The following is a 72,089-nucleotide window of genomic DNA, read 5'->3' as shown; positions in this document are numbered from 1 at the left end:
CTGTGGCCCAGTGTGTTTCTGAAAGCCCTGTCCCCAGAGACTGATGACATGCCTGTTGATTCCTGCAATAGTCACAGCCACCACTACCACCACCCCTGCGACTCCTGGAACTAGGAGGTAGTTAGGAAACTGGGCACCTTCACATATCCTCCAAAGCAAAATCCACTGCCACTCATTTGAGAGGGAAGTGCAAGTGGACCACACATTCTATAGCTGCCAGCCTCCGTTGTACCAACTGAGGGGATCCGCCTCCCTCAGTGAAAGGCAAGCAACACAGCTGCTCTTCTCCCACTCAACCATTTCAGCTGCCACGCAGAACCCTTCTGAGAGCCTACCCCCTGCAGGCCTGTGACTAACATTAGGGCTCCCACTGCCTTTGTGTTCTGTCACCCCCTGAGCTCTGCCACTGCCTGAGCATTCTGCATACCCTTCTGAGAGACCAGCCTCCACATGCTGGTGATTGGCTGGGGTTCCCACTGTCAGAGCATTCTGCCTGACATACCTGAGAGTTTGGCAGTGATCTAGAAACCAGCCCATGTCTCCCTATCATGGTCAGCACCTGAATTCTGGGAACACAAGAACAAGTTCACTGGACCAGTCCCAGTGCAGTTCACTCAAGTCTTGTACACACTCTCATGGGGCATCTCGGGGACTGGGGATTGGAGGTTTGCCCAGCCCAGTCCACTATCACTGTCACTTGCCCACTCCTCCCACGGTCTCAGCTCCAGCCAACACAACCAGCTGACATCACTACAGCTGATATCCACTTGCATGTACCAAAAGGAGGAGGCCCTACCCTCCTATACACAAAGCAGCATTATTGTCACATCGGAGGGCAGGAGAGCCACAAAACTGTCTCTATTGGGCTGAGTGAGGAGGTTCCAACCAAAATTACTCCTGCAGGGAACTGTGGGACAGGTGTCTTTTGTGGCTCTCAGCTACACTGTGGCCTAGAGATAGATGACAGTGTACATTTGAACTGAGAGCCATGAGCCCTGCAGAAGGAGTATGACAGGAAAACAGATCACTTTCCTGACTATCTAAGACATGGAGCTAGTGCAGCCTCCTCACCTCCCACAGAGACCTTGGTGCATTACACCAGCAGTTCCCCCAGACACCTCTGTTAAGGTGGTGCCCATGATCATCACTGTGGTATTCGTAGGTAAGCCAGGAGGGCTAGCTTTGCCCAGCTATTTTCTACCCCCTATCCTGCTGAACAGGAATTTCCAGGCACCAGGCATTCCACTATCCAGCCCATCACCTGAAACAACAGAGAGCACTTCACAGTAAAACAAGATCAAGCACATACCTATATGCTTTTGCCACAGCTGGCTTTTATGCACAAGTGCTATCTACTGGCTTGCAGGTTGAATTGCATGACCCAATATAAAATCTGACAACAAAACTGCACATGGCTATAAAAGCAAAGCCAAAATTCCTACCCAAGATACTCTACAGTCACACCCTCAAGAGGGAAAAAATAATCAAATCCAAATGAAAGTAAATTCAATAAAAAGAAGTGACAGCTTGTACAGATGAGAAGGAGCCAGCAAAACATCTCCAGCACCAAGAAGAAACAGAACGTTGTGACACCCACAAAGGGCCACATTAGTTCTCTAGCAATGGATACTAACCAAAATGAAAACTTTGAAATGACAGATAAATGATTCAAAATATGGATTGTTAGGAAACTCAGTGAGATCCAATAGAAAGCTTAAAACAAACACAAACCAGAAAAACAACTCAAGAGATGAAAGAAAAGATAGAAATATTAAACAAAAAACAATAACAACAACAAACAAAACAGAACTTCTAGAAAGAATTTCAAAATACAGTTAAAAGTTGTGACCAGACCAAGCAGAAGAAAGGATTTCAAAGCTTGAAGAATGGTCTTTTGGATTAATTCAATCAGATAAAAATTTTCAAATGAATTTTAAAAATTAACAAAGCCTTTGAAAAATATGGGAATATGTAAAGTGACCAAACTTATGACTTACAGACATTCCCAAGGGAGAAAAAGGAAATGTAAGACATTTGGATAGCAAATTTGAGGAAATTGAGAAAATTTTCCCAATCTTGTCAGATACATAGATATCCAGATAAAAGAAATCCAGAGAACACCTGGAAGATAGTATACCACATGAACATCACCAAGGCATGTAGTCACCAGACTATCCAAGGTCCATGTGAAAGAACAAATCTTAAAAGGAGCTAGAGAGAAGTGCCAATTTACCTAGAAAGGAAATCTGCTCAATCTAATAGTAAACTTCTTGGCAGAAAGAGATTGGAAGTCTATTTTTATCTTTCTTAATGAAAAAAATAAGTCAACCAATAATTTCATATTCTGCCAGACTAAACTTCATAAATGAAGGAGAAATAAAGTTATTCTCATACAAGAAAATGCTATGGGAATTTGTCACCACTAGACCAATCCTACAAGAAATGCTTAAAGGATTTCTAAACATGGAATGGAAAAATGACAACTACCATCACGAAAGCACACATAGGTAGAAAGCTCACAGATGCTATAGAGCAATAACACAATTGAGACTCCAGTGCAATTAGATAACAACACTATGAGAGTATCAAAATCTCACACATTAATATTAATCGTGAACATAAATGACCAAAATGCCACTTAGAATATATAGATTTGCAAGTTGGGAAAAAAAAAAAACCAAGATTGAACCATCTGCTGCCTACAATAGACTCACTTACTTTCTAAAGGCACCTATAGACTCAAAGTAAAAGGGTGAAAACATAGTTATTACACAAATGAAAAATAAAAGCAAGCAGAAGTATCTTATAGCAGATAAAACAGAATTTAAACCAAGAAAAGTTAAACAAAGTACGTAGAAGGGTATTAAATAACGGTAAAGGGTTCAATACAACAAGAACATTTAACTACTCTAAATATGCCTGCATCCAACATGGGAGCACCTGCACTCACAAAACAAACACTACTAGACATAAGCAAAGAGATTGACAGCAATACAATAATAGTGGGGGGCAAAAATACTTCACGGACACTGGACATGTTATTGAGGCAGAAAGTTAAGAAAGAAACTTTAAACTTAAACAGGACTCTAGACCAAATGGACCTAATAGAAAATTACAGAACATTATCCCCAGCACCGACATAATATACATTTTTTTCTCATTTACACCTGGAATATTCTCCATAATTGGCCATATGCTTGGCTATAAAGCAAATCTCAATGAATTTTAAAAAATAAAATTATATCAAGTATCTTATTAGACCACAGTGGAATAAAACTAGATATCAGTACCAAGAGGAGCTTTCAAAGCTACACAAGCACCTAGTAACTAAACAACTTGCTTCTGAATGACTTTAGGGTAACCAATGAAATTAAGACAGAATTCAAAACAAATTTTTGAAACGAATATAGAGACACAACATACCAAAACCTCTGAGATACAATAGAAGCAGTACTAATAGGAAAACTTAGTGTTAAATGCCTACATCAAAATGATCTCAAATTCACAACTTAACATCATACCTCAGAAAACTAGAAAAATAAAGACAAATCAAACCCAAATCTAGCAGAAGATAAGATATAATGAAGATCAAAGCAGAACTAAATGACTAAATGATATTGAGACCAAACAAAACAAGACAAAAAACAAAATACAAATATCAACGAAATGAAGAGCTAGTTATTTGAAAGGATAAATAAAATCGATGAGCCACTATCTAGTTTGACTAAGAAAAAAAGAAAGAAGGTTCAAATAGGCACAATCAGAATGATAAAAATGACATTATAATGGATACCAAAGAAATGCAAAAGGTCTTCAATGATTACTGTAAACATCTTTATGACACAAACTAGAAATCCTAGAATAAATGGATAAATTCCTGGAAACATACAAACTCCCAAGATTAAACAAGGAATAAAGAATAATCCTGAACAAATGAATAAAACAAATGAAATTGAATCAGTTATAACAAATTTTCCAACACCAACAAAAAGGCCCCAGAACAGATGTATTCACTTTGTATATCTGGCTGAATTTTGCCAGATATATATATGAAATTATTGGTTGACTTATTTTTTTCATTAAGGAGGATAAAAATAGACTCCTAATCTCTTTTGCCAAGAAGTTTACTATTAGATTGAGGAGATTTCTTTTCTAGGTAAATTAACACTTCTCTCTAGCTCCTTTTAAGATTTGTTCTTTCACATGGACTTTTGATAGTCTGGTGACTACATGCCTTGGTGATGTTCATCTTGTGTAGTATCTTCCAGGTGTTCTCTGGTAATCTGGCTGAATTTTGCCAGATATACAAAGAAGAGCTGATACTAATCTTAATCAAATTATTTCAAAATATTGAGGAGGAGCAATTCCTCTCTAGCTCATCTTACAAAACCAATAACACCATATTATCAAAATCTGGTGAAGATCCAACAACAATAAAAAAACTACAAGCCAATATACTGATGAAAATAGGATGCAAAAATTCTCAACAAAATACTATGAAATAGAATCCAGCAGCACATCAAAAAGACAATTTATCACAATCAAATGGGTCTTCTTCCATGTATGTGAAGGTAGTACAATATTTACAACTCCATAAATGTGATTCACCACATAAAGAGAATTAAAAAACAAAAGCCTTGTGATTATCTCAATAGATGCAGAAAAAGCATTCGATAAAATTCAACATCTCTTTATCATAAGAATCCTCAAAAAACTAGGCATCAAAGGAACACACCTCAACATAATAAGGACCATATAGAACAAACCCACAGCCAACATCATACTGAAAGGGGAAAAGTTGAAAGCTCTTCTCCTAAGAACTGAAGCAAGATAAGAATGCCCCATCTTAGCACTTCTAATCAACTTAATATTGGAAGTCCTAGGCAGAGCAGTCAGGCAAAAGGAAGAAGCAAAATCACCCAAATTGGAAAAGAGGAAGTCAAATTATCTCTGTTTGCTAATGACATGACCTTACATCTAGAAAATCCAAAATACTCTTCCAGAAAACTAGTATCCAGAATCTATAAGGAATTTAAAGAAAAAAAAAAATAACCACATTAAAAAGTGGGCAAAGTACATGAACAGATGCTTCTCAGCAGAAGAGTTACAAGCAGCAATAAACATGCAAAATGCTTATCACTAATCATCAGATAAAAGCAAATTAAAACCACAATGAGATATCATCTTACGCCAGTCAGGATGGCCATTATTAAAAAGTCAAAAGACAACAGATGTTGGCACGGATGCAGAGAATAGGGTGTACTCATACACTGTCAGTGAGAATGTAAATTAGTACAACTTGTATGGAAAACAGTATGTACATTTCTTAAAGAACCAAAAATGGAACTAGCATTTAACCCAACAATCCCACTACTGGACACTTACTCACAGAAAAAGAAATTTCTATAAAAAAAATCTGCATTCATATGCTTATCGTAGCATTATTTCCAATAACAATGTCATGGAATCAACCTAAGTGTCCATCAGTGGTTCGCTGGATAATAAAAAATGTTGTATATATACACCACAGAATACTATGCATCCGTAAAAAGAATGAAATCATGTTCTTTGCAGCAACATGGATGGAGCTGGAGGCCACCATAAGTGAAAATAACTCAGAAACAGAAAATCATATACAGCGTGTTCTTTAAAGTGAGAGTAAACGGTAAGTACACACGGACGTACAGAGAAAAATAATAGGCACTGTGGACTTCAAAAGGTGAGAGGTTTGGAGTGAGGTGAAGGTTGAAAAATTAACTATTGGGTCCAGTGGTTAATATTTGGATGACTAGTATATACAGGCCCAAACCCCACCACTATGCAAAATATCCAAGCAACAAACCTGCATACGTACCCCTTGATTCTAAAATAAAATAAAAATTTTTAAAAAAGACTATTTAGCAGACATCTTACAATGACAGGCAAAATAACAAAAATAATAATGGTTCACAAAATCAGACAGTTTTTTTCCTAAAGTGTCAGAAATCAAGTTTGTATGTTTGCTAGGGTATTAAGTAAATTATTTTTATTTTTTCCTTGGTTTACTAGAAAACCTCTTCTACTCTCTCGTCCTCGCTCTCTCCTCATACTCCACCACTAGCAACTCAATTTTCTTTTTGAGAAGAGTCATTCTTAAAATTCTAGTCCTTGAGTCTTAAAAGTTAACTGCTATGTTGTTAAATATTATGTGACTGCTATTATGCTATATTTTATTTAATTTAAAGCTGAAATCTCTCAGGTATTGGGTGTTACATTTTAAAGGCAAATAGTCCAAAAATAAATAAATTTCTAAGTACATTAATGAAAATTATCTTACAGAAAATTTAGAATGATAATTATATAAAACAGCAATGGTACATATTGGTTTCCTAAAAAAAAGGTGTGTGTGTGTGTGTGTGTGTGTGAAAGAGAGAGAATTACTTCTAAAAATGGCAATAGGTTGTCAGTTTTTATAATTGTTGATCTAATAAAATTATTTTTCAATTCATATCATGAATATAAATTTAGCTTAGCTTTTTTTTAAAATAAAGCAAGCCAGAAACACTTTGCTGGAAAGCAACTAGCTTTAATGGATTAAAATATGTTATAAAAGTTTTCAAAAGAAATCACAAAGATATTCTAATGCTCCCTTGGAAATAGTAAGAGAGTAAATGAGAATAGAATGCACTGTGTTCATAAAAAAATTGACTGCTTGGGCAACAAAATATACTAGGTGATTGATGGTGAGCTTTGTTTTTTTCTTTTCCTTTCTAATTTCATACATCAACTACTTTTATATTTCCTCCCGTGCTTCTGTCTTCTCTAATAAAAGCCAAAAGTGCCATTTCATAGCTCTGATTAATCCATCAATACATCTAATGTTGAATTAAACTCAGCTAATAAAAATAATAGACCCAGATAACTTACTTAAAATAATTTTAACTGAAAAACTATTGCTAACAATCCTATCACATCAATAGCAAATGTGTCTATTTTAAGAAGGTAACACATTTTGTTTACATTTTTGTATCTTTTTTATGGTGCAAAATATATTTATGTTTCTAGGCCAAAATTTTTAATAATTTAACTCAACCATGTCTCAAAACCAAACCATAAGGATATTGTCTTGACTCCCAAAATACTCCATTTCTTCAGGATTAAAAAAGAAAAAACAAAAACTCAGTCTTCAATTTTGTTTATAGCCCATTAATCAGATTAGTTACATGGAAGTCGGAGTGAGGATGAGAAAATCTCTGAGCATATTATTATTGTCTCCCACACTTGATATATATAAAATTTATGTTGGTGAGGATTTAAAGAGATAGGTATTACTTTTACACTTTCACCTCCCATTGCTGACAAGTTGTTATTGATCTTCTCAATATCCTTTTTTGTTATCAAAATTGTCATAATATGATACAAATTAATGACATTTAAATTTTAATGATTTCTCTGTGAATAAAAAAGAATACAATTATTTTGTCTTACATTTGTAAAGTATGTAAAACGTAACCATACTTTACAAATGTAAGACAAATTAATTGTATTATTTTTAATTCAGACAGAAATCATTAAAATTTAAATGTTACTATTTAATTTATAGTCAAGAATAGTCAAGAATCCTTTTTGGCTGTTTCACTTTTCTAAGTTCACTATTAATATTTTAGTGTCTCTCTTTTTAGTATTAAATGTATAGATACATGGGAACATGGGATAAAGAGATATAGAGATAGAAATAGTGATTGAGACAGAGATAAAGAGACAGTAAGAGAGAAAGAGCATGCAAATGAGAGAGAAATTTAAAAACCCACCTAGCAATGCATAAACAAATTCTTGGAGCTACAGAAACATAATGGCTAAATGGATGCTATTGAATTAAAAATAAACGGCTGTAATTAAATGCAATTGGTCATGTAACTTTGAATGTAGGGTCATATTATGAACAAGTATTCAATTATTCTTTTACTTTATCCTAAAATATATAGCTTTCCTCATAAGGTCAATAGTCACGTGGGATCTTATCTCTCAGGTTATTACTTCATTAAAGTATTATCTATCCCTTTGACTATATCATCAGTGTAAATTTCAAATATTCTACATGTCACACAGAAAATGCTTTCTTTTCACCATATTTTTCACTCTCTAGGCACAAAAGTAGGTAATATTTTCTAGTATTCGTGTAAGTAATCTAGTAAATGGGATGTAATCAAAACTGAACAGCAGATATGATTCCTACAGGATTCTCTCCTCTACAACAGTGACCCAAAGACTATGTGTACAGATGTCAGATAAGTCATCTAACTGCGTGGATCTCTGAGTAACCATGTGGAGTAGAATGTCACCTCCCCTCATCCCACCATTAACCAGAATGAGATACATGGGATGAAGGATAAATACACTTTTTTTGTGAAAGAACTTAAAATATAAAATTTAATTAGTATTCAGAGCATAAATCAGCCCACCTAATTTATACAGCATGCAGCCCAAACATCCTCGAAATTGAATGGAAATACAACTGACATCATTTATTTTATACTATAAAAAAAGTGTCAGAGCAAACATTCCTATCATGTATGTATTTATTTATTTTTGTTTGTTATATATGCAATATATTTATATAACAGAGTTATTGAAGGGCATACATTTTAAATTAAAAGTGTTTTCCAATTGATTTTATACCTAGCATATTATTATAAAATGTTCAATGTTATTAAATATTCTCATGAAATACTAATTTTTGCTGCATAGATTTTTATTATATATATAAAAACTCCTACTGATATTTAACTTCGTTAAAATTTCTTGCTTTTATAAACAATGCCAAGATAAACTGGCATTGTTTCTGTAAATGTACATATCTATATTTATAGTAAGAGTAATTACCATAACAGTTAATAAACAGTTAAATACTTAGGTACATTGTTATCTTAGGCAAGTATGCTCATTATATATCTTGTTCTATAATCAAGTATATTATACACATGCTCAGTAATATGCACCTAGTCTTATTTTTTAAGAAATATATGCATTCACAATTTTTAATATTAATTCCATATTAGCATTAATAGTGTCTGAATTAATTAATGTGACCTTTAAATAATGTCTGGTTGCCATTCACAACACCTGAAAATATATCGCTAAGTACCTTATCTTACTATGGCTAAATAAATTAAGAATACTATTGTTTTGCAATATTGTTTTCATAACAGATGCATCTCAGAAAAACATTTTTAATAAATAAAATATCTTAAAAAACCACTCAATAGAAATAGCCAGGAACAGCGGATATATTTAAGCCCCCTCCCTCATTTAAAAATTCCCAAAGAAATAAAGAGATAAAATAATCCCTATCTTTGGAGATAACACAATCACCAACAAACATTAAATCATAATTTCCAAATATTGTAATATCTAAAAGAAAATAAAAGCAATTGATGAAAATTGGCAGTTGCTTCTTCAGAATCCCAAAACATAGGTTTTTTTTTTTAAAAAAAATATATATATGTTTTTATGATACTAAAAAGTCTTTCCAAAAGATCTTTTGATAGGAGCAATGATATGAAGGAGAAAGAATAATGCCATGGATAAAAGCGAGAATGTTCTTGTAGAGACAACACTCAACAAGTTGGAGAACAGGGGGATTAAGGGCTGTTTTTTGTCTCCCACCTTACTGCCTATGGTAAACTGCTACTGGAGCAGTGGAGTGTAGCAGGAAGAAGTGTCATCATAAAGCCTTTATCACCGAATGGGCTTGTTAGCCATAATATCATTTTGAATGCTGTGGAAAATGAAGGGAAGACAGACTCCTCCAGGACATATAAAACATGCAGGTTCCTACAAAGTACATTAACTCATCCTTTTTTATGGCTGCATAATATTCCATGGTGTATATGTGCCACATAAACCATCATTCTCAGCAAACTATCTCAAGGACAAAATACCAAACACCGCGTGTTCTCACTCATAGGTGGGAATTGAACAATGAGAACACATGGACACAGGAAGGGGAACATCACACACTGGGGCCTGTTGTGGAGTGGGGGGAGGGGGGAGGGATAGCATTAGGAGATATACCTAATGTAAATGACGAGTTAATGGGTGCAGTACACCAACATTGCACATGTATACATATGTAACAAACCTGCACGTTGTGCATATGTACCCTAAAACTTAAAATATAATAAAAAAAGAAAACAAAACAAAAGAAAACATGCAAGTTCTTTTACAGCATGCTCAAGATTAAAATCAAAAGCTAAATGAAAACATAAACAAAAACAATCGAGGTTTCTAAATCCTTTTTACTTCTTCCTTAAATTTTATTTACACAATTCACAATATTTTCTGTCAAATAGTTGAAGGCAGTAGAAAAGATGTAAACATCGCAAAAGAATTGCGTTTTACCTGCCACGGACTCAACTGTGCTCCCTAAAAGCATATGCTGAAGTCATAACCTCCAGGTCTTTGGGATGTGGCCTTATTTGGAAACAGGATCATTGAAGATGTAATTAGTTAACATGAGGCCATACTGGGGTAGGGTGGGCTTCATCTACTATGACTGGTGTCCTTATAAGAAGAGGAAAATGCCATGTGATGATACAGATGCCAAAGGAGAATGCTAAGTGATGACAGAGGCAGAATGAAGTGCTGTAGCTGCAAACCAAGGAACATAGAGAACTGGCAACTACCATCATGAGCTAGGAGGAGGCAAAAAAGGACTCCTCCCGTTCAGTTTTCAGGGGGAGCATGGCTGGCCCTGCCAAAACCCTGACTGCAGACTTTTAGCTTTCAGAACTGTGAGAAAATAAATTTCTGTTGTTTATTTAGCAATTCATTTTGCTGTACTTTATTACAGCAGCAGTAGGAAACTAATATAGTGCCTATGCATAAAAGTTTCATGAGATGAGGAAATAATTATTATATTAAAATATATTACAAGGAAATTAGCAATAGCTAATTAACATTAATTATATTTTTATTTTCTTAAACCAAAAAAAGGGATCATATTTCTATGGATAGGAATTAGAAATTATAAAACCTCAGGAATGGATGAACATTTAAAGTCAAGTAAATTATACTTTCTGTCTTGGGGAGAATGAGCAAAGAGGAAAAAGACTGATTATACTTGCTAAAGTCTATTTGTTCTTGAATGGACTGGAAGTTCCTCAGAGACACGCAAAGATACATGAAAGGGCTTTCATCTAAGATTTTGTAAAATACTTCTGGAATGACATAACATCTTGAAAGCTTTTTATTGCAGAATTCATCACTTAAGTTTTCAACTACAGCTGATTAACCATAACCACTTTTGTAACATCATGGAAAAGAAGCAAACAAATGAATGAAGAAAACGATGACATTTCCTTCTTGAGACTTTGTAGGACTTTCCAAAAATGGTCCTCTAGTCAAAGAAACAGGAGATCAGGTTGTACTAAAACTGTCAGACACAGGACCATCAGAAGTCTGATTCTAAAAAACGAACAAACAAACACGGTCGGGAACGGTGTAATCCCGGCACTTTGGGAGGCCAAGGCAGACAGATTACCTGAGGTCATGAGTTCAAGACCAGACTGGTCAAAATGGTGAAACCCTGTCTCTACTGAAAAATACAAAAATTAGCCAGGCGTGGTAGCGGGTGCCTATAATCCCAGGTACTCGGGAGGCTGAGGCAGGGAAAATCGCTTGAACCTGGGAGGCAGAGGTTGCAATGAGCTGAAATCATGCCACTGCACTCCATCCTAGGCGACAGAGACTCTGTTCACTCTGCCAAAAAAACAACAACAACAACAAAGTCAAACATAGTAGTATAATCACAGCTATGTTTTTCTTTAAAATGATTACAATACCCAAGAAAAAAATCATAAAAACCTATTTCTCATTATGATTCCAGGTAATAATTATATTTATTTGTCCATTTAAAAAATAACTGTGTTGTTTTCCTCAAAGGTGTTATTTCCTTAAACCAATCATCCAAAATCGGTGCAATGACCTGTGAGTCTGAAAATACGTATTAAAATAGCAATTAACTCTGCATAATTTTAGAAGCCTTTATACTGATCATTAAGGCTTTGTTGAGTAGCTCTGGCAGTTCAGTGGTAGGTCAAGCTTACAGTATTTACTAAGCCTAATCAGGCCATTTCATGATCCATCATATTTATACTTTGGGGACTATTTACTTTATTTGTATGTTGAATTAGATGCCCTAATGTCATTAGCTACGTCAGCTACTTTTTCAACTTGCTAATTGTCTGTAATACCTTAATTAACATGTCTAAAAAATGTGCTGCTCCATTGTTTCTTCCTAAATAGAAAGTTTCCAATTAAAAAAATTCAAAAGTGTTCTCCAAAAATTGAACATAGTTATTTATAGATTTGATTTTAATTATTCTTTAGTCATTTTTTATAATCTTAATTTATATTACTTTTTGAGAGTAATGTAATGTAAATTAAGTAATGTAAATTATTTCCCAAAAGTAATATAAATTACTTTTCCTTTTGTTCCTTTTATTGCTTCTGTATTTTCTTATTTTAACATTCAAAAGATTACACTGCTCATTAATTAATTCATTAGTTACTTTACACCTTTCACAATTGTTTATTCTATATCTGTAATATTCCCAGTATATTTTTAAATACAGAAAATTAGAAGGACATATGATCTGGTTTCTTCTCTCAAAAACCTCAAAATTAGCTAAGTGATAAATATAAATATGAGTTATTTTATGATTTCAAAAGAGTATTAAGCACTTGTGATTGAGGAAATTTGCCTTGAGGAGGTAATGCTTGAGCTAAATTTGGAGAAATTATTTTGAATTCATTGGGCATAGAAAGAGAAGAATGCAGTATTTTCTGATTATTTTATATAGTTTAGAATTGCTGAGTATGAGATTCAAATGGGACAATTTAGGAAGATGGTAGAAAAAAGACACATAGGGCACCATAAAAGCATAAAAAGAAATCCGGAATCATTTTGCAGGTTATAGAAGCCATGCAAAACACTTGGTAAGTAAATTTTGAATAGATTCACAATTTAGCAATATATGTCTGGTCAATGTATGTTAGCTAAATTGAAGAGGCTGTAACTAAAGGGGATAATAACAACTAGGGGACTACTTTGCAGTTGCAGGTCCAAAACCTACATGCTGAAAGTAGAGTAAAAAGTAGGTGGTTAATGCAATAAATATTAAATAATTTGTCACACTCTTGGAGAAAATAGAGGAGTTGACAAAGATGACCCCCAGTACAATTGGCATAATTATAGAAATTATAAGTAAATAGATATATTTAGAATGAGTGTATTATCAATAATGATATTTAACACTAATAATAATAATATTAGCTAACATTGATTTCTGACTATATGCCAGGCAATGTGATGACCACTTTATATTCTTGTATAATATTTTGAAAATGTATATTATTAAAATTTACTAACTACATACTCACCATTTCTCTATAAATCTTTTTGTATTGCTCTATAAGTCTTGAACATATGTTTATTCGGCAACTCTCTTGCAATAAAGAGATTACTAAACTTAAAATATTAATTCGTTCTATTGATCAACTAATTTATGTTAGAGAAAATTTCATTATAAAATTCATAATTTTTTTAATCCAGGAGTCTTTCTCTATTTCTCTATTCCAATTACAGGCTCACTCTCTTTGATAATAATTATATACTTTCTACTCTTTTTCAATTATCTTAAGTTTTTTCCATCTCTACCATCAGGTGAATAGCCATGCTTCATATTTAACTGATGAAAACATCTCTTTTGATCCAATAAAAAAAGATTTCCACAATGTCCTACCACCATAGCTCCCCCACTCACACCTGGGTTCATGTATTTAGTCTATCCTATTACTATGAAATAATTTTTTGTGTTCCCTGTTAGGTCATATATTCCCTCAGTACAAGAGCTTCCCCCCTCACTTACCAGTGCATAGATATTATTTCAGCTTTTATTCTCTTCTGTTCCTGCACTCTCTGTTATTATATATCTCATAATATTTTCCCATTATCACAAACATATTTATATTTTCCTCTAAAAGCTAAAATCGAAAATACCATCTCATAAAATGTTTTTATCTGTCATAGAGTCTTCTCTTTTCTTTTACGTAGAAAAAATATCTTAAAAAGAAATATGTATAGTTGATGTCTCCAATTGCTTTCCTCTATTTCTTTGGTTGCCGTTGAATCTTCTCCAAACATTCTTTGGATTCCTTTCAAATGTCTTTGTATATGTCAAAAACTCCAATTGTCATTTATTAGCATAAATCAAACTTTACCTTTTATAGCAAATAACACAGTTGATCATGTCTTTTTGGCTTTTATTCTAAAATACAACATTCTTATTGCTTTATTTGGATCCGACTTACTGGTCATTCTGTCTCCTTTGCAAAATGCACTATCTCCCAGACCTTGAAATTTTAGTGTGTTTCAAGGGTGTATTCCTGAATTTTTCTCTTCTTACTCTACATTCTTATTGATCTCAACTTTTTTTTTTTCTTAGAAGGAGTCTCACTCTGTCACCAGGTTGGAGTGCAGTGGTGCTATCTTGGCTCATTGCAACCTCCACCTCCTGGGTTCAAGCAATCCTCCTGCCTCAGCCTCCCAAGTAGCTGGGACTACAGGTGCACACCACTATGTCCAGCTAATTTTTTTGTAGTTTTAGTAGAGACGGGGCTTCACCATGTTGGCCAGGATGGTCTCGATCTCTTGATCTCGTGATCCACCCACCTCAGCCTTCCAAAGTGCTAGGATTACAGGCATGAGCCACCACACCCAGCCTGATTTCAACTTTTATCCTGACTTCAAATAGCATCTATATACAAATTTCTCTCTTGGTCTCCATACTCATTCATCTAATTGTCTAAATTTCATCTCTACTTAGATATCTAGCAGGCATTCTATATTTTTTTTTTTTTTTTTTTTTTTTTGAGACGGAGTCTCGCTCTTTCACCCAGGCTGGAGTGTGGTGGCGCGATCTCCGCTCACTGCAAGCTCCGCCTCCCAGGTTCACGCCATTCTCCTGCCTCAGCCTCTCCGAGTAGCTGGGACTACAGGCGTCCGCCACCACGCCCGGCTAATTTTTTGTATTTTTAGTAGAGACGGGGTTTCACCTTGGTCTCGATCTCCTGACCTCGTGATCCGCCCGCCTCGGCCTCCCAAAGTGCTGGGATTACAAGCGTGAGCCACCGCGCCTGGCCGGCATTCTATATTTAACATATTCAAAATCAAACTCAGTTCACCTCCACTTCTTACTGTGAATGAATAAAACCACTTCTCTCACAGCCCTCCCTACCTTCATTAAGACCAACTCTTTCCTTCATATTCCTTTGGCCGAAAATTTGGGATCATCGTTGATCATTTTACTTTTCTTGCATCTATTATCAAATCCCTCTGCAAATCCTATAGGAATTTTCTCCAAAATATACCTAAAATCTACCACTTCTCTCTTCTAAGCTAACATGTTGTCCAAGCAACCTTCATCTCTTATCTCCTAACTTGATAATTTAATATCCCCTAACTATTCCCCTTGCTTTTGCCTTTGCCCTTCCCGTTAGTTTTGCAAAGTGGCCAGGGTGATCGTGTTCTCAGTGAGGCCCTTTTGACAATCCATTATGAAATGGAAACCTTCCTCCCTTCCCTCCAGCACTATTTATCTGTCTTCTTTTCTTTATTTTTCTTTCTCACATTTATCACTCTCTTACTCCATGTTTTAGTTATTTTTTATTCTTACTATTTATTTCATCCCTCAGAGGGCAAAGATAATTGTCTCTCATATTTGGTGCTCTACAGGTGGTGTCCAGACTAGTCTTCACATAGAGAAAACAATATATATTTGTTAAATAAATGGATGACTACATGCATTGGAGAATATTTTAAGCTGAAAAAACAATCATACAGCTTATTCATGTCACATTACTAACTTTATAGACTCTGTCTTATTAATAATTATAAAGAAAAGAAACAGCAAAAAAGAAGGAAGAAAGGAAAGAAGGAAAGATGAAAAAGTAAAGACAGAAACTGGAAAGAAAAGAGAACAGACCTTCATCCTTGGGTTAACTTCAGCAAGTGTGATCTTTTCCAGTGTTAACCAATAACATTATTTACCTTATTAAAATGTTCACTCACTTCCCAGGGTACTTAGAATAAGATTCAAATTCTGTATCGTGGCCTGGAAATGTAAATAGAATGTGCCTTTTCCTGATATTATACCCCTTCACCATTTGTCACTAAGTTTACACTACCAGCCTTTGAGTTCTAAAGACACCTCTGCTTAATTGAATCCTTATTGTCCTTCTGGATGAAGGTTAAATACTAACATCTAAGAAAGGTCTTTCTTCACAATCAAATATAAACAGCTCACCTAATATTTCTGTGTTATATCACCCTGATTTATTCTTATCATGATTTACTAATTTATCGTATTTGCATGTATTTATTGTCTATCTCAATTAAGTAGAATTTGAGCTCCATAAGGGTTAATTGTGCTATTAATGTTCTATTTCCACTGAAGCTGAGAATTCAAAATAATTCACTAAGGTAATCTATTCTCTGAATCTACTTGAAGGAAGCAGCCTTTTCATGAGCTCATGTCCCAGTGTTGCCCAAACACCTTGATGATTAGAAGCAAGAGTACTCTGCTTAGTAGAAACCTGCAGGGGGAGCAGTCAGAGAGCACCCGGTTCTACTGAGATAGTATGAATCTCTCTTCATAAATCCTGATGTGCTAGAAATTTCACTTTCCCTTCTTCCCCCAAATCAGCTATGATGCTTAACTGCTATTTTTGTAAAAAAAGCACTCTTATTTCCTCCCACCTGACTTTAAAATGGCTGTTTGGAACATGACCTGTTTGTCAGTTAGAAGATTCCAATATTTAGTTTTGTACTTACAAATAAAAGAAAACATCAAAAGAGTTTTTCATTATTGTACCTTTAATTTTGATATAAAGTATATAAATCATCTGGGCCTAGGAAAATCCAGACATAAGAGAATAAAAAGCATTAAGGTATATTGATTACGTCGTTATGCTGCAGTTCTAGAATTGACTATTTGCAGCATAAATGGAAAATGAACACAATTCATGTGTATTCATGATAATTGCCCAAAAGAAGCTGGATCTGAGTTTATAAAGTTGATTCTGTTCACAGCAAAAATAATGATGAAGCATTTTAGGTACTCAATTTGTGCCTATTCCTTATAATACCAGTTATTTTAAAACTCAAGTGTTTTGGTATGTCTGCTATCTGCCTAAAAGCATAAGAAAAACTTCAGAACTATCAAATAATGGCATACATACTTTTTGAATAAAAGAATTCTTTCATATAAAGCATTACCATTCAGTGTAGGAATACAAAAGAATTTTGATATTTCAAATGGAAGTCTATTTGAATGTAAAAAAATTACACGCATATATTTTTTCCTCAACAATTGGTATATATTATGAATACATTTTGCTCTATTTATGAATTCACTTAAATTATAATTTATATTTCTTTTTTAAGTAGTTTTTTTCATATATACATCTGTGTTTTCTATGTTTAAAATGTTTAATTGATTATATCTGTTTTTAAATGCATGCTTAATAACAGAACACTTAATCATCAAAAGGAAATAGTGGTAATTATGATTCTTATGAAGGATCTTATATATTCTTATTAAGGAATACTTTGAGAAAGAAATAATATAACACATAAATATAAACGATTTGTGAATTTAATTAGAAAATCAGTGGATATATGCTGCATCTACCTTTATTGTTACATAAAGATCCAGCCATGGGCTTACATACAGTTTTGGACTCAGCTAGTTCCTAACCCAATTCTGAAATGTGCTGCTCAGATTCTTTTTTCTGTCCACTACAGTTTGTGGGTTACATCATCTTTCTTCCTGTTGTGTTCTGGCTTATTATCGTGTTTTGTATAGGACTTTTTGCCTCAAATATTCATGAGTCTCCTTCATGCCAATGGTCATCCATCACTAACAACCAGTCTATTTAAATTTGTCCCTGATACTCCTGCATTAAGTTTGGTACTTCCTACTGACCTAACCTATGACGACATGTAAGCTACAGATGAATGAATGAATATGCTAGATTTTATGCAACTTCAGTATTCTACTGTTATGTAGAGTTCAAGTTTCTGGATTAGAACTGAGTTCACTGCAACCTGGCACTTTCCCCTCACACAGAAATGCAGTGAACTTCTCTTTCAAAGGATGACATCTATTGAATTGTCAGCTATTTCTCAGACATTGCCTTTACCCAGAGGAAAACGTCATCCACTTGTAGTGTCCAGTTCGTCTTTTACTTCTTGTTCCCCAAGGAATAAAAATTACTTAAACCCAGGTCTCTCTGAATTGCAACAGAATTCCAAATGCCCTTGTGAAAACTCAAAGATTAGGCTTGAAACAGATATATTTTTATATATTCTCCTTTCTTGTGATTTGGCAAATGTTGCAATAACTAGAACAAATGACAGAAAAATATGTCAGATAGACATTTTTACTTTTTTGCTGAGTGGTGTCAAAAGGTGCCATATAGACTCCAGTTCATACCTTGTAAGATAAAGAGATAATAGATAAATATTCCAAGAAAATAATAAAAGAAAAATCTTTAGAACTAAAGAAAGATGGGCATATGCAGTCTATATATGGTCCTAGAGAATATCTCCCAAGGTTAATTGAAAGAAATTACCTAATTAACTAAACCAGCATTCACATTAACTTTAGAAAAACATTCTTTTACATGTTTGATTGACAAACTAATTTAAACATTAATATAGGAGTCCGACATATGTGAATAAAAATATTAGCTTTATCACTAAGAGTTGGCTTACCTGCTTGTCAAAAATGAGCATCTTAGTACCTAATCACAGAAAGAATCATGTCTCACCCAAACACAGGCTGCAATGGAAAAGCATAGGTTTCCTTTAGGTGGCCAAGTGTGGTAAAATTAATAGCATAGAGAAGTAAAGAGGAGTGGATACTCTCTGAAGGTGATCTGATTTCAAAAGTGAGAAAAGAATTAGAAGTCGAATGCTTCACCCAAAGTTACCAAAGTAGTAAGAAAAGGATTGTACAAATTGGTGATTTTCCCTTCCTGGAGAATATTATTTCCAAGAGTTAGGGTTCTCCAGAGAAAGAGATCCAGTAAGACAGACAGATGATAGATAGGTAGATAGATAGATAGATAGATAGATAAATGGATGGATAAATGATAGATAGATAGATAGATAGATAGATAGATAGATAGATAGATGATAGATAGATAAAAGGAAATTTATAAGGGGAATTGAATCACATGATTACGGAGTGAAGAAATCCCATGACATGCCTTCTGTAAGCTAGAGAACCAGGAAAGCCAGTGCAAGTGTGTTTCCAGAGAAATAGGCATGAAAGATATGTAGGAGAAAAACAACATTTTATAGGTTGGATATGGAGACAAGAGAAGCAAAATCTTGCCAACACTGACTTACTTATAATCTTTATAATATTTAATATTACAATCTTCATGAAAATACTTTATTTTGCTATGTGAAAATAATATTAAACATTTCATGTGGAAATGTGAATGTCCATGGCCTCCCTAGATCTCTGATTATATGCACATAGATAATGGCAGTATTCATACTGTAGAATTAAGTAATATAAAGCAAAGGTTATTCTGGGGCAGGGTGTTGAATTTTATGTTACTCTGAAATCCTTGCTAACTATAGAAACCACTTTGTTACATAAACTAGTTTATTTTGTTTCATACTGTTATGGGAACTTCCATTGCTTACTTACATGCAAAATTAAAATATTGAAAATTAGCATTTCTTAAACTTCAAGCTGTTTCCTTAGAGTGAAAGCCTATCTTCAAAAGTCAGAAAGTCAGTTAAGTAAAATTGTAAGTCGTATCCTCTGGAGCCAAATTGTGTGTGTTTGAATTGTGATTGCCAATTATTCACAAATAATTTACCTTTGTCAGCCCCATTTCTCTAACTTAATAAATTAATACATACAAGAGTCTTAAACATGGTTCCTGGACAATTGTTAAAAATAGTGAACTCTTAACAATTATTATTTATTTTTCCTAGTTGTGTCTAGCTTAACAAATATGGTGTTATACATTACCCCTGCTGTGAGTACTTCACAGTAGTGGACATGCAACCTCCATTCTTTCTATTTCAATCTACCCTGTTAGTCAAAAATACATTTGCTTTTACACATCAAAGTTTCCATTGTTCTTGAAGTGGAATGCCTCAAAGATGCACTAAAAATCTATTATTTTCTCAAATTATTGAAACATGCGTATATAATACTGCTTCCTGGTACTCAACTTAAATCTCATTCTGATACTTTTATCTTAAATATTCTTCTGGCTTCTTATCCAATAGATGATAGGCTTTAAAACTCCTTCGTTTTTATTTTTAATTGTTCATTATAAAATGAAGTCGCATAACTTCTATAGGGAAATTAAAATTATAGCTTTCACAGATCATTGCTTAGAAGATGCATCAAGAAGACAAAAAATACATTGTTGGTGGGAATGTAAATTACTACAGCATTTATGAAAAACAATGTGGAAGTTTCTCAAAAATCTAAAACTGAAACTAGCATCTGAGCTGACAGTCCCTTGACTGGCTTTCATCCAAAGAAAATAAAATCAGTATATCAAAAGAATACCTGCACCCTCATTGTTATTGCAGCACTATGTACACAGCTAAGATATGAAATCAACCTAAATGTTCCTCAACAGATGAATAGATAATGAAAATGTGTCCTATATATACAATGGAATACTATTCAGCCATAAAAAATCCTTTCATTCACAACAACAAGGATGAGCCAGAAGGACATTATGTAAAGCAAACTAAGTCAGGCATAGAAAACTAAATACCGCATGTTTTCGCTCATATGAGAGCTAAAAAATAATTAAGCTTATGGAGGTAGAGAGTAGAGGTGTGGGTATTAGAGGCTGGGAGGGGTACTAAGAGGAGGTTGGTTAATGGAAATGAAGTTATAGTTACATGGGAGGAGTAAGTTCTGGAGTTCTGTGGAAGCACAGGGTGATTATGGTTAACTATAACTTAATTATATATTTTCAAAAAACTAGAAGAATTTTGAATGCTCACAACACAAAGAAATAATAAAAGTTTTAGGTGATGGATATGCTAATTATCCTGATTTGATCATTACACATTCTGTTTTCATATCAGTATATCACTCTGTATCTGATAAATATATACAATTATTATGTATCAACTAAAAATAAAAAAATTAAATGACTGGTTAAAGGTCAGTTTAACAAGCAGTTAATCCTCACATTTTCACCCATTTCTACCTGTCCCATCTTCCCATAACATAGGTGACTTCCCCTTTCCAACTGCAGCAAGAAGACCAGAGATTTATCAATGAAGGATACAAAATAAAGCCTCTAAACTACCAGACATCAGCCCCTGGTTAGGGCAGGTGCACCATTTTGAAAATAGGAACACTCATTGAATACTGAGATCCCCAGGTCACTGTCTCACTAGTTTCTAAGACATATGCAGCTAAGACTACACACTTCAGACAGGAAAATATAAAAGTTTCCAGGGCCTCTGATAAATACAAGAGAAAATGACTAAAGCTACTGATGCCAATAGGTTGTCTGAAGACCTATCTCAACCACAACCCGAACCTCATTGTCAAATCAGAGCTTCCAATCAGGTTGCTAACACTCCAATGGCTGGTAAATATGAGCAGACACACAAGGATCACCAACTACACAGCTTCAATTATAAGATATAGACCCCAAACAAAGGAAAAACAAATAAACAAGGGAAGAAGAGCAACTTGGAGGAAATGGTGACTAGGCAGAAAGACATTTTTATTTCAAGAACTGTAACCAATATCCTCAGAGAGAAAAGAGAATATATTGTGTCCATAAAACAAAAACAGGCTGCCAAAAAGAGTGAAAGAAAAGAAAAAAAAAGAAAAGAAAAAGAAAAGAAAAGAAAAAAGAAACAACATTCAGAAAGTGAATTTGAAATAAAAGAACATGCAATACTTTAGATGGGGTAATTACTTTCAAGCATGCCAAATACAGTTACAGGAACACTCTGTGTATCACCTGATCTTGTTGATATCAGATATTGTGACATGCATTCCCTGTTAAGGATCTATTATATTTGAAACTGGCTAACACTACAGAAATATGATGCAGGTTTCCTTTAATCTTACCTTAGCATTTTAGAGAAAACCATTTACTTGGTAATAAAAGGGAATGAAATGTTTTAAATTTCCAGACAAAAATTCAGATTCATAGGAACAAAATTATCAAGTGGTCTATGAAACCTTTATAATTTTAAAAAGTGTTTTTGTGTGTTTCTCCCTATTTCCCATGTTTCCTTTGGTATTGTTTATTTTCTTCTATCTTTATATTCTTCAGCATTACTGAAGCCCTAATAAACCACTTTGGGTTTGTGCTATGTACATATTTTAATCTATGTCTATTATATTTATTACCCTTTATTTTTTATTTTTATTTATGTATTTTTTTTTGAGGCGGAGTCTCGCTCTGTCACCCAGGCTAGAGTGCAGTGGCGCGATCTCGGCTCACTGTAACCTCCGCCTCCCGGGTTCAAGTGATTCTCCTGCCTCAGCCTCCTGATATGCTGGGTCTATGGGCATGTGCCACCACACCTGACTATTTTTTTTGTATATTTTTAGAAGAGACAGGGTTTCACCATGTTAGCCAGGATGGTCTCGATCTCCTAACCTCGTGAAGCTCCCGCCTTGGCCTCCCAAAGTGCTGGGTTTACAGGCATGAGCCACCGCACCTGGCACACTTTATTCTTTTTACTTTAGATTTGCCTTTAATTTTTTTCTCCAACATTTTGAATTGAATGCTTAATTTGTCTTGAACTTCTTATAATATAATCGAATGTATAAATTTCTTTCAGTTCGACATATGCTAGAGTCATACATTTATTATTGCAATACCTAAGCATGTCTTAATTTTTGTTTCCATTGCAACATAAATGAGATTTATTACATAACTCATTTCCCAATAGCATCGTTTTAGCTATGTTTTTGTTAATAATTGTTGTAATTGACTATATCAGAGAATATATTGTGTGATATTAATTCTTTGAAGTTTTAGGGTAATAAGGCCTAATTTATTTGAAGTGCTTGAACTTATTAATTATAAAGCTTATATTAAAAATTATTTGCTTATTTTTGTCTGCTTGATTTATCAATTTCTAAACATATATTAATGTCTCCAGCTAAACGTGTTTATTTCTCCATAAAGTTCTGCCAGTTTTTGCTTAACATTTAATCTGCACTGATGAATTTATATATTTAAAATGTTTGTATAATTTTGTTCTACCATTCCACTAATCAATGTGTGACGTCATTTAATGTCACCGAGTATTTTTCTCTATATTTTATTTTGGCAGATGTTAAGAATATTACTCCTTCATTCTTATGGTTTATTTTTATGTGATGAATAGTTTTCAACTCATTTATTTAGAAATTGTTTTTATATCTTGTTGATATATGTACCTTGAAGAGGCCACATACAGCTAGACTTGAGAGATCTAATAGTCAATGAGTTTAAAATTTTCATATTTCCAGATGGTTCTTGACATAGGATGGTTTGACTTAATGACTCTATGATTTTAGTATGGTGCTATATGCACTCAGTAGAGACGGGTACTGTACTCTCTCAATGGTAGGCAGTGACAGTGAATGGCAGCTCCCAGTTAGCTATGATACTCTACAGTGTACTGTGTTGCCAGATGATTTTGCCCAAGTGTAGGCTAATGTAAAGTTTCTGAGCGTGAATAAGGTAGGCTAGGCAAAGCTATGTCATTTGGTATGTGTATTAAATGCGTTTCAGTGTTCAATATTTTTAACATAACAATGAGTCTATCAGAATGAAATAGTAAATTTTATTGAATTTTTCTTTTGTTCTTGCTTGCTTTACAACTGAGTAGATTATTATTTTCTTTATGTGGTTTGTTAAATTTTACTTTTCTAATTTTGTTTTGTTTCTTTTTCACAAACAATAATGCTTAGTTGCATTCTTTGGTCTCTTAAAATGCTCAGAACTTATAATTTCCCCATCACAAGACAAATACTTCAGTATACGTGCTTATATTCTCTTCTTCCAAAACTCTTCACCCTGTTTAGATTGTGTAGATTTTTTATTTTAGGTCCAAATGGAAATATATTTTTTGTCTTAGTTAAATTTTTTATTTTTTTATGTGATGGTAATCATAACTAACCTTGAATGAGTCCTGTATTTCCAGTTCATTCAATTGTTCATCTCAATAACTCACCCACAAATTTTCTTTCCTCTAACCTTCAAAATTTTACACTCTATTTTGATTCTCAGCTGATTACTTTGTTTTCTATTTCACTGCTTCACTGATAAAAGTGAAACAATATGATTTTTATATGAATTGTAATGAAACAATACATCAATATAAGAATTGACAATTTAAAATGTTTATATAGATTAATGTATTTGAACAACGTTTTGTAGTTTTCAGCAATCTTTCATGTCTTTTGCTAGATTTATCCTTAAGTATTTTTTAAATTTTAATTATTTTGTAAGTACAATTCTTCATTCAATTTGTTTCCAATTATTTGATAATTAGTTTTAATATTTTGACTTCGCATGTTGCAGCCTTACCTAAGTCATTTATTGATTCTTGTAGCTTATTTTTGTAGATTCCCTAAGGTTTTCTATATACATAACACACTGTCTGCAAATAAAGATATTTATTTTTCCCTTTCAAATCGATATGTTCTTTATTTCTTGTTACTGTCTTCTTGCACTGGCTAAGACATACATATGTTGAATAGAACTCGTAAGAGCAGAAGTCACTGCCTTATTCTAAATCCTAGTAGGGAAACAATTGTTTTGTCACTGTTAAGTGAAAAATAATATTGAATATCAGTTTTTTAAATGAATTTTTATCATTTTAGAAAGATTCCTTCCTGTTTGCGAAGAGTTTTCTGGTTTGTCTTATTTATCACAAATAGATGACGCTATTATCTTTTTCTTTTTTTTTTTTTTGAGACAGAGTCTCGATCTGTCGCCCAGGCTGGAGTGCAGTGGCACAATCTCGGCTCACTGCAAGCTCCGCCTCCTGGGTTCACGCCATTCTCCTGCCTCAGCCTCCCGAGTAGCTGGGACTACAGACGCCCGCCACCATGCCCAGTTAATTTTTTTGTATTTTTAGTAGAAACGGGGTTTCATCGTGTTGGCCAGGATGGTCTCTATCTCCTGACCTGGTGATCTGCCGGCCTCGGACTCCCAAAGTGCTGGGATTACAGACGTGAGCCAACGCGCCCGGCTGATGCTATTTTCTTTACATTAACTTTATTTTAGTTATTTATTTCAACCTAGAAAATTTATATTGAACTATATTCAAGGTTACTGATTTTTTTTTTTTTTTGCTGTGCCCAGTGTGTTTGTTAACCCACTGAACAAATTATTCATCTCTGATATCATGTGCTTTTATTTCAAGCATTCACTTTAGCTTTTTATATATTTTCCATAACTGGACTGCACTTTCCCATTCATTCATACATTGTTGTTCACATTTTTAATGTCTTTATAATGTGTTCTCTTTGTTTTGCTTATTGTTTATCTTCTAATTGAAAGCCAGATATTTAAAATTTAATGAAAGAGAGGGATAGAGATGGAAAATTACAAAGTCAGATTGTAGAAAAGTGTCTTCACACACACACACACACACACACACATGCACACATACACACACACACACACACATACACGCCCTAAAGCCTAGGTAGAGGTGACCAGGAAGGCCTCTGCTGATGAATACCTGGGCTGGGAATGCAAATATGCATAGATCGTGGCAAAGGAGCCTGAGTTCTTGACTGCAACTCCCTTCAGAGACCGCAGTGCACTGGCTGTTCCGCATGTGTTGTGTCGGAAGAACAGCTTTCCTCCTGAAGCCTTTGTAATTGCCTGTGGTTGGGCCTCAAAGATCACACAAAGGTTGTCTTTTAGGAGCTGAATTCTCCATATGTATCATGCTTATTTTTAATTATTCGTCTGTCTCATCCACCTTAGTTAATATGTGTTGTCTAATTTGCTGGAGAGGTTTCTATAATTCTTACAGCTTGAAAATTTTATGCTCAGTGAATATAGTCCTTTGCTTAGTTTTGTGTCCAGGTAAATTTATTGAGAAAGCAACAGATAATTTTGAAGCTGAGTATGTCCATAATCTCCAGTTTTGCTGTCCCTGGACCCCAAAACAACCTTGATGAGGGTTTTGCCTTTAAATCCTTCTTAAGAAACATCAGCATTGGAAGGAGGTGGTCATCTTAGTTTTCAAAGTTCATTAGTTTTGGAGGGAGAACAGGTGGAGATATGAATGGTAAAGGAAGACTAATCATTCCTTATCTCTTTTCATCAATTCCACACCTTCTAAGAATTTTGTGCTAAGTATTACCATGCCAAAAATAGCAGGCTTAGGGTTTTTTCTGTGTAACACCATAGTAAGTGAAAGGCACTGAAGTTGGGGAAGGTGAAAAGAGAAATTAAAATATTTCCTCTAACCCAGCCTTCACCTCCTGCCTCCAGTCCTGATTTCTTCACTCCAGCCTTAAGTCTCTTTATGTATTCAATAGTTTAGAAGCCTTCACAGTTCCCAGCGGTTTTTCCTGTGTTTCTTAATTTATATAACCCACCTCACCCTCACTTAAATGGTTCTCCAGAATTATTTGCGAATAGATAAAGAACAGCTTGTACTTTTTCCCTGTAAATTTATACTATTTATTTGTATTGGGGTGCTTATATACCTATTATGCCAAAAGCTCTTTTGATATCAACCTATCTGCAAGTTCTTTCTGCGTATTTTCAGGGTGTCTCTTTCTGTAATTCCTAAAATTCATCTTTGAAAGAAATATTACCCAGAGTACTGCTAGTGAAACTTTCCCACTTAAATAAACATTATTAAATATAAAATTCACAAGAAAATGTTAAATGAAAGAGAAGGAGGGGAAGAAGGGCAATGAAGAGCATAAAGGGGAGAAGAAGAAAGAAAATAAACATGAAGAGGAGGAATAGGAGAAAGGAGAAGAGCAAGGAGAAGGAAGAAAAGGAGGAGGAAGAGGAGGAAGGAAGATTACTAGTGTAGACTTGGTGAGTGGTATGTGGCAAGGTGTTACCTGTGTTTAGTTACTACCATTCTGGTCCAAAGTCAAATATCTAATGGTGGTCCTGAGACTGGTGCTGATGTTAGCAGCAGCAAATCTGTACGGGTCTGCAGTGTCCTCAATTCTTGCCTCCACAGAAGAAAGAATTCGAGGGGCATAAAGCCGAGTGGGAGACAAAGGCAAGTTTCAGAACAGGAGTGAATGTTTATTAAAAAGCTTAGTAAAGTACACTTGGAAGAGGTCCAAGTAGGTGACTTGTAAGGTCAAATGCATGGTTTAACTTTTGGCTTAGGGTTTGATGCATTGGCATACTTCCAGGGGGTTGTGTCCCTTCTGTCCTGTGTCTTCCCTTTGGGTGGGCTGTCTGCCTGTGCAGTGGCTGCCAAAACTTGGGAGACATGTGCAGTGTGTTTACTGGAGTTGTAGGCATGTCCTTCCCTTACCAGTCAAGTGTTCCTAGAAGGTCATATACCAGTTAAACTCCACCATTTTGTCTTAGTGCGCATGCTTGTGCTCACTCACCCAACTCCAGAGATCTTACTGGGAAGCGGCGGATCACCAATTTCAGGTGTTTCTGTCTACTGGGAGACTGCAAGTCCCTGTCATCAGCTGTGATCAATTATTATCCTCTTATTGGGAAGCTGCTGATCACCACTTTCAGGTGTTTCTGTTGGGAGACTGCATTTCCCTGTTGCCAGCTGTGACAAATTGTTATTTTTAACAACCTCCTGATCATCACTTGATGGTTGCCTGACCCCTGGTGTGGGTAGGGCAGGGGTGCTCTCCAGCCTGGCTCATGTTTGACTACCTTCTGTACCATTTCTCCACTGAAGAGTCTGAGACCCCATTTATTTGGGAAAAATGGGCAAAGGTCAGTCTTTTGTAACTGCTTTCTTCTGACAGAGGAGTGGAGGTGGTGGTTCTGTGGGTCTTGGCCTCTTATTAGCTGTCAGGGCAGTGTTGTCTCCCTGAGTTGGTGAAAGCAATACCCAGACAGGTCCAAGGGAGACAGGGGCAGGATTTCACCTTTGTCATGTTCCACTGATTGGCAGTCTAGGGGTACTTTCTGTAGAAGGGTGACTCTTGAATTTTGAGAGGATGTTACCTCTCATACTGAAGATCATCTGGAGCTTAAAGGCCTGAAGGTGAGAAGAGACAAATTGGGTTTTTAAATTTAGAAAGACATCAAAATTAAATTAAGGGGTGAGAACAGCTCTAAAAAATTCTAAGGCTGCTGATGTGCCCAGGTAGCTGGTGACTATAATCATTGCCTGCTAAGACTTAGGTGCATGGGATTGCTGATTAATTCCAATATGTACCCAGAATTAGAATATTGATCCAGATTTTTACATTGCCTACCCTCCTGTTTCTTCTGAGCTGCAGGCAGCAATCACTGGTTGGTTCACAGGAATAAGCAGAGTTAGCCCAAATTGCAGATAAAAACTCAAAAACAACTGAGAGACTAGAGTCTAATAACAGGAGTAATAAAATTTTTGAAACGTAATTTTTCTCCCTAGTTTAAAAAAAATAAGACTGATTTGTTTGCAAAATAACTTTAGGATTACTATACATGGCTTGATTATTTGCATAAAGCACAGAAAGAATAATTATTTGCCACATGTGCTTTTTTAAAAAAATCGGCTTTTATGGAATCTTGTTCCATAAGGAATCTCAGATACGACTTCTTTAAGGCCTTGGGCCCAGCCATGAGTTGGTGCCATCAAATACTTCTATGAGTTGTGTAAATCCTCTCTTCTTGAGGTCACAAGATATCTTGGGGCTCCTGGGCCTGTCAGAAAGTGACATTCTTTATCTACCACAGGACAGGAACCCTGTACGTTGTGTAGACAAAGTTTGAGTCCAGTTTTCCCAAGGGTTTTTTCATTGGCTCTTTAAATCAAATTTGATTCCTTAAGAAAAACAGCCATTTTAGTCAAAGCCTAAGTAAATAATCAGTTTCTCCAACTGTAATCTGTTGCAAAAGAAAACAGATTCTTATTGCACTTGTGCAAATAAGTACATTGACATAAGTTAAAAATACTCACAGATAGTTTCAAAATTCTGGAGAAATCAGGTAGAGAGAAACAAATATGCTCCAAATTTTGTTTATAGGAGTATACTCAGTTGTTAAAAGCTGGAACTAGAAGGACTGTTTCAATCTTTTATTAGTCCAGTTCATGCAGATAACTCCTGTTCTGCTTGATATTCGTGAACATTTTAGCTCTCCATGAGAGTTCTGAAAGTTTTTCCTCTGTTTTAATGTCACAATCTCTGAAGTCATTGGAAATCTGCATTTAAGAGCACCTGTTAGAGTTCTATAGCTGAATTATAAAACCACCTTCTAAAGAGGATGAAAAAATGATGACAATTGTCTGTGGGTGACAAAACTTCTCAGGGCAGCCACAGTCAAAGGCATATTTGCCATGCGAATTTGTTACCTCTGTGGCACACAATGATTTAACATAACAAATATGATTATTATTGATAATGTATGCTAAGTTATATCAGAATTATAGGAATTTCACATAATGTTGGAAGATGTACCAATAACACATTTATAAAGAGCAGATTAATGCTTTAATAAAACTCCGTTGTGCTTTTATTCCAATGTTCAATTTATGGAAAAACTGAATAATTAAAACCACTTTAGCTAATATGATCACACACAGAATTTTTTTTACAAGATTAATTTTTCACAAACCTTCCACAACCAGCTTCAACCTTTAGCTTTATCCTAACTAATGTAAAACAATATTTTGACCCTATAAATTAGGAAAAATAATCTACATTTTCATGCTTTCTTATAATCTTTCACCAAAAGCACATTCTACTTTACACACCTTGTATGTAAACATCCCTCTTTTTAAACAACCAGTCATTTTACTTCAGGACAAGAATTTACCATATAAGATCCTTTGTCATATAAAATCTTTTTTCTTTATGACCTTCATTACCAAAAATACCTCTTTACCTCTATAATCTTTGAATTAGACAAGTCATTTTCTTTCTGTTAGGAAGTTAAGGTTTGTACTGCATGTTGCTGTGTGAGTCATGTAAGGGGGGAGCAGATATGGAGGTTATCTATATACTGTAGAAGTTATCTTCCCCTTAAGGTATTGCTCAGTTAAAGTTTTGCTAGGGCTTATTTGAATAAGTGTGGGCTATTTCTAAACCTATGAGGCAGGGGTGTCCAGGTTGAACTTAAATTTATTGGTTAAAGATTAAGGTAGATTTCTCAGGGTAAAAAGGTCTATGAGAGGGAATGATGAATTTAGAGATTGGGTAAATACTAAGCAGCCACCCTTCTTGGAAAGTATATTTTTGCCTGAAAATGTGTGAATCTTTTCTTATGGAGGGAGGGTGTGACATTTACTCACATTACCTGACAGAATTTGGAGGAGAGTTGCTTACAGGAGATTGGCACAGAGTAGGCAGTTCTTGAACCCAAAGGGAAATTGGTAATTTTTTTTGCCACCTCCAGAGTTGACCTTGGCTTTGTCCTGTTGATGATGATGTCTGATTTAGAAGCCAGCCAGAGAGCCCCTTCAGCTCAAGGTCATCAGGGGTTGGAATTCTGTCCCACTTGTCCTTCAGCCATCAGGGAAAGTCCCATTTACAATGGCTGAGCTTGTAGCAGAGTGGGTAAGCTGTGTGAGGCTACCTCCTGTTTGTCCCCTTGGGGTGGTTTGCCTTCCAGTGGCCTGGCTTCCCACACCAATGTCAGTTACCTGGAGGAATGTCCTCAGGGCAACTTGGAGAAGGCTTGAGAACTTGCAGAGCAGCCAGTACTTGAGCCTGCCTCTGACTCCAGCATTTCTCTTTCCTTAGCCTTGACCTCTTTGTCCTGATTTCGGTTATAAAAACTGAGGAAGCTAATTTCAGGATTTCCTGCATAAGGGCACTGGATTCTAAGACTGACTTTCATAATTTTCTCCCAATTTATTTTTAGGCCAAACAGTATTACAAAGGAAAACTAGTTTTTTGTTGTTTTAAGATTTGGGGGAGTCAAATTTTACCCAGTTTTGGGGATTGCATCTGAGGGTCATGTCCTCTGGTATGGGGACATGACTACCCACCTGTGAAGGGAGAACAGAGGGGGGAAAAATAAAATGACCCCTTCCCTATTATTTTCCTATTATCTTGAATTAGGTGTTCCCCCATTCATCCTTAGGGTTCTGGAATAAACTGGTCTTACCTTGTACCTTTAACCTTGGTCTTATCTCATCACAATTACCCACTGGAGAACAGAGGACATATCCGAGTGTACAAGAGGCCCCTGTTTATCCTTGGGTTTCTGGGTTGAACTGGTCTTCTCACATACCCTTAACCTTGCCTTTATCTCTGTTCTTTTTTTTTTTTTTTTTTTTTTTGAGACGGAGTCTGGCTCTGTCACCCAGGCTGGAGTGCAGTGGCGCGATCTCGGCTCACTGCAAGCTCCGCCTCCTGGGTTCACGCCATTCTCCTGCCTCAGCCTCCCGAGTAGCTGGGACTACAGGCGCCCGCCACCACGCCCGGCTAATTTTTTTTGTATTTTTAGTAGAGATGGGGTTTCACCGTGGTCTCGATCTCCTGACCTTGTGATCCGCCCGCCTCGGCCTCCCAAAGTGCTGGGATTACAAGCGTGACCCACCGCGCCCGGCCCTTTATCTCTGTTCTAATGGTAATCTGTTAGTCTGGGACCAAGCTTCATCACTGTCCTAAGGGTCTCTTGTACCTGCGTCCTTAGGCTGGTGTCTCCATAAGCTTATAGAGACTCTCACTCTGAGTATTCTAGCAAGAAAATAATTATCTATTTTCTCAGATTCCCATTTGCCATGTTCTTTAAGTAGGCAAGAAACCTGTTTTTCAGCTAACTGCCGCAAGGTGGCTGGACTTTCCTCTTTTTAAATATAACCTTGAAGGTCTTGATGCATATTGAGAAGGGTATGGAAGTGAAGGAGGAAATGGAGGCTGCAGGAGGAAGTGAAAGAAGCAAGAGGAATACTCACAGGAAGCCTTCATATGCTAGTGGAAACAGCAGTCCTTGGACTGAGGAGGGCAACATTTATTTTCCCTCTTGACATAAAGGAGGAACCTCTGGAGGACTCAGGGCTTGGGGTAAGAACTCACACATGGCAAAGGACGAATTTCTCCTCCTCCCAAAGAGGTGCTAACTCAAAAATAAACAGTAGGTGAGGTCTTTAAAGGACCACAGAGTGAGACCCTATGTAGGCGGTTAACTTTTTCAAGAGCCACTGGAAAACTTGGCCCTGGATCGTAACAGGGATGAAAAATGTACGGTTAGTCACAAAGAGCTGGCAGAGCCAGGGTTCCAGTTAGTGTCTGTCCCAGCAATGGGCAAACAAGCATCTGCAAAGGAGTCTGTTTCTTTGCTGCTGAGAAAATGCAGCAAGAGCTGTGGGCGCATGAAAAACGGGGGGTGTATGTTTAAGACAGACATCTCTGAAGGCAAAGGATCCAGTAGGTGCAAAAGGCCATTTCACAATATGCACAGAGTAAACAGGAGAATAGGCGATGTGAGTTTTTGGGAAAGAGCCAATTTTAGATGGAAAAGCAGAGGAATCCCAAGATATTAAATGATCTCAGGCTTTAGCCCTACTACTCTGATGAGCTTGCAGTCCAGGAGAGCCATGAGTGTCTCTGATCTACTCTGTGCAGATCACAGGGTCCTTGATACCCTGACAAGTGTGTCAGGGTAAGCTGAGAGATCAGCCAGGGAGGATCAGAGACACTGTGACCCAGAAGAATCATTCTGGGGGCTGGTTATTAAGTAGGAGAGTGAAAGGGGAGAAGAAAATGTACATGAGGTTGAATGCCTCCAGCTGAAGAAGGCAAGATATAGAGATATCTTACAAGTAGGGAATGTATCTGAGTCAAGTGGCACCAATGTATGTTAACAGCAGCAAATTTGTACAGGTCAGCAGCAACCTCAGTTCTTGCCTCCTCAGAAGAATTCAACTGAGGGGCATAAGGCCTGACATTCCTGATGGTGGTTGGGGGTGGGGGGGCTCTCTTGCCCTGCTTGACTCTGCTGCCCTGCCTGTGTTTGACTAACTGCCTACTGTAACAGTAGTTGCTGCAGTTCCAGTTATTTAGAAAAGCTGGACATGTGTAGAAGATGACAAGCTGGGACCCAAGGAGGTATTGTTGTGCCTGGCACCTTATTTGACTGACTTATGTAAGACTTCAAAATCTTGCATAAGCTTTTATGACTAATGCTACTTAGAAAAATGCAAGAAAAGGGATTCTGTGAAATGTATTTTTCAAAGTGACACAGCACAGTTGAAACCTTGGCAACTTGACATTCATACATATCTTTTTTAACTTTATTTTTTTAACTCATACACAGCATTCTAACTATATTTAGTATTCATAGGCATCTCTTTTAGATACATTTAGCTTTGAAATAAGAAAATAGCATAAGAATTATTTCTCCTAACATGATACAACTATCCCTCACACCTCCCATCACATGCTCTGCCCTCAAAGCAGGATATGTCCATTTATCCATCACTAGGTGATGCCAATTTCTTTTCTAGCTGAGCCACATCCTTATTTATTTATTTATTTATTTAGAGACTGGGTCTTGTTCTTTCACCCAAGCTGGAGTGCAGTGGTGTGATCAGAGCTCACTGCAGCCTTGACCTCCTGGGCTGAAGTGATCCTCCGAACTCAGCCTCCCAAGTAACTACAGGTGCATACCACCAAACCAGGATAATTTTTGTATTTTTCATAGATATGAGATTTCACTATGTTGCCCAGGCTGATCTCAAACTCCTGGACTCAAGTAATCCACTCGCTTCCCCTACCAAAGTGTTGAGATTACAGGCATGGGCCACCATTCCTAGCTCACACTCCTCTTTGTTAGTACCTAAATTAAGTACTGAGAGACAAATTTACCTACTACTTATTACTTTGTATCCATGGAAAATAATTTAGTTTTTACTAGGAACCAAGAGCAATTCAGAAGCTTTATTCAAAAAGATGATACCTGCAGGAGACAGAAGAGTTTTGCTCCAAATTCTGAAGGCCTTCGCTGTGATTAATCTAAAATGGTGATTGTAAGAGCTCTTGAAACTACTGTTTTTTCTTGTTTTGTGTTTTTACAACATTAGAAAATGCATTAGAGCTTTTTGTAAAAATTGTGAGCTGAAATCTAATTAATATTTATTGAATCATGGGTCTCATGGCTCAATCATATGCTTTGAATTTTATGCACTGAGAAATTTAAGTATGCTCTCCAATTCTTCACTGTTCAAAATTATTATTATTTTTGTTATAGATTCCTTATTTTGAAATAATGTTTTACTATTATCTAGTAAGAGTGGTAGATTAAAATAATTGTGACCATGTATTAAGTGCTTTACTATGAAAGTAAATACTAATAATATTTCCATTTTATACATAAGGGTACTAAGGCATTGAAAAAGTAATTTATATCACATAAATTTGATAAATAAAAATAACATTATACACTAACATATTAACATTGGGCATGCAAAACATGGAGAAAGAGGTGACATTTTATATACATCATATTTCACTTGAGTTGTGAGTAGATCCATTGGCATGATTAAAAGTAGGAAATTATTCAATTATTTGATTTAAAACTAAATAAATATTATCAAAATAAGCCAGGACAATCATTGTGTTACTCATACTTAACATTTCTTCATCTGTCAAGCTGCATCTTTCTGAGATGCTCTTTGCTTGCTTGTCAATGTGGATCACCTTTGCCGAATTTTCCCTGTATGAGGATTATTTGGAACATATGCCACATGACTACTTTGCTCACTAAGTTTTGATTTTTCAGTTTCTCTCTTTCAACTTCCCGTAATTAGTCTGGAGAAGCTGAGATAAAGTTTATTGCCAGAAAGTGACTAGGGTCAAAATCCCAATTACTGACACTTTATTCCTTTGATAGAAATCGAGGCTGCCTTATCATTTATTATGGGAAAATGTATATAAATACATCAGAAAGATTGTTTATACACCTTCTTTTTTGGTAAATTTCATTATGGGGCTCTAGCCATTTGAGATTAAATAAATTGAAATCAGTTAATATTTTATCTTATTCCATATGGTTTACAGAAATGTCTTTGAGTGTAACTATATGTAAGTAAATAATTAAAATTAACTTGAATTGATACTATACAACTGTGAACTAGAAGCTGAGATTAATTTCTGCTTTAAGTTGTGGATCTTTGTGAACATATTATTTGGACAAGAAAGCAGAAACCACTATGTATGCCCTTTGAATTTTCACATATCCTAATTTTCTTTGACACAATCTGAATACCATTTATATATCATGTGTATGTACACTGATATATAGCACTAAATATTTGTTGTTGTCCCTTAGAGTCATTGAAAGGAGCAAGGGCAATTTGTAATTTTTGTATAAAATATAATAATGTACAGGCATATTTGGATAATTCTTATACTTTTCTACTTGGTGTTTATTTAGCATTATTTGTGTATTAAGAAAATTATATGCAGTAAAGGAAAAAATAAACTTTTGTACTATTTGTTTTCAGTACATAAATAAATTTCTGCTGAACAGAGAAAGGTAAATTTCTTTTCACAGTAAACAAAAATCACTAATATTTCCAATGCTTACTTATTATTATTTTTACTCCAAAGCTATTTCATTAATGCTTTTATAATCACAAATTCCTCTTTAATTTAATGATGATTCAGGTAAAGTTTACAGATTACAATTGTTGCAAAAGAAAGTTATTATTCTATTTAGTTTTAAATAAACATTTTCAAAATTTCCCAAAGAAAAAATTCAATTTTCTTCTAGTAGCACTCAAATTCAGTACATAAATGCTGTGTTTATATAAAGGAATGTATTATTCCCATTGTGCTAAATTGTTTATTATTTCAACTGTACAAAATGGCACATCATGGAATTAATTTTCCTTCAACATAATACAGTTAATACAACAGTACCTGAAAGTGACTAAGATGGTTGGGAGAAATAAAGTTTATTGCTTGTACTGTAACTGTACCTGTAATAAAACTCAAAAACTTATTTTCCACACCAAAAGTCTTCAATTGAAAGAGAGTTTTAGGTGTGAATATTAGTATACTGAGAAAAGTAATGGAAAGAAAATTATTAAACAGCAACTGCATTATTTAATAAAAACTCCTGTTAATATCTGTGTATAAGTGGCTCCAGTGGCTCTGTCTAGCAAAAAGAAAACCTAATTTTTTCAAGAAATAATTTCAGCCTGAGAAATAACATTTACCTTTGCTGAACTCTGTGCTATGCATTTAGGAGGAAATTCTTTAAAAAGAATGTAATATATGATACATGTACAATCTTTTTAGAAAATTATAATTATATTTGTGTAAGATTTATCTTGCCCCAGCACTCGAATAAAAACAGAATATTTGTTAACAATTCTAAGCCTTAACTCTCCAATCAATTCAGTTTAGTCTTAATTCTGAATGTAGGAAAGAAAATGCTAAAAGACCAAGGGCATTTTTGATGTGTGTGCCAACTGAGTTATCATTTTTATTGATTTACTATTGTGAAAAGAGTAAGTAGAAGAGAGGAGAAGGAGAGGAGGAGGAGGAACAGAAGAAAGAAGAGTAATAAGAAGAAGGGGAGAAAGAATAGGGTTGTAGGCCAGGCGCAGTGACTCACACTTGTAATCCCAGCACTTTGGGAGGCTGAAGCGGGAGGATCACGAGGTCAGGAGATTGAGACCACGGTGAAACCCCGTCTCTACTAAAAATACAAAAAATTAGCCAGGCCTGGTGGCGGGTGCCTGTAGTCCCAGCTACTCGGAGAGGCTGAGGCAGGAGAATGGAGTGAACCCAGGAGGCGGAGCTTGCAGTGAGCCGAGATTGCACCACTGCACTCCAGCCTGGGCGACAGAGCAAGACTCCGTCTCAAAAAAAAAAAAAAAAAAAAAAGAATAGGGTTGTAATTAAAATGAATACAGAATTAGAAGAAAAGTAAAATGAATATATTACTCTTACAGCTAAATAAATTTTATCTGAAGACTTGCACTAGGAAGTAGTATATTTATAAAAAAATATCAAGGTTACTAGGGAGAAATTTCAAAAGAATTATATGGTAAACTTCAATGCGTATACTTATGAAAATAGAGAAAATTCAAAATATTCAAAATTTAAAATTCCAAGTTGCTACTAAAAACATTTTTACAAGATTATCAAGATATCATGATAGTACTACAAAAATAAATATTGTTAAAGATTACTGTTACGTAATTTGTGTAAATTAACAAAAACTCTAATGTAACAAGACAGCCGGAGTAGAACAGATTACCAAAATAAAGGAGTATAGCCCCTTTTATGAGGAAACCAAATTTTTCTATGGCTTAGATATTCTCCAAAAAAATTTCTCATAGATAGTAAATCATATATCTCATAACATCTCTCTCATTATTTTGACGAAGTGTAGAACAAAGTAGATTGTGTTTAAGTGGATTTCCATGTTAGTCATATAAACCTATTTTTAATAGATTAAATGGTTATGATGGGAAAAATAATTTCATGAAGATATTGCCAATTAAAAATATCATAGTGATACAAGTAACCAATCTTTCAGACATAAGACATTTTAATCTGTCCTAATACCAAAAGATAATTTAAATATGTAAATGACATAGATGAAGCATGTTTAAAATGTCTAGAAACTGTCTTAATCTGCATGCCTGGTTTTACGTTTCTGTGTGGGAGGAATAAATCTAGATCAGGGAGGCAAATGGAGTGGAGGAGATGTTCTAGAACTCAAGATTTAAAAAGAATATTCACAAAGGAAGCAGAAATTATTGGAAAGATAGAAATAAACTAAATAAAAGAAACTACTGGAGAGATAGGCCTATAAAATGGCTCTGCAAAGTACTACAGGCCCTGCACATTTCTGGGGATTGCAATTATAATGGATTTTAATCCCATAATCCAGTCAGCCATGCAGTGCTGGATCACTGGTTCATAGAACTCTGAGCTAATAAATGTGTGTTGTGTTGAATTGTTAAGCCTGATGGGAAAAACAATTTCATGAAGATATTGCCAATTAAAAATATTATAGTGATACAAGTAACCAATCTTTCAGACATAAGACATTTTAATCTGTCCTAATACCAAAAGGTAATTTAAATATGTAAATGACATAGATGAAGCATGTTTAAAATTTCTAGAAACTGTCTTAATCTGCATGCCTGGTTTTACGTTTCTGTGTGGGAGGAATAAATCTAGATCAGGGAGGCAAATGGAGTGGAGGAGATGTGAAATGAATAAAATGAATATATTAGGTGAACACAGTAGAGTAGGAGTGAAGAATAATAACAGTAAAAAGTATACTGTTTCACAATTTTCATATTGATAAATCATTCATTTATTCAACAAATATGTTTTGTACATATATTAGTTGTTCATGGTGGAGGTATGACTATTCACTCATGGAAATTAAAGTCAGATACTTCTGAAATCATCCAGTGTGATTTGTAATTTTAATAAATATTTAAGAAATAGCCTATTTACACTACTACTAATTTCTTGGTTGGAGTACACATTCAGTGGATCCCATAATTCTGATATTCAATCAGATAAATACAGATATTTTATCAAAATACAGAAATAAGAATAAGTGTGGACTGTGAAACAATAGATAGATATTACAAAATGAGTCTTGAGTTTTGGAGATAGCAGTTTACAGTCTTACCACAGATAATGCCCTTTACTCCAGTATATTGTCAAAATGTATGAATGGAAATTACTGATACTCCATTAAGTAATATCTGTTGCATAGATTTTTTAAATCAGAGAGACTTCTGAGAATTAGGTTTCCTGCTGATTAATTGTAAGAGCTTGGCAAGTTATTTAATGTCTCTAGGCATGTTTTTTTCTAACTTTTATATAAATACTTTAACTATATATAATATTAAAATAACTACTACATAAGGTAGTCATGAAGATTAAATATGCCGATACCTGTAAGACATTTAGAAAAGTACCCATAATATTGAAAAGCGCTCAATAAATATTAGGTATTAATGACATTATTATTATGTACTAATGAATTTCATTAATATTAATTAAATAGGCATAGCGAATAAATGCATACATGGATATATGAACGAATAAATGCCTATGCCCCCTTGAGTACACTATTTTTAGTTTCTCCACTAGAGCTGAAATTGATTCTTATTCTATACATTATTTTGGTAGTAATAGCTATCTACATTCTCTCTGCATTCTTATTGAATATTTCTAAACTTTATAATTTTTGTGAAATACAAATTGATAAACAGTAAAAGTTGCCTGCTTCAAATCACTTTTAATAAATGATTATGGTCAGGTTAATATCCATAACAAGTCACTTGGTTTGACATTAATGTTAATGCATTAGCTTTCTACCCGGCCATCAGCCATTTTAATTCATTTGGGAAGTAGGCAGCAAAAATAATAATCACAAATAAAAAAAAGTGAAAATCTATTAGATTAGGTATTTCTCATTTGGACTTTCTTTCCACTTATTTGAACCAGTCATCACTTCACCTAATTCCAGGCTCTTCTTTGCCTAGATGATTGATTCCACAATGTCTCAAAAATCATGTAATATTCAAAGTCATAGAAATAAAACAAACTGTCATTCTAGGTCGTAGAACGCCATGATTTATTAATTAAAATTACTGATCTTTCTCTAAGTTATATCTGTTGCATAGAGCAGGATGACCAATATGCATTCAGGTCCTAACAACAAATCTGGAGTATTAGAGTACACAATTGACCAGTAATTAGTGGGAAGAGAAAATATAATCATATGGTAGAATTGCATAAATGCCAACTTGGGTAATGTTCTATGTCTTAAGATGGTATCAACAGAAGTGGTAAAACAATACCCAATTTCGGAATAAATGCTAGAGTTGATTTCACAATGCTTGAGCCCAAAAACTAGGCACCTCAGATAGAGATCAAAATTACAAAAAGCTTGGGAAAGTAAGTGGAAAAAGAACCTATGGAGAGAATTCAAAGGCAGCAGTTCTTGCCCTGTGGTGAAGAGCCTTGACATTAAGCCTAGGGATGGAGGTTTCCATAGCATATTTCTGCATATACATTTGTCTGTATTGAGGGAGTTAATGGACTCTCCACTAACCAAATCCTAAAATCTTTGGCATAGCCATACTCTAAAATGGGGAGCATAGAAAGGGTGGTTTAATGATCTAGTTTAAATAGTAATTAAAATTAGAAATTCTTTGTTTCCCATTTTTTTTTCTTGGACCTCACCTCTACTCTACCATAGGTGGCTCATTTAGTAAGCATTTTGGCAAATGTTGGAAATGAGTGACAAGGAAGACCATGAAGTTTCCTCCCAAAATAGCTAGCCAGATCATTAAGGCTGTATTTGAAAGTTGAAGAAGCCATGGTACCCTTTATTACATAAAAGTGATTAAAGAAGTCATGATAGTTGCTGTTTGTTTGTTTGTTTGTTTTTCTTATTCTGGGCAGAGGAAAGTATTCCACTGATTAACAAGAGAATGAGAGATAAACATAGGTTGTATTTTGTTTACGTCCTCTCGGTCATGCTTTCACAATATACCCATTAAATCTATAAGGGGAATGACAATTCAGAAACATAGTTTGAATTTTGTAGATTAATGTTATTATAGTACAATCAGTTTGTGAGATAACCTCTCCAGTAATTAGAAAAATGCAAGAGAAATAATATATTCTACTGGCTTTTATTTTTTTATTGTTGTTAGAAGTAAGAATTGCGTAGAGGTGTTTGTAGTATTCTCTGATGCTAGATTGTATTTCTGTGGGATCGGTGGTGATATCCCCTTTATCTTTTTTTATTGCGTCTATTTGATTCTTCTCTCTTTTCTTCTTTATTAGTCTTGCTAGCGGTCTATCAATTTTGTTGATCTTTTCAAAAAACCAGCTCCTGGATTCATTAATTTTTTGAAGGGTTTTTTGTGTCTCTATTTCCTTCAGTTCTGCTCTGGTTTTAGTTATTTCTAGCCTTCTGCTAGCTTTTGAATGTGTTTGCTCTTGCTTTTCTAGTTCTTTTAATTGTGATGTTAGGGTGTCAATTTTGGATCTTTTCTGCTTTCTCTTGTGGGCATTTAGTGCTATAAATTTCCCTCTACACACTGCTTTGAATGTGTCCCAGAGATTCTGGTATGTTGTGTCTTTGTTCTCGTTGGTTTCAAAGAACATCTTTATTTCTGTCTTCATTTCGTTATGTACCCAGTAGTCATTCAGGAGCAGGTTGTTCAGTGTCCATGTAGTTGAGCGGTTTTGAGTGAGTTTCTTAATCCTGAGTTCTAGTTTGATTGCACTGTGGTCTGAGAGACAGTTTGTTATAATTTCTGTTCTTTTACATTTGCTGAGGAGAGCTTTACTTCCAACTATGTGGTGAATTTTGGAATAGGTGTGGTGTGGTGCTGAAAAAAATGTATATTCTGTTGATTTGGGGTGGAGAGTTCTGTAGATGTCTATTAGGTCCACTTGGTGCAGAGCTGAGTTCAATGCCTGGGTATCCTTGTTAACTTTCTGTCTCGTTGATCTGTCTAATGTTGACAGTGGGGTGTTATAAACTAGAAAATCTAGAAGAAATGGATAAATTCCTCGACAAATACACCCTCCCAAGACTAAACCAGGAAGAAGTTGAATCTCTGAATAGATCAATAACAGGCTCTGAAATTGTGGCAATAATCAATAGCTTACCAACCAAAAAGAGTCCAAGACCTGATGGATTCACAGCCGAATTCTACCAGAGGTACAAAGAGGAACTGGTACCATTCCTTCTGAAACTATTCCAATCGATAGAAAAAGAGGGAATCCTCCCTAACACATTTTATGAGGCCAGCATCATCCTGATACCAAAGCCTGACAGAGACATAACCAAAAAAGAGAATTTCAGACCAATATCCTTGATGAACATTGATGCAAAAATCCTCAATAAAATACGGGCAAACCGAATCCAGCAGCACATCAAAAAGCTTATCCACCATGATCAAGTAGGCTTCATCCCTGGGATGCAAGGCTGGTTCAACATACGCAAATCAATAAATATAATCCAGCATATAAACAGAACCAAAGACAAAAACCACATGATTATCTCAATAGATGCAGAAAAGGCCTTTGACAAAATTCAACAACACTTCATGCTAAAAACTCTCAATAAATTAGGTATTGATGGGACGTATCTCAAAATAATAAGAGCTATCTATGACAACCCCACAGCCAATATCATACTGAATGGGCAAAAACTGGAAGCATTCCCTTTGAAAACTGGCACAAGACAGGGATGCCCTCTCTCACCGCTCCTATTCAACATAGTGCTGGAAGTTCTGGCCAGGGCAATCAGGCAGGAGAAGGAAATAAAGGGGATTCAATTAGGAAAAGAGGAAGTCAAACTGTCCCTGTTTGCAGATGACATGATTGTATATCTATAAAACCCCATTGTCTCAGCCTAAAATCTCCTCAAGCTGATAAGCAACTTCAGCAAAGTCTCAGGATACAAAATCAATGTACAAAAATCACAAGCATTCTTGTACACCAATAACAGACAAACAGAGAGCCAAATCACGAGTGAACTCCCATTCACAATTGCTTCAAAGAGAATAAAGTACCTAGGAATCCAACTTACAAGTGATGTGAAGGACCTCTTCAAGGAGAACTACAAACCACTGCTCAATGAAATAAAAGAGGATACAAACAAATGGAAGAACATTCCATGCTCATGGGTTGGAAGAATCAATATCGTGAAAATGGCCATACTGCCCAAGGTAATTTATAGATTCAATGCCATCCCCATCAAGCTACCAATGACTTTCTTCACAGAATTGGAAAAACTAAAGTTCATATGGAACCAAAAAAGAGCCCGCATCGCCAAGTCAATCCTAAGCCAAAAGAACAAAGCTGGAGTCATCACACTACCTGACTTCAAACTGTACTACAAGGCTACAGTAACCAAAACAGCATGGTACTGGTACCAAAACAGAGACATAGATCAATGGAACAGAACAGAGCCCTCAGAAATAATGCCGCATATCTACAACTATCTGATCTTTGGCAAACCTGACAAAAACAAGCAATGGGGAAAGGATTCCCTATTTAATAAATGGTGCTGGAAAACTGGCTAGCCATATGTAGAAAGCTGAAACTGGATCCCTTCCTTACACCTTATACAAAAATTAATTCCAGATGGATTAAAGACTTACATGTTAGACCTAAAACCATAAAAACCCTAGAAGAAAGCCTAGGCAATACCATTCAGGACATAGGCATGGGCAAGGACTTCATGTCTAAAACATCGAAAGCAATGGCAACAAAAGCCAAAATTGACAAATAGGATCTAATTAAACTAAAGTGCTTCTGCACAGCAAAAGAAACTACCATCAGAGTGAATAGGCAACCTACAAAATGGAAGAAAATTTTCGCAACCTACTCATCTGACAAAGGACTAATATCCAGAATCTACAATGAACTCAAACAAATTTACAAGAAAAAAATAAACAACCCCATAAAAAAGTGGGCAAAGGACATGAACAGACACTTCTCAAAAGAAGACATTTATGCAGCCAAAAAACACATGCAAAAACGCTCATCATCACTGGCCATCAGAGAAATGCAAATAAAAACCACAATGAGATACCATCTCACACCAGTTAGAATGGCAATTATTAAAAAGTCAGGAAACAACAGGTCCTGGAGAGGATGTGGAGAAATAGGAACACTTTTACACTGTTAGTGGGTCTGTAAACTAGTTCAACCATTGTGGAAGTCAGTGTGGCAATTCCTTAGGGATCTAGAACTAGAAATACCATTTGACCCAGCCATCCCGTTACTGGGTATATACCCAAAGGACTATAAATCATGCTGCTATAAAAACACATGCACACATATGTTTATTGTGGCACTATTCACAATAGCAAAGACTTGGAACCAACCCAAATGTCCAACAACGATAGACTGGATTAAGAAAATGTGGCACATATACACCATGGAATACTATGCAGCCATAAAAAATGATGAGTTCATGTCCTTTGTAGGGACATGGATGAAACTGGAAACCATCATTCTCAGTAAACTATGGCAAGGACAAAAAACCAAACACCGCATGTTCTCACTCATAGGTGGGAATTGAACAATGAGAGCACATGGACACAGGAAGGGGAACATCACACTTTGGGGACTGTTGTGGGGTGGGGGTAGGGGGGAGGGATAGAATTAGGAGATACACCTAATGCTAAATGATGAGCTAATGGGTGCAGCACACCAACATGGCACATGGATACATATGTAGCAAACCTGCACATTGTGCACATGTACCCTAAAACTTAAAGTATAATAATAATAATTAAAAAGAAAGAAAAAAAGCCAAAAATTAAAATAAAGAAGAATTGTAAGAAAGTGTAAAATGCATTGTGCTAAAGTTGTTGCAAGTGATTATAGAAAAAAGATAGCCATTGCTTATGAGTATATGTGAGATACATTTATCCTTAATATGTTGATGTTTAAGCTCAATGATATTTATGTTTATACAAAAGACACTCAGAAATAATCTTACTATTTCAACTTATGGAAAAATAACTTTCTTTTAAGAGGGATTATAAAACTATTTTGCTAATAACCTAATTTTCCCATTGAGATGCATGTTTTTATAATGTGGCTTTGATAATTTAAGGAAAAGCAATGGGCTATTGAAAAATAACAGGCTAAATTCCTTCATTGGTGACAATATAATAAAAATACAATTCTGTGTTTTGTCTTGTCATTAAATGCAAATTATTTTCTAATGGGAAAATGAAGTGTGTAATATAATAGAAAAAAAGAACTTTGATTTTAGGCAGAGTTCTGCACATATTCAAAATTGCGGCCGGGCGCGGTGGCTCACGCCTGTGATCCCAGCACTTTGGGAGGCCGAGGCGGGTGGATCACGAGGTCAGGAGATCGAGACCACGGTGAAACCCCGTCTCTACTAAAAATACAAAAAATTAGCCGGGCGCGGTGGCAGGCGCCTGTAGTCCCAGCTACTCCGGAGGCTGAGGCAGGAGAATGGCGTGAACTCGGAAGGCGGAGCTTGCAGTGAGCCGAGATCGCGCCACTGCACTCCAGCCTGGGCGACAGAGCGAGACTCCGTCTCAAAAAAAAAAAAAAAAAATTGCTGCAAAAATGAGTACAAAGTCAAAGTAATTCTGCGGTCAAAAGTCAAAGTAATTCTGCGGTCAAAACATGTGCAAGTCTGGGTCAAAATACATTCTTTCTACAGTCCTTCTATATTGTGATGAAAAATGCACAATGTCATATCACACTTGTTCTTAAGAGGATCAGTTTCAAAACTGGCATATTGCTAAGTGACAAATTTCTCTCTAGAAAAGGTCAAGTTTACAGTTAATTAATTTCAACTAAACCCAAGTATGTGAATCCATGTTTAATGAAACATGAATTTATAGTTACTTTTCAAATAATTCTCTTATAGTGTTGTGTGGAAATTTTTCTACTTTCATATAAAAACATATTTCAAATATATTAATCCATATGTGTATAGTTGTAACCAATCTGTTAATTTACAGTGTCAAGGAAAACTTTTTTTTTTCTACATCAGAAGACTGTGCGGATGCCATCTGCTACTGGAAATCCTTATTCTTAAAAATAGATGGGTACTCCAAGTATAGAATCCTGATTTTATTTCTGTTTTGTGTAAACACAACATCTGTTACATCAAAAAGACAGGCTCCCACAGTGTTTTTTTTTTAAGTAAGTTATCTATTAAATGAAGGTATGCATTGTTTAGCAACATAATTACATAAAATAATTTTTCTCTCAGTAATTATGCTCTGAAAATAAATATCTGTGCACATTTTATGTCATCCAAAGTGAGGTGTAAAATTTCATTATATATAGGGTATATGTCATGCATTTATTTATCAAAGTCTGCACAATCAGATACTACAGTCACCCTAATCAGAAGTGTCTTTGCTAATAATGGAGTACATTGGTAAAATAGGTAAATAAAATTTGTTAAACAGGATTTGGGGAATTAATCTCACATTAGGATAACTTTAAAGAAAATGAGGTCAAACTAGGATGGTCTTTTAAAATAGCTAATTAATAGTGTCTTTAATATGTTCTATGATGGTAAATTCTTTCTCACATGCTTATTATTAATAGTGTCTTTAATATGTTGTATGATGGTAAATTCTTTCTCACATGCTTACCTGCCAAAGCACTTAGTTTGAAAATGATGTTTTGCAAAGAGCAGGTGTTCAGCCAGTGCAAAATCACTTTACTGACTATATATTTAGTATCACATGAAGAGTGACATGTTTTAAAGCATTCTTAGCACAGGACCTCACGATTGTCTGCGTATGTTTCTGTGGGCCTATCTCACTGGCAATTTTAATTTTCCAGTGTCGAGTTCTGTATTTTATCTGGTGTTTACAGCCTCCTGGTATCAGTATACCATATATTATGTCCCTCTTCACACTGGTCTTGGGGTGATGCTGCAAACATTGTTGGGATACTGTGTAAATTGTACAATCATTAATTAAATGACTATATGTGATTTGTGCTACTTAGTGGATAGGTGCAAACAAGAATATATGTTTCTAGTTTTACTTTATAGAGGGTTTTCCTTAGACTTCTCCTGGTAAACATTTTTGCAAATGACTGACACTAAAAACAGAAAGTGGCTTCCTAAATTTGTGAGTGGGAGAAATAGCGAATACTTTGAGCGACAAAGTCAGAATCCAAAGTAAAGGGATTAGTAATTGCCTAACCAATATCTATTTTCCAATTTATTTTTATAAAAGATTTTTGTTAGAATAACTTTAAGAGCAGAATACCATCTACTATTTAAACTGTGTCTTGCAGCAAGGGCTGAATTTGTGATGAACATTTGGCAAATTCGATTTGGAAAATACTTCATCTCCTAGCAACCTATAAACAACTATTCATCTCCTTAGTGACTACTTCATCTCCTTGGTAACTATAAACAACTATTTTTTAGGGTGTTTATATCTGCTATCTTAACTAACTATAAACAACAGTTGTTTACAGTTACTAAGTATTTGTATAGGTTGTAACACAAATAGATAACTAGAAGAGGATCTTAAGAGCATTGATTATGTCTTACTCATGTATTTATGTATTTTCTGTGATACTTGTCATATCTCACATGGAGTAGGTATCTAAAAATAACTGTAAAATTATAATAACATCTATGAAAATATCAAACAATAAATATTTTAATCAAATATTTTCTTTAACATTACTATTTTCAAATCATGATGTACATATATGCATATATAATCACATATATAAAATATAAATGTTAATAGATATACGTAACATAAATATATTTTAATATATAAATATATTTAAATATGTAAATTTCAAATGTTTATATAGAAATACTATTTTTAACCAACATTTAATTAGTAATGTCCAGAAAATGTGAAGCAACAATTAAAAACCTACTAAATGATATAAAACTATTCCATTATGTAAAATGAGCTTTTAATTTTCCACTAATTGCTATTCTTTGGTTATTTTTAGAGACTAGAGCATAAGTTCTATTACTAAAAATATAGCAAATCCTTAACATAATATATATTCCCTTATTTAGCACACAGACCATCCTGAAATATCCCTATCTTTAAATCTTAAATTATAGTCAGGTAAAGTGATAAAGTACTTCTATACTATGTAAAGATATTTAAACTTTCTTAATTTTTCTTTCATTATTTTTAGAAGTCTTGTGTTTCCTACATTATTTTCTGAATGCCTGATTTTAGAACAGGGCATCATGGCAAGGACAGATGAATAGGAAATAACATAGCTAGTGTTACAGGAAGCAAGATGAGGGACAAAATAATGCTTCCTTCTTGTTGGCATTATATATAATTGAGGAACTTGATAATTGATTCCATGTAAAGTATAAGAAAAAGCAGGTGTCAAGACTGAATTACTGAAATGAAAGTAAGGGCGTTAGTAACAATATTAGACAAAATAAAATGTAAAATAATAGAATAATATTAAAAATTTGATGTCACCAGATAGATGCCCTAGGTGAAATATTAGAAACACACAAGCTACCAAAGTTGTCATAAGGTAACAGAGAATATCTAAACAGACCTATAACAAGAGAGATACAGACTACATAATCAATAAGCTTGAAATGATGACTAGCTTTGTCTAATATCTCAGTTTCCATAAATACTCTAGGTATAATTGCTAAACATAGCTAAAGTCGATGTAAAAAGCATAAATATTTATACATGAACATTACATGTTATTTGAGGTTTTAAAGTTATGTTATATTGAATTAAGCAATTCATTTTATTTATATTTATTAAATGTCTGGGTCATATCCAAATGAGATAAAAACATGAACAAATCACTGAATATAATATGTTTGTTCTTGGTTTCTAAAATTTTATGGAACGACTAACTGCATTTAGATCTCTTAATGCTCGTAAAAATTATGTTATGGGAAGGCATGTTTTAAAAAATTATACAAAGATTCTCATCTATACAATGCTAATATGTGACGGACCACTCAAAATTGGTTGATAGAAATTAATGTTATTTAGAGTTAAAATTCTAATTATTTTATTCCAATATACATAATTTTTAATAGAAATTATACCAAAAATTGATCACATACAAAATTTCTTTCTTAAATGTATTATTTACAAACCTTTCATGACCTACTCTGAACTTTCATGACCTACTCTGACCTAAAATACAAAAAACATGTATTTTAATAAGAAAGACTATTAAAGGCATAAAAATGTGTCCTTATTAAGAAAAAAAATTTGTTTAATTCAGAGTTTATTTAAAAGTTGTTTCAAAATATAAATTGAGGAAGAAAATAAAAGCAAGATAGAAAACAGTAAGTAGGAGAGATGGATATAAAGTAAGTTATATTTATAAAGATTTATTTTTGGTTAAAAAAGCTTAAAAATTATTTTATGTAAGAAAAATCTTATAATTTTTCCACAGTAAAATGGGTGGTTGTTTAAGAAAGAAGTATAGAACAAAGCATGAAGTTTAAGCATATTATCAAAGGTCAGAGTAGGTCATGAAAGGTTTGTAAATAATACATTTAAGAAAGAAATTTTATATGTGATCAATTTGGCTATAATTAGAAAAACAACAATTTATGTTCCTCTAAACACTGAGCTTTGATGTTAAAAATACACTGATACAAAACTAAATGTTTAGTCACCTCTGTTAGAACAAGAAGATTTTCTTGAAGCACTGATCTGCTCCTAGTAAAATTGTAGGAGGGTTTGATTATTAATTCTAAAATATGTTTCTTTAACAGCCATCTTGTAAATTGCAGACAGTTTCCGTTTATGCCACGTTTCTTCCTGAGATCGATTTAATTTCTCTAGTTTCAGGCTGGCAATATTCTCATCTTCATTTAGAGTGTTAGTTTTATCCCTTGAGGTAGTTTTTCTCTTAAAGCTTCTAAAATTTGTATCTCTGAAGTTCAACTTTTGCTGTATCTTGCAGCACTTGATTTGCAGATCATGCATCACTGTCTTTAGCTCTTTCTTTCCTTGAAGAAAACCTGAGATCATAATTGTCTCCAACTTTTTATATCAGCTCCTGTAAATATTTTTCCCTCCAGGTGTCACTCTACTGTTATGACCTGACACTGAAGTGTTTATTATGAAGGCCTAAAAAAATCAATGTTTTTCCCCAGAATTATTTTATTCTTTACTCTTCTTGGCTTTTCTTGGCACGTCTGAATTGCTTCATGCAACCAGAAACTTTCTCATGATTTTACTTTTTCTAAATGTCATGTATTCCTCTGCTCAATATACTAGTTTTCTTGTTAACATTCCTATGTAATTTGGGTATAATACAGACAGGCATTTTTCTGTGTCTGAATTCAAGTATTTTTTTTTAATTAGGCTTAACTTCCAGGTTTTCTAAATGACTTCCCATAAGGAGAATAAATTGTACTGTAGGAAGTTCTCTTTAGCTTTTTGGCAACCGGCCGAAATAATAATAATAATAAAACAAGTAATTTGTATTTTATCAAGATAATTTCCTCTGTTGTCTATATTAGTTTTTTGATTACTTATAAAAAATAAACTTTGTAAGGGTTAAGAATTGTATATTCATGTAACTTTCTGTATTGCTTTTGAGGTCTTTTGATTATCACTCTAGTTAAATACATGGCTATTATTTTACAATGACCTGTGATTCTGTTTTGTTCAAGTGTTTTAAACCTTCTGACATCTTTGGCAATATTCCCCAGGATCAAAATTCTAAATTAACTTCTTTGACCTAGAGTCAACTTTGTAATTTTCCAGTTGATCCCCTGGAGACCCTCAAAAAATGTATTTCTCATTTTAGAGATATTAAATGATTAGACTTATCTAATCTAATTAGACTTACATAATTATTCCAAAATTTGGAAACAAGTTGTGAATATTCTTATGGTAATATGGTTATTTGCATAAGCCCAATAAAAATCTGTTATCTCTTTATAACAGAATACAACTGAAAACATTGATTATATAACCAAGACTGACTGAAATGTCATATTTCGGAATGTGCATGGAATGCCTGTCTTCAAGGGTTCCTAGCCTTGCAGAGAGTAGACAAAAATAGTCACTTTCTGGCAGACACAGGAAACTTAATACTGCAAGTAAAAGCTAACTTCTGTCCTCAGGATAGAAGTTTTATTTGGTTTTCCATCCTCAGGAAAATTTTAATCTGTTATTTTTATATAATCAGTATGTAGAGAAAGTTATACTCGTAAAGAAAGTTATAATATACCCATTATTAAATTGTAGCTCAGTGTATTGTTTTCATGTTCTTATTATCTACCTATAGACTGCACTAGATCTTGAATTCTTCCCTATTCCTCCAATACAACTTTATTTTGTATTTTTTTGGAATTATTAAAAGTGAGAACCGTTCTGTTGCTGAAGCCCTCTAAGCTGAAACTAAATAAATTTTAAGGAACAAGTTTTGTGTCTGATGTATGGGCCACACAGAAAGTTTACAAAACCACCCAATGCCATAACCAGAGACACTCAAACTGCAAACCAGGACAAGAAGTTGATGTTTTTGTGCTGTAAACAGCTTTTCCCAAGATGTCAGAACAAGTCTCAATATCATAATGAAATTTTTACCTGTCTTTATGTCTACCTTTCTCACTTGGCAGGATAATGGTGTAATTGAACTTTCACAATCAGTAGCTCATGCTGGTGACTTGGCAGAACTTAACCTAAGAGACAGTTTAGCATCTATTGGTTAAATAAGGAAATGTCTGTACTATTGCTAATACTACATGATGTACTTGGAAAAATTCCTGTGGGATAGTTGAGACTCATATATTCAAAATAAGGAAACAAGTCCCATGGTTACAGCAGTTCTCATCTACTTCCCTACGGTCATTTGATTTATTCAATTGATTGCCTTTTAAGCAATTGGGATTGTCATATTACTATTTATTTTACTTTGTATATTTTTCAAACTTTATTATCTGTTACTTGTTAAATTTTTTCAGAAGTACAATTCTTCACAAAATAATGTGGATGTAGCACTTTTACATGATGGAAAAAGATGACAGAACGGAAAATATTGAATTTAATTAAGGACTCGAGCTAGACTTAGCCTGAGAGTCACTTTTTTCATAAATCTTGTAGCTTGAATGTGGCTTAAAGAGTTTTGACAGTTACTCCTACCTGCTGTTCACTCCCTCCAATGTGGCACTAGACCTGGAATAGTAAACTGGGATTGGTCTTCCTGGCACCAAAGAACAATCAAAGACTAACTACAGTATAAATAGATTATGCTTTTGGAAAAAATCTCTGATAAACAGAACCAGGAAAGGCCATGAAGAAAAGGGTTCTCATGGCTGATAACAAAAATTACACAAATAGCTCTGCAAAAACTGCAACTTTGCACAAAAGCCATCACAACTTTACACAAAAATTAATTCTGTGGGAACATGTGCCCAGCAATTGCCTCTATAACCTCAGAGTGATTTTACCTGTTATTTATTCTTGTGGCTAAGGATAATACTCTCAAAACAATTATGTAATCCTTATCAGACTTTCTTTAAAATATCTGTCTTCCTTTACCTCTGTGAATTCATACATAATTTACTATGGCATATGCATTCCCATTGCAGTACCCTATTCCAAGTATTTTCTTTTAGAGAGACACTGCCTCTGTTTGTTACTTGTGTTGACAAGCCTTGTGGGTTAGAATTGAGTGTCCAGCAATAAACTCATACATCCAAGGCCAACTGATGTTCAACAAGGGTGCCAAGATTATTCAATGAGAAAAACACAGTCTCTTCAACAAATAGTAATGAAACAAGTGTTTACTAAATGCAAAAGATGAAACTGAACTGTTACGACACAGTGTATAAAATAATTAAATTAAAATGAATCAATGGCAAATATAATAACTAAAACTATAAAACTCTCAGAGGAATGCGTAGAATGAATTAGCATAACTTTGTATTTGGCAATGGATTCTTAGACACCGAAAGTACAAGCAATAACAGCAACAAACAAAATAAATTAATAAACATCAATGAAAAATTTTTGTCCCTCAAATGACATTATCAAGAAAGTAAATGACAAAACACAGGATGAAAAAAATGCAAATGATTTTTTCCAAAAAGTTCTAATATCCAGAATAAGTATACTGTAACAACTCAACAACAAAATGATAAACATCTGAATTCACAAATTGGCACAAGACTTGAATTAACATTTCTCTAGATATACACAAGTGGACCAAAATCACATGAAAATATTTTAAACATTATTAGTCAATAGTGACATGTAAATTGTAACCATAAAATACAGTTCATATTCACTAGGATTGGTATAATTTTTTGAAAGAAAATAAGTATTAGAGAGGATATGGAGAAATCGCAACCCTTGAACATTGCTGTTGGAATGTAAAATGATGTAGTCACTGTGGAAAAACAATTTGTCAGTTTTTAAGAAATTAAACATAGAACTACCATATGTGTTAACAATTCCAACCTCAGTTACATATCTAGAAGAATAAAAAAACAAGTATTTAAACAAATGTGTATACATAAAAGATGATAGTATCTCTCTTCACAATATTCAAAAGATGCTATCTGCAAATGTGTATAACGTTACACTGATAAAACTAATCAGATGATTATAAAATGAATAAAGGATTATTCTTATTTTAATTTTCTGTAACAGTAACTGCAGGTAAGTTTTTGACCATCTGGACACTGCTTAAAAGGATTTAAAAACTTGTTAAAGAGATTTCATATATTCCATATTGAAATTCAATTTTTTTGGGGAGGCTTCATTCTGATTTTTTCGCTTGGTTTTAATAATATCACAGAAAGCTAGATCAAATGTTAGTGTAATTTTGTATATTTCTCTTTAATGCCTATGAATCAAAATTTAATAACTAAATTTCACAGTATCAATATGTTAAATTTAATTAAAGTCACTGCTATTATTATCCTTGGCACTCTCTGGATTTATGCCCGTTTCTCCGATGAAAGAAAAAACAGTAATTTTGTAAGCCAATGTTGCAGTAGTCTTTATGTAATTGAATGGTAATATGTATTATTTATAACAAATTTGAACAAGTATGCTTTTAATACAGATATTAATTACATATATTAAGAACAAGACAATGTAATCCAAAAACACATTAAAGTGTAACTGAAAGCTACAAAAGCTTGAAAACATCCAAAACAGCTGTTATAGTTTGCAAATTGATTTTTCTTATTATCCAAAGAGTGTTACAAAAGTAGAGAGAAGAGTACAAATGTTGGGAGAAAAAAATCAGTAAAAATTCATAATAAGTAGGATTTATTTTCTTAATGCAAAATAGATTGATTTATGGAGGAACAGAGTGAAGGAGGAGAGCAGACACTCATTATTGACATAAATAAGTCTATTTTGAAATATTAACTTTCATAAGAGGAATAATTTGTTACACACAATAGAAATAATTCCTAAAATAACTTTTTAAATCATTGACTTACATGAAGATGATTTCCAATGTAAAAATTCCATTATTCGTAATCACAAAAACAAATTTAACAGTAACAAAAAAATTAAGTAATTTTAAAGAGTAGAAAAGTAATTTCATTTACAAATTAGCACATTTTAAGATTATTGAATTTTAATAGTTTAAAATTTCTTAACCTAATGTATAGATAAACCAGTCTATTTGAAAATCACTCTATAAGCCAAATGAAGCAGATAAATTAGTTTTAAGCCTTATGAAAGTGGTTACTGTAGGCTTCAACTAAAATAAGCAAAACTCTGGCAAAGAGACAAAAAAATCAGTTATCCAGTTTCATGAATTAGAAGAATGACAGAAAAACCATATAAAAGCAATAGAATTCCACTTAATTTGCCTTCACTAGTACCTGATATTGCTCTACTCTCCAGCATTGTGCAACAATTTGCCTGTAAGATTAAATAATTTTGAAAATAATATCCTGTGTTCTAAGACTTAGGAGAGAAAAATGTATTATTTCGTAGATAAGAATAATTTAAAGTAAGGTCTTAGAGTATATGAAAACATTAATCTGTAAATCAAGATTTGCTCTTTGGAGAACACAGAACCCTATACAACTGGTGTGGATAAAGGCTGGGTAGAATGACGAGAAGAGTTAGCAAGATGAAAGTTATACCAGAAAAGCGTAGCCACATAAAAAATAGTGCCAACCGAAAAATGAATATAATAGTCACATGTAACCATGAACATATTGATAGAACCAAAGGAGGCCATGTAAGCAGTGAGAAAATATAGTTTATGGATTCAGGTTGTAAAGGGAACTGCAAACAAGGTAGTTTGAGATAAAGAAGTAAAGAGGTTAGTCCTGTAAATCTCACTATATTTTACTTGTACTTTTATCACAATAAAATAAAATATAAACAAAATCACATTATTTTCAGTAGTGGTGCTTTGTTAAAAATTCAAAATATGGAATATAAGCATTGAATTTGAATATTTGAAATATCTGAGGTTCTCAATTGCTAAAATATGCTACTAGTTTTATACAATACACACAAATATACTTATTAATATTTACACTTAAATACACTTATTTAAACATCTTGAATTTTTTCCCTGAGGCTCTTGCAATTATGCCATCAATATTTTTCTTCGTTGGTATTCGTGGTGGTCTATTTGATGTGTAAACTTGGCTAGGCTACAGTTCTCAGTTATTCAATCAAACACTAATCTAGGTGTTGCTGCTAAGGTATTTTTTAGATGTGTTAAAGTCCATAATCAGTAGATTTTAAGGAAGTCAACTTGAATTAAGACAGATATTCCAGCTGGGCGCAGTGGCTCATACCTGTAATCCCAGCACTTTGGGAGGCCAAGAAGGGCAGATAACGAGGTCAGGAGATCAAGACCATCCTGGCTAACACGATGAAACCCCGTCTCTACTAAAAATACAAAAAAAATAGCCGGGCATGGTGGCAGGCACCTGTAGTCCCAGAAACTCGGAAGGCTGAGGCAGGAGAATGGCATGAACCCAGGAGGCAAAGCTGAAGTGAGCCGAGATCGCACCACTGCACTCCAGCCTGAGTGACAGAGCAAGACTCCATCTCAAAAAAAAAAAAAAAAAGGAAAGAAGAAAGAAAGAAAGAGAAAGAAAAAGAAAGAAAGAAAGAAATATTCCTAGACATTCTGATAGTGTTCCCATCACTCATTGGCTATTTCCAGTGGTAAAGAGGAAACTTGTAGTCCATGGAAACTTATGACAATAGAAATGCACAAAATACTGGTATTAGATAATTCTAATGAAATACCTATAGACAGCAAGGTGAGGGTTACCATGTATTTTTTACTCTAGAGTATTTTATCAAAATGAGTGTTAGCTGGCTGTTACTTACTACACTGAGAATGTATGGAAAAAGAATGGGCTTAGGGTTTCAAATTTTACGGTCATACTAAATCATTGACACCTGGTCCTGAAATAAACCTTTTTTCTCCTCTAGCTACAGGTCAAGGTCTCTGAAAAGCAAATCCAAATCTCATTTTTTAAGTATTAAATTACAACACAAATTTCTACTTATGTGAAGCCATGATTGAGAGGGAATGGGACCTGTCCCTACCACTAATCTTTGATTTTGGAACCATATACTAGACTCATGTCCCCGTATGCCCCAGAGGTTTGAGTCACAAAGTACAGTTTTCGATAAGGTATGCTACAGACCAAATGAACTGCATGACTTTTTCAATTTGTACAGAAATCTGATAATACATGTGGGTATAAACTGTATGGGGATGGAATCATGGAATCATTTTTAATATAATATAAAGTTGAATCAGGATGAATTTTCTGGTATGAGCCCCATAAGCAGATATTCTACATTCAATGTTTCAACTTAAGGTGCTAAAAATGGCTCTGGCAGTTTGTTTTCTTGGTTTGCTGAAACATGAACTCAAATGTAGCCTTCAGCAAAAGAAGCCGAAGTGCCAAAATTGCCTTTATTTGTTGTAGGGGTGGTTATACAAAGGCTTATGGATATTGAAATATACTGCATTATTACGTAAGACTTGAATATCCACCTTGAGGTCTAGAAAACACATCTTTTACCATGATTGTTAGAAATAAATGTGTGAAGTGAGTTTCATCGTACTTGAAGAATGGTGTAGTTATTCTCTCGATTGGCCAGAAATTACAGTAGAAACTGCTGCCATTGAAATGAGAAGCTAAATGCTGTGGGGACAATAAAGGTGGCATGGGCTAAGCGAAGACACAGCGAGAAAGTGGACCTCTACAAGCTATGAATCAAATCAGCTGGCACCTTGATCTGGGAGTTCCCAGACTCCATAAGCATGACAGATAAATTTCTATTGTTTATGCCACCCAGCCTGTGGTATTTCATTAAAGCAGACAGAGAAGACTAATACATCGATGACTGAAAGATCTGCTAGTTTTAAATAAAGTCCAGCAAAAGAAAAGGCTCTACAATAGGTACAGGCTGCTCTGCAAACTACTTTGCTACTAAGGCCATGTGATCTAGCAGATTTGTTAGTGCTTAAAGTGTTAGTGGCCGACAGAAATGTCATTTAGTGCCTTCCGTTAGCTCGTATAGGTAAGATAACACAGACCCTTAGAATTTTGGATCAAAGCTATGCCACAGTCTGCATATGACTGCACACTTTTTTAGAAAGCCAGTGTTTGGCTTGCTATGAGGCCCTTGTAAAGACTAAGCATGTAACCATAGGCAATCAAGTTACCATTGGACCTGAGCTGCCCATCAAAATATCATAAACTGGGCATTGTCTGACCACAAGTTTGGGCATGCACCTATATGACGCTGGGCTATATGAAGAAGAGGCCTACATGACACTGGGCTTCAGCAGACTCTGAAGACAAAGTATATTGCCTAAGAAAGTTCCCAAATACACATAGTCCCTACTCCTTCTATACTACCAGGCCTACATCTATGGCCTCGTGGGAAGTTCCCTACAACCAATTGACTAAGAATGAGAAAACACAGACCTCGTTTAAAGATGACACTGCACAAGATGCCTCTCCACCAAAAAGTGAACGGTGACAGCATGATAGTTGTTTTCTGGGACATTCCTGAAGAAGAGTGGTGAAGGGAATCCTGCCAGTGAACGGAACTTTGAGAAGTACACCTCATTGTTCCTGTTACCTCGAAGCTGAAATGGCCAGATGTAAGAGTCTGTATTTATTCACAGATAGTGGCCAATGGTTTGGTGGATGCTCAAAGAAGTAGAATGAACACAACTGTGACATTGATGACGAGCAAGTCTAGGGAAGAGGTATGTGGACTTTTCTAAATGGGCAAATTATATTTGTATCCCAAATGGTGACTTTAGCAGATGATTTTTAATAATCTATGATAGTATGACTCAGTCTATGGATATCAGGCAACCTCTTTTCCCAGCCACTCCTGTCATTGCTCTTTGGATTTATGAAAAAGGTAATCATGATGGCATGAATGGAGGTTTTGCATAGGTTCAACAACCTGGACCTCAAGTTACCAAACCTGAACTGTCTATAGCTCTGCTGATTGCCCAACCTGCCACAGTGGAGAACGACAATGGATGCCTGATATGGCTCCATTTCCTGAGGTGATCATCCAGCGACCTAGTTGCAAGTTGATTAGATAAAACCCTTTCTCTCAGGGAAAAAGCAACACTTTGTTTACTGGAATAGGTACTTCAAATATAGACTTATGCCAAAAGCATCATCCATGGGCTTAGTGAATGCTTTATCTACCATCATAGTATTCTACATATTATTGTTTCTAATCAAGTAATTTGATTCACATCATATGGTATGTGGCTTTGGGCCCATTAACATGGAATTCACTGGTGTGACCATGTTCTCTCTTCCTGATGTATCTATCTGTATTAAGAGTGAACTGGCATTTTGAAGTCTCAGTTATAGCACTTGGTGGTAACAATACCTTGCACAACTGAAACACTGTCCTGCAGGTTACTCTATATCATCATCCACTATATGGTACTATTTCTTCTACAAAATAATTAGTTCAAGAATCAAAGTGGGGAGATAGGAGTAGCTCCCCGCACTGTTTTCCCTAGTAATGTAATACAAACATTTTTTGCTTCCTGTCCTTTTGAACTTAGACTCTGTTGGCCTAGAGGTCTTACTTCAAAAGAAAAGAAAACTTCCATCAAGAATTAGGTATCACCATGAATCACCACAATGAGTCTATTGAACTGGAAGTTGAAACTCTCATCTGGCCACTTTGAGCTTCTCATGCATCTGAATTCAGAGAAAAAAGAAAATGCGGTTCGTGTACAGGCCAAGGTAATTGATTCTGATTAACAATATGAAATTTGATTTTGACTACACAGTGAAGGTAAGAAAAAGTATGTTTGGAATACAGCAGATCCCATACAGTATCTCCTAGTAGTCCTACCATGTACTGTGATAAAAGTCAATGGAAAATATAAAACTGATTTCAGAAGGGACTGCTGTTACTCCAGATCGTTTAGGAATTAAGATTTGGGTCACTACACTTCGACAAGTACCACAACTAGCTTAAGTACTTGCTCAGGGCAAAAGGAATACGGACAAGTGATGGGAGAAGGTATTATGACCATGTTACCAGCTGCAGATATGAGCACTGAAGATCTGTAATAGTAATAGGTATTTCCTGTTTGTTATGAGTTTGTGTGTGAGACACACACACACTTAATTTTTGCTCTCTTCCTTCTCTTATACCCTTACCACCTAACATAAGGTTAATAATAAATTTATAAAGTAGTATTTGATTTACAGAGTATTAAAGAAGAGTGAACATCACCCAAGGACCTTGTATCCTCTGCTGGGAGAAGGATTAGAATATTTGCCATTGTGTGTACAGTTGTCCATTGAACAACAAGGGTTTGAACTGTGTGGGTTCACTTAGTATATTTCAGACTTTTTTCAGTAAATACAGTGGGCCCTTCATTATAAGTTTCTCATCTGTAACCAAATGCAGATTAAAAATGCAGTTATTTATGGTATGCAGAATTTTCCTATCGCTGAGTTCTGCAGGGCCAACTGTGGGACTTGATTATTGGTGGGTTTTGATATCTGCAGGGGTTCCTGGAACTAATGTCTCATGCACGTGAAGGAATGGCTATAGTTATATCATGTTAGATGGAAGTCTGACTTTGTTACTGTCTTTAGTTGGAGATTAAGTATGGTTTAAGAAGATATATTTGGAGGCCATATTTTATATGTTCATTCATATTTCTAGAAGACATTTCTGGGTGAAACAAAAGTTTTAAAACTATATAACTATTAGCTTATATTATAAAATTACTAAGTTTATAATCAAATATAGCCACAGTAACATAATAAAATTTACTCTCACAGTCTCAAAATGTCTAGATTTTAAATATGGCTAATTAGTGTTAAATTTACAATAATAACTAATATTAAACATGTCCTTAATTTGCACCTCTTCACAAAAGAGAGTTTCTCTATGTACAGCACTGTACAATACTGGTGGTAGTTAGTTCCTTCAGCCCACTGAAGCTCTCATTTCACTGGTTTCCATTCTTTTGGTTGTTCAGCTAACTTCCTTGCCTTTGAAGCTAATTTGTCTTTTTTGCTGTTGTTCATGACTACTTTTCAAAACTTCTCTTATTTTTGGTATGTTTCTTTTTTCGAAATGATAAATTCATCTTTAAACTGTTGTGTTATGTCAAATATTGCACTAATATCATTTATATATATGTATATATGTATATATGTGAACTCTCTCTAATCCACATTTTGTAAATGAAGAATTTGAGTTTTAATGATGTGGTTGCTTGTCCAAGGACACAAAGCTAGTAAGTTGCAGCCTGGATTCAAGCCTAGGTGGCCCTATTTCCAGAATCACTGATTTTAAATCACAACTTGACATTGCTTAATTTTTTTGTTGTTGCCTTTTAAGTTATCCACTATCTTTCACTGCCTGTGGTAAACACATTCAAAAACACTATCTTTCATCACTTTTGAAAAATTCTGTCATCTTCAAATATTACCTCAAACCAAATTTTGCTTTCCTTTCTTTCTAGAAATATGGTTAAATGTATTTTAGAATTTCTTACTTTGTCTTACATGTTAACATCTCGTTTTATGTTTTCCATCTTTCTTCCTCTCAGCACTCCTTTCTGAATAAACTTTTCTGTCATATTCACTTCATTAACCCTTTCTCCAGCTGTGTCTAATCTGTTGTTAAACTCCTTTATTGAAGCGTAAGTTACATTTGTTCCATTCTGCTCTTACAGATTACTTTTTTTTTATTCCACTGAGTAACTTCTTTGGTTTTATGATCATTGCAGATATTTTCAAGCTAGTCTTTAGTTTCTTCAAACCTATTAAACAGCTTCAGAATGTCTGGAATTTAAATATAACTAATTAGTAACAGCATTCACTATTCTAGATATGCATAAATGACTCATAACTGGGATTTTTTATTGCCTAAAATATTTGAAGGTTTATATCTAATGGTTAACGCCTTAGAACCTAACCCCTTTGCATGCTTATGTTTGATTCTTTCATGTTCAATGCCCTTGAAAATATTCCTACAGGAATTTCTTAAATTTTATAAGGAATAATCTTTTCTCCACTGAAGGTTTGATTTGCTTCTGCCGGGAACATGAAAATACTAATATGCTGTGATCACTTTATACTAGAATTGTAGCTTGAAGGCTTTTGCCCAGCACCAGTCAACTATTTTTGTCATCTTCTAGATTTTGGATTTGCAGTAGGACCATTCATTTTGACTTCCCTCTTTCCCTAATGGTGTATTTCTTCCTAGCCCAAAATGTGCATTTGTGTGTGTGTGTGTGTGTGTGTGTGTGTGTGTGTGTCTGAGTAGGCTTTCAGCTATAGGAAATCCTTGAAATCTGTGCTGTTTCTCTCATAAAGTTGGAGCAAATTCTCTCTTAGAGAAGATTCAATAGTAAGCTTAAATTGTATATGCTTTTAAAAAATAATTGCCTTGTATTTTCTTATTGTTTTGCAATTAATGTAGTTAAGCTTTAAAATTTATTTTGTTAAACGTTTTCATAGATTTCTTTAGAAATATCATAGTAATAAATGATAAACAGCAAATTTTTATAGCCAAATAAACAGATAGAAAAGACAAACCAGTCATTTTGGGCAATTTGATAGTCAAAATGATTTGTATTTCTTAAATCAGATAATGCAGATAAATGGTGTCATTTACTATACCTCAACAATAAATTATTGTTATTTTTGTATGAACGTTTTATATTCAGAGTAGATTATATGGCCAGGTGAGAAAATGCAAATTAAGCAAAGAAAATAATTGGTTAATATAGGGAATTAATTTTACTCAGTAATAAGTAGAAGTTTGGAAGAATGGATGAGGAGGAAAATTTCTGGATTGTTTATATTAACTAATTTTGTCACTACATATTTGTTCGGTGTTTCACCTTAATCTATCTAGATCAATATCATTTGACACTGTGAAAAATTGATTTTAAGAAATCCTGGTCATGTGCCGAACCCCAGAACTTTGGGAGGCCAAGAAGAGTGGATTTCTTGAGCTTAGGAGTTCGAGACCAGCCTGGGCAACATGGTGAAACCCGTCTCTATGAAAAATACAAAAGATTAGCTGAGCATGTTGGCATGCTCCTGTAGTCTAAGCTACTTGAGGGGCTGAGGCCGGAATTTCGCTCAAGCCTAGGAGGTCCAGACTTCAGTGAGCTGAGATCACACCACTGTACTCCAACCAGGGTGACAAAGTGAGACCCTGTCTCAAAAAATAAATAAATAAAATAAAATAAAAAAGAGAAAAAACAAATCCTATCTATTATTTAAAAGTTTACATGGTTTATCAGCCTCTTATACAATTGCCCCATCATTGTCTTAAAGCAAACCTAAAAATGTGATACATTCTAAAGAAAAGCCATTAAATATGTACATTAATTAGTTAATAGTGCATACCTTACCGTTATCTAATAAAAATGATATACAGTTGTTCTATATGTGGAATTGACTTGCTAGGTAACATCCAATAAAATCCTTATTTATTTTCAAAGGTGATGTTTACACATGTATGTATAGATATATATAATATAGATATGTATATTTCCAGAATACGTTTTTCTGCTTAATCTATATATCTAGTCAATCTAGTATATGACAACTTCACTATCAACATATCTAATTTTTGATGACCAATAGTCACGTTGTTTTGCCAATTTAAAGACAGTTTATTATTTTATACTTATCAATGAATACTTGTTTCTGATTCATGTCAAGTAAGCTCATGCTTAAAAAATGTATATGAAGTTGAAAACAACTTAGGAAAGTAAAATACCCTAAAAAATCCATTTAAAGTGTTTATCTTAATTAGTAAAAAGAGAAAGGTGGCTTTTAAAATTAAAATTAAAGTTTTATTTGTTGCCTCAGTTCTTGAGAAATATGTCATATGTGATATAGCCCATTGGGTTGTATATTGTGTATTATCTTGTGCTAAGTCACAACAGATGATTAAGCTCTTTAAAAATTAGAATAAGAAGATTAATTAAGAAAAACTTATTCTAAAATTTTCTAATTAGCAACTTATTGGTTGTTACAGTACATATAGATAAAATATATTTTACAGTACATATAGATAAAATATATTTTAAAAGAATGGATGGTATATCGATTTGCTTTAAAAATATTAGAAAAATCTTAATAGGCTTTGCCTGCAAGCAGTGAAATTGTATTACAGACTTCTCAAGTATCAGCAGTTTTTTTGTTTGTTGCTGTTTTTTGTTTGTTTTGTTTTGGTTTTTTTTTTTTTTTGAGGAAGTGTCTCCATAGGTCACCCATTGCCCAGACTGGAGTGCAGTGATGTGATCACAGCTCAGTGTAGCCTCAAATTCCTGGACTTAAGTGATCCTCCCACCTCAGCTTCCCAAGCAGCTGGGACCACAGGTGTGCACCACTGCACCTGGCTAATTTTTAAAAATTTTTTGTAGAGTTGGGATCTCACCATGTTTCCCAGGCTGGTCTCAATTTCTTGGGTTAAAGCAATTCTCCCACTTTTGCCTCCCAAAGTGCTGGGATTACAGGAGTGAGTCACCAGACTCAACCATAGCAGTTCTTTTTAAGAAGGTATGTGACAACTGGTAAAGTGGGCAACTTGCAAGAAGTCGATAATAGGAAATATAATACAGTTGGTCGTGAAAACTGGTACTGCTTTTTATACTACAGAAACAATATTTATGTATGCATGTCTGTGTGTGTATGTACATGTGTATATATATATATATATATATATATACACATACTAATTTTTATCATTAATATGAGTCAGTTCCTTATTAGGTCAGTTGCTTCTCTTTGTAGAATATATCTTTTTAAAAAATTTAACCAATTAGCTGCTTCTTTTAGAAGTTACCCACTGGAATTCATAAAAGAGATGAGAGAGAGAGAGAGAAAGAGATGACTATTAGCCAAGTACTAGAAATTACTAGGACAAATGCATGGATAAAATAGAGCTCCTGCTTTCATGGAGCTTTACAATCAGCTGGTATATAAATTATATAAGGTATATAGAAATGATATAAATTATGTCAATGATAAACATCTGAAAAATAAAGAAAGATAAGTGTTTACAGCACAATGGTGTGGAGGTGATTGTGCTGGTATGCTGGTATTCTGGGTAATCACAGAAGCTTTTTCTTAAGAAGATACTTAAGTAGAAATTTGAAAGGAATGAGGAAGTAAGGCAAGCATGTATCTGGCAGCTAGTCGTTCAGGTGGAGAAGGGACCGTCAAGAAGCCTGTGAGCTAGCTTGATGTGGTTGAGAATTACAAGGAGTTTAGTGCTGTCAGCAGTAAAACATATTGAGGCTACAGAAGATGAAGTAGGAAAGGCATTTAGAGTCAGCTTTTGTGGAAATTTTAGGGCCATGTAAAGACATTGGATTTAACCTAGGTAAGCAGACAGGGTATTTAAAGATTTCAGCTGAGAATCTCTGGCTGATATGCAGAGAAGACAGAAAATACTAGGAGGTCTTTCCTAGATAGTGAGTTGAAATTAAATAATAGGTATGCAGGTGAGAAAAAAAGTAGTGAGTTTCCAAATAATTTATACAGCTTGCTGATTACTTGAATCTGATGTTCAAAAGAAAATTTTCTCTTGCTTTCTCCCCCTTTTAATCCCCTCTCTATCATCCTGCTTCCTTTCTTTCCTTTCTTCTTTCCTTCCTGACACCATTTCCATAATGTCAACTTTTTCATTCCTAGCAACTCATCAAAGACTCTTAAACTAGCCAAGGTTCAAAGTGCAAAAGATAATGCTACCTATAGTATATGAAAAGAACAAAAGGAAATGGTATTATCAGCATGTTGTTTTATAAGTTCCTTTCTCTACATTATCCTATTCCATTTGATGCTGATGAATATCTTTGCTATGTACATGTGTACATGTGTGAAATTATTCACTTAATCTAGCAGTACAGAGTATGCAGAACACTTAGAAGAGAGGTAAATTTATGAAAAAAAACACTCTGATACTTCAAAGACTGAACTGTTATAATAGATTCAGTGACAGTCTCAATTTCTATTAATCCTCACACAATATCATAATAGCTATGTTGAAAATAATGTATCATTTAAATGAACAAAAACCTAGAATGATTCAAAAACAACTAAGTCAAGATACCTATCACTCTCAAACTTTGACTCTGAGATAGATGACTGAGTATCTATCTTAGAGTGAAAGTTTAAAACATAAGCACAAATGTTTTATGACTCACATTACAATAAACACAAACACATGTGCAAGCCAAACATACCTTCTTCTTGGGCTCATAATTTCATTTATAATGGGGTCTGGAGTTTGGCAGCCAAGTTCCTACTTTTTCAGTAGTTTTTACTATAGTGATTTCACATTGGGCTTAGAGCCAAAGGTTGCTTTGACAGATTTACACAAGGGAGTATTGCTGTGGTTCTCCTGTTATTTTTTGTTTTATCACCTGCTTATTGACGACAACTTAGAATCACTAAATATGGCAGTACAACATGTGAGTGATAAAATTATTTATTAATAATCAAAAGACTTTACGAAACATATGCATTCTCTGAATACTTCTAACAATAACAGTTATTCTATCCTTAAGTATAACAACGTTTGAAGATCTTTTAAATGTACTTGTACAAGTTTTAAATGAAAAAAAGTCTCTGAAATTGCATAACTCTTAACCTCTAAAATCTTTCTGAAATCTCCACACTTGCCTCCATTTCTATTGCGATGCACCTCACCTGAGCCTGCACCATTGCCATAAACTAACAGCTAGCTGTGCTAGCTGTGCTTTCTGGTTTCTTTGTTTTTTTTTGTTTTTTTTTTTTTTGAGACAGAGTCTCACTCTGTCACCCAGGCTGGAGTTCAGCAGCGTGATCTCAGCTCACTGCGACTTCCACCTCCTGGGTTCAAGCGATTCTCCTGCCTCAGCCTCCTGAGTAGCTGGGATTACAAGCACGCATCAGCACGCCCAGCTAATTTTTGTATTCTTAGTAGAGACAGGGGTCTCACCATGTTGGTCAGGCTAGTCTCAAACTCCTGGCCTGGTGAACCGCCCACCTCGGACTCCCAAAGTGCTGGGATTACAGGCTTGAGCCACCTAGCCTGGTTTGTTTGTTTTGACCCCCACAGCACCACCTGACACCTCACTCCCACTCCCTTACTCCCCTCTCCCGGTTTCTATTTTTTCTTCAGAAGACACAGTAATCTTTTAATCAGATTAGGGCACTACTAGCTTCATATTCTAAATGAATACCCAGGGTTCAAATCCAATTTTCTTAACCTAGTGTGTGCAATATTATTTGAGAGCCCCTCTCTTTCCCTCTCCAACTTATTTCTTTTTCTTTTTGCTTATTAGAGTTCCAGCTAGATATCTATAGATGCTTTTTGTTGCCCGGATGCCAAACTGTTTGTTCCTTCTCTCAAGTCAATGCACCAGGTGCTACTTCAGTCTGAATGCTTATCATCCAGATATTCCCACCTGTTTTTCTAATTCTAAAGTGTCAGCTGCCACCTCCTCAGGGAAAGCTTTGATTATCCAATCATAAATTATAACCCCTATCCAGTCATGTCATATCAAAGCAACTTTTTCACAGTTACCTGCTATGCTCATGTTGATTTATTAATTTTACTATCTATAACCAGAACAAAACTTTATGAAAGTAATACATTTGCTAGATTTCAAATTTCCTTTTGCTTTTGTTTCTCCATTACTAAAACTGCAGTTTTAAGAATGGTATCTGGTATTTAATGGGTGAAGAGTACAGGCCAGTTACGTTGTGCTTCTTTGATCATTTCATAAGGTTAGATTTGGGACATGCATATTTGGTAGGAATAACACAGAAGTGATATTTTGCTTTTTTAAATGTATATTCAGATGGTCACATGAGATTAATTTGTTTTTTTTTGTTGTTGTTGTTAATGATATGAACTTCTATCACCTCATTAATGTGGAATCTACAAGATTTCTCCATTGTAAAGCTACCACATTTCCCTATGTATTTAAAAAGTTTCTTACAGGAGTATACTTTGAGATTATCTCCATATCCTATTACTCCTCAAATTTTTTACCCCAAAATTTTAGCATCCATTTATCATTTCTATTTTTATGATTACAAAATTGTTATCTAGCTAAATTATCCCACTAAATTTATTCATTTTGTTAAGGTAGGATGAGCCATTTTTCCTTATCATATTTTTTCTTTTGTCATCCAATATCTTTATCATCCAATATCTTCTGGAGAAATAGTTCTTAGGATTCTTCAAGTATTTATGTACTAGTGTGGCATCCATCCATAACTTTGATAGTTGCAAAATGATGGTTCCTAATTTAATAACTTCTTTTAAGTGTATTTGGTGAAATTCTAATGTAAAATTTTCCTTCTTTTCTGTTTATTTATAATAATGCAGGCTTTTGGATTCTTTCTAAAGAGATGCTTTGTCTTTTAATGTTATTTATTTTGTTGCTCACATTGTTTCAGATTTTGATGGTAGATCTCCTTCAAGCTGGCCTTTGTGTTCTACTGACATTTTTCAATCATTGCTTGAGTACTTCCTTATTTTCAGGTTTCTGCCAGAAAAGTGAGAGCTTTATTTGGGTCCCATCTGTGCTCCTTCCTGTTTGGGTGCCATTCCCTTTAGGAACTCTCCAGTGAACAAGCCGGGGAGTTGATGTACATATTTATATATGTGCATGTATATAGATGTGTATACACATATCCTTCTGCATGTGTACAGATATACATATATTTATATGCATAAATGCATATTATATATGTGTTTATCTCTCCATATCTTAAAATCATAAGGTGATTTCAAGCAGAGTTTTTAAATTCCATTTAAATATGACAGTTTATTCTTTTTTCTCTTTCCAAATTTTTGTCAGCATAAAAAATGAATATGAATCTCTAAGAAAAAAGGTTTTCTTTGGGAATAATATACAAGAAATAGGATTGTTATTTGGGATATACATACAGAGCAAGTGGCCTCCAATGTGTCTGGAGAATAAAAGAAAAAATTAGGTTTTACTGAGGAAAGAGGAGTGGCTTTGAAAGAAAGTTGCCAAAAAAGTTTATTGGCACTGGCTGCATCTTACAAGATTGGACGAGCTCTGATTGGTGCCTGTCAGTAGGTAGAACTTGTTCTAGGTAGAATTTGTAATCTTGGAATTAGGATTAGGCCCTTGCAGTTTTGGACTAGGCTTGAAAGACAGTGTGTCAGGCAAATGTTCTTGTATAAGTAGCTAGCTGTCCTGCTGCTACTATCTGTCCTTGTGTGACTCATGTAGTAAGCTGTGATTTGAAAAAAAAAAAAATTATTTTGATAGTTTTTGTTACCAGGCAAATCATATATTAGAGTATCTCTTTATAGCATTTCCAGGCTCCATTTTGCCATGTTATCTGGATGACTTTCACATTTGTAATCCATTTTCTGACAGTGGAAACTTTACATCTGTCATTCACAACACATTTATTAATGTGCTAAGGTCTAAAATGCACAAAAATTAGTTCAGAATTGTCGATCTATGCCTTAGCATAAAAGAAGACTTCTAACTACGGCTCAATATTTGTGTAAAGATTATTTGTTCTCTATCTATCCTTGATCCATAGCTTCCAAAAACTGTGTTCATGAGTTAACTGATACAGTTCTTTCTGTTCCTCTTCAATGTGGTTATGTTTTTACATTGAAATATTGTAATTCATTTGTTTTATTTTGTAGTCCATTTTAGTTCCCCTGTCACTTGTGGATTTTATTTAGTTTTATTAGTCAATCTGTTGTAGTTTCCCTAGTTATCCACTTATTTGAAGGAGGTTCTTCTCATAGTAGATATTAATGAATGGTTCATAGATGTAAAATATCCTAATCTCTTGGTATTTAAAACTATATCTGTAGTCTCGATGAAGGAAGGACAGTTTTACTGGCTATAATACCTAGGTTAAAATGTTCTTGTCAGCCAGGCGCAGTGGCTCATGCCTTTTAATCCCAGCACTTTGGGAGGCCAAGGCAGGTGGATCACAAGGTCAGGAGTTCAAGACCAGCCTGGCCAATATGGTGAAACCCTGTCTCTACTAAAAATACAAAAATTAGCCGTGTGTGGTGGCGTGCCCCTGTAGTCCCAGCTACCCGGGAGGCTGATGCAGGAGAATCACTTGAACCTGGGAGGCAGAGATTGCAGTGAGCCAAGATTGCACCATTGCACCCTAGCCTGGGTGACAGAGTGAGATTCATCTCAAAAAAAAAAAAAAAAAGTTCTTGCTGTAGCTCTGCTTTATTTTCTTTATGTGTTGTTTTTGAGAATCCTGATGCCAACCTAATTCTAATACATGTGTAAATCATTTGATTTTTCTTCCTGGAGGCAATGTGTATTTATTCTTTCTTAATAATTAATTGTTTTCTTAGAATATATCATGGGGTTGATCATTGTAAGTCAATTTTTACTAGTTCCCTTTTGAACAAATAGGTATACATTTGAATCTGTACATACATATAGGTAGATTCAAATATTATATGTTCATAAAGTGTTATGGTTTTATTTTATTCTTCAGAAAGTGCAATGATATATAAATAACTTTGTCTTTCATTTCAATCAATTACTCTCTATCTCTTTTTATTGCTGTATTATATTCTCATTGTCTCTTGATTGTTTTCCTCATTTCCTTCCATTTCTCTCATTATATTTTTAATCACATCTATTATTCCTCTAGCAGATTTTCCTTTAGTCTTTATGACTGTTATTAGTTTTTTTAATATTTCCTTTTGTTTCTTTTTCCTTCTTTTTCATTTTTTTAATTTCTAATTTGTTTCTCTAATTTTATTTATCCATTTTTGTCCATTCTGCTTTTACGTTTTAAATATTTAATTTAGACTTTTTGAGTTTTTTTTTTTTAATCTCAAATACTTGTTTCAGGTAATTTAAGTTTGAAGAGTTATTACAACTTACTTTTCCTTTAGCATCTTTTTCTCAGGGTAGGTAAGGATTCAAGGAAGTTTTATCAGCTGTACTAGGTGGTTATCATTTTCACTCTTCTTTTTATAATCATTTTGTACTTATGCCAACTACATTTCTGAGAACATGGCTGGTGATTGGATGTTAAATACAAGATTTCAAATTCAAAAATACTCTCTTTTTCAGTGAAGAAAGTATGATTCATTTACTGAATATCTTTTTGGGGAAAGGCATCAATTCTTTGATATGTTTTATCATAAGGGTTTTAAAATCTCCCCTCTGGCTCTTTTGTTTTCATCACACAGTTTCCAATGTTTGCTTTTTCATTTCCTTTAACCTTCTCCTCCACTGGAAGCATTACCTTTCCAAAGCTACCACCTTGTGTCCGGTTCCATTGTTAACTGTTTTCCTTGTAGTTCATTCCCTGATGTACCAGTATACCTTCTCTGTAGGTTTGCATTTTGCATGAGTGTTGTTAGCTGTGGTCTTCAATTAATTTTAGGATTTCAGCTAATTCCCTTGTTCTCCTTTATGCATAATATTTTGTTTGTTTTTATTTTGTTTTACAAAATGCATTCTCTGAGAAGTTTTAGGGTAGGGGAATGAAATAGAATATTTTTCACTGAAATTTGTTACTCCTGTTTCTACTTCCAAGTAATTATAATTCTGGATGTTTTCTTTTTTGTTTTGCTCAGGGAATGAATTTATTTATTCATTTATTTACCTACTTATTTATTTTTATTTTATAGTTTTTCTTGGTATTTGCTGTATGTTTTTAAAATATAGTATGTTATATGATATATATACAATATATGACTATCACTAATATTTTAGATCAATGTTGTATAACACATATGTATATTTGTATGTATAAATGTGTATGTACTCATATATGCAAGATGTGTATTTATCTAGGCTTCTTATTAAGTGTGCTATTTTAATAAAAGGCTTTGAATTATTGTATACTTAAACACACTATAATTTTTCATAGAGATCATTCTTCATTATAATTATTTTTCAAAAAGATCTTAGCATTTTCCAGGTTATTTTCAGGATAAATTTAGAATAATTTTACCAGTTCAATTTTTTTTTACCAGTTCAATTTTTATAAAATTAAAACAAAAATTAATTTTTAAAATAAAATGTATATCATTTTGATATTGAATATTTTATTTGCAGGATATATTTTAGTCCTTATTTTAAATTGCTTATATATGCAAGATTCTATGTAAATAGCCAACTAATTTTCTCTGATTGCATAATTACATAGATCATTTCTAAACATTATATTTTTTTCCAAATGTTTGTTGCTTGTATAATTTTTGTTTCTTGCTCATGTCTTCCAGAACCTTTCACTTCATAGTACATAGTATATATAGTAAATAGTTTATATTCCATTATTCTTATATCTAATGTCTGAATTTAATGCTGATCTGATTCTGATTATCTGCTTTCTTCTGGAGAATCTCTATAATCATTTATTGTTCTGAAAATGTTGACTATGAGCCAATGCTCATGGTATTTTTCTTCAGTAATTATTTAAGGACTAAATAGAAGCTATGCTCCTCAGAGAGGATTTGCATTTGCTTTTTCAAATCATTGGAGAAATTATTTATATCAGACTACTACAGTTTAATGCCACACTTTAAACGACAGTGGTCGTGTGAATATTCTGTTTAATTTTACATGATGCTTAAATTGTGCTTTTGAATATTCAAGGTATGTGTGTGTGCGCATGTGTATGTGTGTATGTGTGTGTGTTTACATTAGCCACAAATTAAAGACAGATAAATTTTCTTGCTGACCACTTCTGTACAATAGGATTATATTTTGCTGTTCACCTTTTTCCTGAGGGTGTTCTCATTTAAAGTCAGATTAATGGAACAAGTGTTTAATTAGATTTCTTGTCATTGGAGAAGGACCTTAAACTTTAACTCCCATGTCTACACCTATCTAGTCATCTAA

The sequence above is a fragment of the Symphalangus syndactylus genome, chromosome 4 (genome assembly GCF_028878055.3).
Source record: "Symphalangus syndactylus isolate Jambi chromosome 4, NHGRI_mSymSyn1-v2.1_pri, whole genome shotgun sequence".
Classification (NCBI taxonomy): Eukaryota; Metazoa; Chordata; class Mammalia; order Primates; family Hylobatidae; genus Symphalangus; species Symphalangus syndactylus.
This window is presented reverse-complemented; position numbering follows the sequence as displayed.